Source organism: Vulpes lagopus, chromosome 9 (assembly GCF_018345385.1).
Source record: "Vulpes lagopus strain Blue_001 chromosome 9, ASM1834538v1, whole genome shotgun sequence".
Classification (NCBI taxonomy): domain Eukaryota; kingdom Metazoa; phylum Chordata; class Mammalia; order Carnivora; family Canidae; genus Vulpes; species Vulpes lagopus.
The window spans coordinates 40,523,340-40,584,287 of record NC_054832.1 but is presented as its reverse complement, the minus strand read 5'-3'; the positions used below and the strand labels follow the sequence as shown (position 1 = coordinate 40,584,287).

General features: G+C 44.0%; 1 protein-coding gene across 1 annotated transcript; it reads right to left on the bottom strand.

Annotated features, from left to right (window-relative positions):
- Positions 1-829: 829 nt before the first annotated feature.
- PLEKHF2 (pleckstrin homology and FYVE domain containing 2) lies at positions 830-33,675 on the bottom strand. Its single transcript, XM_041769075.1, has 2 exons — positions 33,339-33,675; positions 830-3,453 (listed from the first exon to the last, which is right to left on the bottom strand). The coding sequence occupies exon 2, from the start codon at positions 3,437-3,439 to the stop codon at positions 2,690-2,692; it is 750 nt and encodes a 249-aa protein (XP_041625009.1). The 5' UTR covers positions 3,440-3,453; positions 33,339-33,675; the 3' UTR covers positions 830-2,689.
- Between the last annotated feature and the right edge of the window lie 27,273 nt (positions 33,676-60,948).

Below are 60,948 nucleotides of genomic sequence, written 5' to 3'. Positions count from 1 at the left end.
CTTCAGAGTCTAGCACGCCCAGCACCAAATCTGTAGAGCCGGACATAAACTAAGTGTTGATTGATCTTAGTTTTAAAAGAAAGCCTTGGATTTACTGTCAAAGTACAATTTCATGTATTTTAATCCTAGACTTCACTGTGAAATTCTACCTGTGTGACGTGTAGCAGTCTAATCCGTGTGGACACGGGAATGGTGGCTACTATGCTCTTTAAAGCTACGAGCTCTATTTATTTGAGAACAAAATCGGTGTTTCTGAGAGCAGAGTGTGTGGCTAAAGTACTGGAGAATCACTGGGCATACAACCGAATACTACCTATTTGTGAGAATTTCAGCATGAAGGTAATAAAGACATAAATGACTTTATATTAACTATGGACATTTTACACACTTGACCCAAAGGCAGGAATTCCTGTATTAGTATTTTTCCTTCTTATCTACAGAATCTTGCTTCCTCTACATCAACAGTCACCAATTTTGGTTAATGTGCTACAGTAGGTCCAATATAGACCAAATATATTTCATTCAAGAGAAATGGCATGAAAAATAGGCACCAAAATAATCTCAGGTTTAAATGTAACTGAGATTTAGAAAAGCTTTAAAAATTACAGAACACATTCTGGAAGAAAACATATCTTGGATTCTATCGGCATGTAAATTCCATGAAGAGGAAGGAAATTTTGTTTACTGCCCTGCCCCTGGTGCTCAGAACAATGCCTGGCACATGGAAGGCACCTCACAGATACTGAAAGAGGCAAAATATGCAAAGTATCCCCATTACTTTAAAAAGGGGAAACAAATCTTCAAGTCACAATATGCAAAGAACAGAGAATTATGTTGTAAAATATTTTTTATTGTAAAAACAGTGTCAACAGAGGTTGACAATGCAAATGTCATCCCAGAACATTTCCCCTTGGTTCTTAAATTTGCTTGCTGGGTTCCTATGTACCGAGCAAGTCTCTATTAGCACTTCTCAGGTTTCGTAGTCGTTTTGAGATATGTTGATTACTTATGTGTGTATATATTGCTTGGAAACAAATGTCCGTCTGATATTAAAACAAATAAAAAAACTGTTGTGTCTTTGTTTCACATTTCCTACAGGGAAATCTATGTATCTCAGATACCTTCACAATTTAATAGTAAAGTTAGTGCCTTTACCAAATCCCCAAATTCTCCATTATTGACTCAAACTCGTGACATCTGCAAGATTTAAAAGTTTAAAAACAAAAAGTCTGGAATTTAAAACAAACCTTAGGCTGATTTTTTTTTTCATATTTGAAAGACTGTAATTATTTGCAGCATACAAACGGAGAGAATAGTGCAAAATGCATCAAGTTTTATATGATAAATATACTTTCAACCTAAATGGCTGCCTCAAAAGCAAAGAGTGAAAAATTATCAATCCTCAAAAGCAATCTAGACTGACTCAATAAAGTTTACAATTTAGAAAGATCAATTTCTACTCTATTTCTACAGATTGCAAAAGGATTTCAGAAACAGATTAAACATACAATTGTTTTACAAAAATAGAAATATCGTTTGGGACTTTACAAAACTTTATAAAATATAACACTATATTTGCAAATTTAAGATAGTTTCACACTGAAACAGGCAATTCTTCCACTGACATAAAGTCTCATCAAACTTAACTGGTCTGTCTTGATCATTCTTACACATTATTTCTTCCAAGTCTTCAGCCTAAGTAGGTCTGTGCTCTATCATGGGATTTTCTTAAAGAGATTGTTAAATTTCAAAGGTTTTATAAGATTTTTCATTCTAGAAATAACATTAAAGCAGATGAATTTACACTTAAAAATGTTTTACTAAAAGTAGAAATTAACGCAATGTGACAATTCTGTATTTGATAAGTTCCAAACCAAATTCTTAAAAATGAAAAGCTACCTATTGATTTAAAATATATATTTGACAATTATAATTTGGAATCTATAAAACATAAAAATATAATTGCAACTATTTTATGGAAAAATAATTATTCATATAGAATGAAGAAGCTCTAAATTTAGTTATTTGTAGCTGGCAGATGAGAAGTATTTTCTAATTACACCCATTCATAAATGCTCATTTTATCACTTCAAAGAGCACCAGTGTTATTTTCAAAAACTAAAAGTGAGAAGGTAAGGGCTTATTTCATGTAACAGTGCTATTATGATAAGGCACCACATGGTATGTGAAGAAGCCAAACAAAGTATTTTCGAATCACTTTTTTTTTTGTTACTGGTGTCTTAACCATTAGATAGGATGGTTAGGAAAAAAGCTAATAATGTTCGCTAACTGCATTATCCTCCTTTTCCCATCATTTTTTGCTTTTAGTTTTTCCATATAACAGAACATATAATAAACAACAATGTAGTACATGATCTGTTAAATAAACATCTCTTCTCAACCTTCCAACAAAATACTCTAAAATTAAATAATAAGAAACCAAAAATTTATCCGAAATACTTTGCAATAATCTATCCCTGGAGAAGAGTGGGGAGCTGGGTGGAGATGAGGGTGAGGACACAATGACAGGACCTATTTTCTATAGAATATATTGAGGCACATAGGTTAAAAGTTTCTCAGGCAAATTCATGGCTAGAGCAAAACTGAGAGAAAGCTCAGAATTTTACATTTCCCCCCAGAGCGGATTTCTCAGGTAGTCACACCCAATTAAATATCTCAAAATATGTCCTTAGTCACTGCTATCATCATCATCATCATCATCAGATACGTCGTTTAAAGGAGACTTCAGTGACTGACTGTAAGAGTCCGATCTGGCGGGCTGGCACGTGGCCATGTCCCCCGTAGAAAGCAGGTCATAGCAGAAGTCACAAATCCGCACAGGCTTAGAGGACTGGCTTGGAAGAAGAAACCTCTTTTCAGAGCAGGGCCCGCAGACGACAAAACCACATTTGCGGCAATGGTGACGACGATTAACAGGTGTGAATTTTGCTTTCTGACAACGCATACATACGGTTGCTTCAGAGTCAGGAACCCAGACAGCAGCATGTTCATTACTGGGTGTCTTCCCACTTTTGGAGAGCAAATCAGTAACACATTTATTTATGTGATTCATCCACTCGGATTTCTCAGTGGCAGTGGCAGCATAAACTGCAAATGATTTAGTTGGTGTCTTGATAAGCCATCCGTTCCTCAAGTCCCCCTCATCTTTGATGGAATCAATAGTGACATTTTCCAGGGGAATAATATGTTGTTTGTTGTATTTTTTCTTCTGGATGACAATATTGCCATATACAAGAATATCATTAAATAAGAAAAACTGCCTTGCTTTGGGCTTCTTTCTGCACAACTTAGTCAATACTCCTTCTCCAATAAGAACCCTTCCAGGTATAGTTAAGGGTTGACCAGCTGCTCCAAAACAGTTTTCTACTATATTTATACGTCTGGTATTTGCTTCACTGTTTGCCAAGCGATCCACCATCTTTTGCTGATAGCCTTTAAAAAAGAAAGAAAGAAAGAAAGAAAGAAAGAAAGAAAGAAAGAAAGAAAGAAAGAAAGAAATCAGCACATAAAAGTTATGAATTCATGTAAGTTAAAAATTATATAACCTAAATTTAATATAACAAATCTTTACTTTTACTCAAAGGCAAATGCTCCCAAATGGTTACCAAGATAATCATCAACCGTACCAAAAGGGTTAACATGTCCTGCTTTTTTTTTTTTTTTTTTTTTTTTAATTTTTATTTATTTATGATAGTCACAGAGAGAGAGAGAGAGAGAGAGAGAGAGGCAGAGACACAGGCAGAGGGAGAAGCAGGCTCCATGCACCGGGAGCCCGATGTGGGATTCGATCCCGGGTCTCCAGGATCGCGCCCTGGGCCAAAGGCAGGCGCCAAACCGCTGCGCCACCCAGGGATCCCTGTCCTGCTTTTATAATCATCAAAAATCTTACTAGTCCAAAAATCCATACAGCACTATACTAGTTAAGTAGATATTAATAGAAGCATAAACTTCTTACAGACATAAAGGAATAAACAACTGGACAATGAATATATAAGTCATTTCTACAAAATAATAATCTCACTTCCATGAAATTTAATCTCAGAGGGATTCTGAAGAAGAGGGTAAAATTCTGTAAAAACTAAGAGAAATTAAGATTTTTTTTTCTGGTAAGCTATTCCCAATGAGCTAAAGCCTTAATCCTCTCACCTGGATTACCAGAACTGTTTGCCAATATGTCTTTGGTCTTGCCCCCTAAATCAGTCTTCAGGCAGTGATTTCTCAAATGCAAATCTCACCATGTCATTATTCAAAAGAACTCTCCTTGACCTACAAAATGCAGATTTTCAAGCATGGCACACTAGGCTGTTCGTTATCTGGTTCTTGCTTACCTTCCCAGACTCATCAAGTCACTCTTCAGCTCAAACTTTATGTTCTAAGAAAACTCTACTCCTCACAGTCCACTTCATCTACACATGCCTTCTCTCATGCTGTCGTATCCTTTACTACTTGCTACTCACAGTTAACTCTTATTGATCCTTTAGGACTCAGTTTAGGTTATCGACTAACTCACTTCCAGTTGAGTGTATCAAAGCCAGGAGTCTCCTTTAAACATATTTATTTACTTATTAAAGATTTTATTTATTCATGAGAGACACAGAGAGAGGCAGAGACACAGGCAGAGGGAGAAGCAGGCTCCCTGCATGGAGCCCGATGTGGGACTCGATCCCAGGACCCTGGGGTCACGCCCTGAGCCGAAGGCAGATGCTCAACCACTGAGCCCCCCAGGTGACCCTTTTTTAAATTCTTTTAGACTAAACACCTTCCTCTGTGCTCTTCACATTCCATATACCTTCTGGCTTCATTCTTAACCAAAGGATTGAAATCTGTCTCCTTTAAAGGCTACAATGGAACCTAAAAGATAGACCATCTGCAATCTACCTTTGAAACTGACACACCCCCCCCCCCTCGCCGGCACAGCAAAGGTATTCAAAATTGTTGACAACGTTTTGGCATTGTGTAAAAAACTCCTATGAATCTACTCTTAAATGGTCACAGATTTAATCATTAGATTCAACAGTGACTTCATTCATGTCCTTGAGTTGTGTCCTATTTCAGACCTACTAACCTAATACTACCACAACTAAGTCATATTAAAGAGAAGAGGAACATTTAAAGTCTAACAGCATAGTCTAAATTCCAGTATTCAACTCACAAACTGATGATACTGTACCCTTTTCTGGCCTCCACTATAAAGATTCTGATTATTCCTGAATCTGTCTCCTCTAATCATGGGTCCTTATAAAGCCCCTTTGCTCCCCACAAGGGTAGGCTCTACCCTGAAAGCTGTTCCCAAGAAATTATACGATAATACAGGGTTCCAAACTATGATGCCTCTTTTTCTAATTACACCAAACATGCCAGCCAATTAAAGGTTTACTGTCCTACACACCGTGCAACATGAAGAAGAAATAAAAACAGTCCGTAAACACAAAAAGAGGCTCAATCCCACTTATAACCCAAGAAATGATAATACGACATTAGGATATTTTTTCACTTATCAGATTAACAAAAGTTTTTAAAATTTCCTCAGGTGCAGTACTACTGAGGATATAGGGAAATGGTGCCCTTATACACTACGGAAGATACGGGTACTCACTGATCTAGGTGTTTTATCAAAAGAAATTCCAGTTGAGTGTATGAAGACGTGCACAAGGATGTCCAACACAGCACGGTTTACAACACACACACACACACACACACACACAAAACTGGAAAAGCTCCAAATGTCTACCATGAGGAACTGGTTGGACAATTTATGATAACCCATAATATGCTAGATACCTGTGAATAATGAGATAGATCTAAATATAGTGATACGGGAAAATGGTCAAGATATTTAGGTGTGGAAAGAGTGGAACATCATAATCTCATTATATTTGAAAAAAATATATATCACATTTCATCAAATCTAAGATGCTACAGACTTTAAGACACATCTTCATTTTATGTCCCACTGAAAATGAGAAAGGCTGCTAGTTACATCACGGCATACCTCTGATTATATGACATCTCAATTTCAGAGACATAAAATATACTAAACCATGTACATCTTTAGATTCAATGAAATATAGTATAAATGTGTAATCACAGACACTTGTGAACATGTAAGCATACACACAGAAAATAAAATCAGAAAAGTATATACCATGGTGTCAACAACTGTTATTTGCCTTTGAGAAGTACAATTATGGATATTTTTTCACACTTTACGCTATCTTTAAACATCTAACGAGTATTCACTCTGTTAGGCACTGATCTAAATGCAGGGAAAAAATATACAACATGAGCGCTAAACCACTGAGCCACCCAGGGATCCCAATGTTATGATTTTTAAAAGTGATTTACAAAAACCAGCTGGGAAGCTATTCAGACTGGATGGTCAGGGGAGGCTTTTCTAGAGCGGAATTGTTCAGCGGGTAAGTGGAGACTACACATACGGATAGGTGTGGGGACAGAGAAGGGTACTTCAAGCAAAAGGAGTAACTGTGAAGGTCCTAGGGTAGAAAGAGCTTCACATTTTTAGAGAACGGAAAGTACTTATTTATTCCCATCAAAATCAACTGCAGAATCTACTCCTTTGGACACAGAGTTATTAATCAGCTCGTGTGCACTGCAATCAGTTCCCTATTGTTGCCGCTACTGGAATTAGGACCATCTAAATTGGACAGTACTTTTCACATTTATTATCTTCTGATTTTAACGGTCTCAATTTCCGATGAAGTAATTACAGAAGTTTTTATATCTCCCAAAGAAGCTAGTATTAGCTGAAATGTGAGCTGAAGGAGAAACTAAGGCACACGGAGAGAGATTCAATAACGTTCAATGCAGAACAGCCCCGAAGTAGTTCTACTCACTGGGAGTCCAGTAACCAGCTGAGCACTTTGAATGCAATACAGTATGTCCTACTCATGGCAACTTTACAATAGGTATGCATTTTATTAGCTCCATTTTATAGACGAGTAAACAGATAAAAAGAAGTTAACTACTCTGCCCAAGGCTGTCACAGAACTAAGGCTCCAATCTGATCCCTTGGTGCCATTACCAGTATATTAGGGTATACCAGTCACTCCTTACAGCCCCACTGACTCTATAAGAACTAAGAAAGCTACTGCTGACCCTTGGACCTTTACAGCAAACCCTACAAAGAAGAAAGAAGAGAATACTAACTTCAGCAAATAATCTGAAATGATAGGTCATCATGATTTATTTAGTCAGTCTCTTGAATGTTTCGTTCTTCAAATTTTGCAATGTATTAAGCCTGAATTTCTGCTCATAAATCTTGCCCCATTTAAGAATGATGCAACAAAAGAAAAGCTTGTGCATCATTAAGTGGTATTTGGCTAGAACAAATAGCTTTCAAAGTTTGACAGTGACCCACATAAAGAGTACATTTCATACCGCAAGGTTACAAATACATACTCATATAATTCTTTCAACTATAAATAATGTATTCTATTATCTCCATTTCTTTTAATCATAGTCACGGTCCACTTGATTGATTTTCACTAATGGATTGTGACCTACACTGGGAAAACAATGAGCATGAAGAATTTAAGAACTTTCTGTTATCCCTGTTGGTCCTAAAATATTTTCTGTATGTGTCTGATGTGAAGAAGGGAAGCACTGAGCTTAAAAAACGAAACAAAAAAACAAACAAAAAAAAACAAACAAATAAAAAACCCACCTCAGGAATACAAAAATGCATCCCCCTCCCTCCCTCCCTCCCAATGCACACATAGGTAGATAGGAGATAGCTGGGTGTCCAGCAGGGACGGCATAGAGAGGGATGGGAGAAGAGAAGTTACCAAAAGGGAACTCAAAGTACCACTTTTAGCTGGGTTACTGCTGGGTACCCCAAAGCAAGCTTCTCTGGTAAACTGGATGAGGGTACTACTACCCTTTGGCTCAGGGCCTCTGCTTTCCCCCAAACCTAAATTTACCACCAGCACACTGACCTTTTTTAAAGGCTTTTGTGACAATATTACAAGATCACTCAGCCTAGCCACGCAGTGTGCCCTTTGCATAACTTACTCACTGAGCAGCACAGAGAGGAAGCAGAAGACAACAAGAAGACAAGGCCCAATTAGATTTCTGCCTACTTTTCTTAGGAAGGATTACCAGTGGCCATAGGAAGAGGTAAGACGAAAGCTTCCGCATTCTCTGGCAGAGTTGACTTCTTTAGGACAGTTTCCAAGAAGTAAAATTACTAGGTCAAAAGGCATGAGTGTTCAATGATATCGAGACCAAAAGAACTGTGGAACAGATCAACAGAACCAGGAGTTGGTTCTTTGAAAGAATTAATAAGATAGATAAACCATTAGCCAACCTTATTAAAAAGAAGAGAGAGAAGACTCAAATTAATAAAATCATGAATGAGAAAGGGGACATCACTACCAACACCAAGGAAATACAAACGATTTTAAAAACATATTATGAACAGCTATATGCCAATAAATTAGGCAATCTAGAAGAAATGGACGCATTCCTGGAAAGCCACAAACTACCAAAACTGGAACAGGAAGAAATAGAGAACCTGAAGAGGCCGATAACCAGGGAGGAAATTGAAGCAGTCATCAAAAACCTCCCAAGACATAAGAGTCCAGGGCCAGATGGCTTCCCAGGGGAATTCTATCAAACGTTTAAAGAAGAAATCATACCTATTCTACTAAAGCTGTTTGGAAAGATAGAAAGAGATGGAGTACTTCCAAATTCGTTCTATGAGGCCAGCATCACCTTAATTCCGAAACCAGACAAAGACCTCACCAAAAAGGAGAATTACAGACCAATATCCCTGATGAACATGGATGCAAAAATTCTCAACAAGATACTAGCCAATAGGATCCAACAACACATTAAGAAAATTATTCACCATGACCAAGTAGGATTTATCCCTGGGACACAAGGCTGGTTCAACACTCGGAAAACAATCAATGTGATTCATCATATCAGCAAGAGAAAAACCAAGAACCATATGATCCTCTCATTAGATGCAGAGAAAGCATTTGACAAAATACAGCATCCATTCCTGATCAAAACCCTTCAGAGTGTTGGGATAGAGGGAACTTTCTTCGACATCTTAAAGGCCATTTACGAAAAGCCCACAGCAAATATCATTCTCAATGGGGAAGCACTGGGAGCCTTTCCCCTAAGATCAGGAACAAGACAGGGATGTCCACTCTCACCACTGCTGTTCAACATAGTTCTGGAAGCCCTCGCCTCAGCAATCAGACAACAAAAAGACATTAAAGGCATTCAAATTGGCAAAGAAGAAGTCAAACTCTCCCTCTTCGCTGATGACATGATACTCTACATAGAAAACCCAAAAGCCTCCACCCCAAGATTGCTGATTGCTAGAACTCATACAGCAATTTGGTAGCGTGGCAGGATACAAAATCAATGCCCAGAAATCAATGGCATTTCTATACACTAACAATGAGACTGAAGAAAGAGAAATTAAGGAGTCAATCCCATTTACAATTGCACCCAAAAGCATAAGATACCTAGGAATAAACCTAACCAAAGAGGTGAAGGATCTATACCCTAAAAACTATAGAACACTTCTGAAAGAAATTGAGGAAGACACAAAGAGATGGAAAAATATTCCATGCTCATGGATTGGCAGAATTAATATTGTGAAAATGTCAATGTTACCCAGGGCAATTTACACGTTTAATGCAATCCCTATCAAAATACCATGGACTTTCTTCAGAGAGTTAGAACAAATTATTTTAAGATTTGTGTGGAATCAGAAAAGACCCCGAATAGCCAGGGGAATTTTAAAAAAGAAAACCATAGCTGGGGGCATCACAATGCCAGATTTCAGGTTGTACTACAAAGCTGTGGTCATCAAGACAGTATGGTACTGGCACAAAAACAGACACATAGATCAATGGAACAGAATAGAGAACCCAGAAGTGGACCCTGAAATGTACGGTCATCTAATATTCGATAAAGGAGGAAAGACTATCCATTGGAAGAAAGACAGTCTCTTCAATAAATGGTGCTGGGAAAATTGGACATCCACATGCAGAAGAATGAAACTGGACCACTCTCTTTCACCATACACAAAGATAAACTCAAAATGGATGAGAGATCTAAATGTGAGACAAGAGTCCATCAAAATCCTAGAGGAGAACACAGGCAACACCCTTTTTGAACTCGGCCACAGTAACTTCTTGCAAGATACATCCACAAAGGCAAAAGAAACAAAAGCAAAAATGAACTATTGGGACTTCATCAAGATAAGAAGCTTTTGCACAGCCAAGGGTACAGTCAACAAAACTCAAAGACAACCTACAGAATGGGAGAAGATATTTGCAAACGACATATCAGATAAAGGGCTAGTTTCCAAAATCTATAAAGAACTTATTAAACTCAACACCAAAGAAACAAACAATCCAATCATGAAATGGGCAAAAGACATGAAGAGAAATCTCACAGAGGAAGACATGGACATGGCCCACATGCACATGAGAAAATGCTCTGCATCACTTGCCATCAGGGAAATACAAATCAAAACCACAATGAGATACCACCTCACACCAGTGAGAATGGGGAAAATTAACAAGGCAGGAAACAACAAATGTTGGAGAGGATGCGGAGAAAAGGGAACCCTCTTACACTGTTGGTGGGAATGTGAACTGGTGCAGCCACTCTGGAAAACTGTGTGGAGGTTCCTCAAAGAGTTAAAAATAGACCTGCCCTACGACCCAGCAATTGCACTGTTGGGGATTTACCCCAAAGATTCAGATGCAATGAAACGTCGGGACACCTGCACCCCGATGTTTCTAGCAGCAATGGCCACAATAGCCAAACTGTGGAAGGAGCCTCGGTGTCCATCGAAAGATGAATGGATAAAGAAGATGTGGTCTATGTATACAATGGAATATTACTCAGCAATTAGAAACGACAAATACCCACCATTTGCTTCAACGTGGATGGAACTGGAGGGTATTATGCTGAGTGAAATAAGTCAATCGGAGAAGGACAAAGAGTGTATGTTCTCATTCATTTGGGGAATATAAATAATAGTGAAAGGGAATATAAAGGAAGGGAGAAGAAATGTTGGGAAATATCAGGAAGGGAGACAGAACATAAAGACTCCTAACTCGGGGAAACGAACTAGGGGTGGTGGAAGGGGGGAGGAGGGCGGATGTTGGAGGGGAATGGGTGACGGGCACTGAGGTGGACACTTGACGGGATGAGCACTGGGTGTTTTTCTGTATGTTGGTAAATTGAACACCAATAAAAATTAATTAAAAAAAAAAAAGGCATGAGTGTTTAAGGCTCTTGCTACCTTTTACAAAATTTCCATTCTGAAGTGTAACACCAATGTACCAGGCAGCACAAGGACTGTACCCATCCCATCTTGTCTCACATATTTTTCTTTAAAAATATAAGTAAACAAGATAAATTTCAAAAATGGCATCTAATTTTATTCATTTACTTCTTTTTAATGTATCCAACATTTATTGAATACTTTTTAGATGGCATCCGTATTCCTTTCCTCTCAGAGCACAGAATCTACTGAAGGAGGAAGCCAACAAGGAAGCGAACAACAGGTGATTCTGAAAGGTGAAGTGCCAAGAAGGAAGTCAGCAAGGTGTCACCAAAACATGTGAAAAACTGAGTGATTCTCAAAGGCCTCACTGAGATGGTGCTATACACGGAGTCCTAAAGGATGGGGAGTCGGCCATACAGAGGAACTAATACGACAGACAAAGGTCCTAAGACAGCAAAGAACAATATAGTACTTTTAGTTTAATGAAATCTTTTATTTCATAGCTGTCTAGTGAAGGCAACATTAGGATGTGTTTATTGACCATGTGTATTTCTAAACTTGTATATTTAGGGTTTATTAATTTATATGAGAGTGTTTTACACAGAAAGGCTATAAACCCATTTATTTCTTTGCTTTTCCTAGTAATATTAAGCTGTAATTTTATGGTGTTTGACATAGAAGCAGTTTTATTATTTCTTTAGTTAAACTTACCAATATATTCTTTTGTGATTTTTCTTCCATTACTCCTAAGCTCTCCTTATCCAGAGAGCAGATGCACCTGCTACAGGTTGCCTCTGCTATCAGAAAGAAGAGCATTCCTAGGAAACCTTTTGTAAGCTGAAAGGCTTAAAGCAAAAAAAGCCTTTTAAATCCCCATTAATTTACATAGAGAAATTTTTGAGTGTTCCCAGACCCCCAAAACCCCCCCACTTTAGGCTTTTCTGATACCTTAGGACACATCTTGCTAATGGATATACAAAAATAAATCAAGATAAAACATAGATGCTTTGTCAAAGACACAGTCAAAACTACGACAGCTTGATGTGCAGATGCTGAGCTCCAGGAAAGGAGCTTGGTGGTGCCACTCCTGCTTCTCAGGGTATGTACTGCCTCTCTAATGGCTCACTGCAAAACAAACAATATTTTCTCTTTTTAGTATGTTTTCTAAAGTAATCTCCACGCCCAACATGGGGCTAGAACTTGATCAATGGGCTTGATCTCAACCCCAAGATCAAGAGTTTCAGTGACTGAGCCAGCCAGGGACCCCAAAACAGACATTATTTTTGCTTGTTTCACCTTTTTTCCATAAAAGTAAAAAAAAAAAAATCTTCTTTGGGCTTCTTTCAGCTGGCAAAAACAGGTACTAATGTAGGTCTTTCATAAAAGTGAGTGGTGTAATGCAAAGTTCAAAAGGTGGGGTATGCCTGTATTTATTATTTATATTTAGGAAATGAGCTTTATATTCTTTATCCATCTGAACTTTATTGATGTAGTTTTTAAAAACGTCTCCCCTTTTAAAAAATATTTACATTTTAGGGCAGCCCCGGTGGTGCAGCGGTTTAGCGCTGCCTGCAGCCCAGGCGTGATCCTGGAGACCCTGGATTGAGTCCCATGTTAGGCTCTCTGTATGATGCCTGCTTCTCCCTCTGCCTGTGTCTCTGTCTCTATGAATAAATAAGTAAAATATTTAAAAAAAATTTACATTCTAAAAGAACTAAGCAACTGCTTCAGAATCACCAAATACCATGTGACCTCAGGTTTTCTCACTTGTAAATGGGAATAATAATAGCAGCGACAACTATGTCAGGAAGAGGATTAAATGATAATGCGTGTAAAATGTTCATCAGCACATAGTAAACAAGTGGTAGCATTTATTAATGGTATTAATAATCTAATCTCTGAATTTACAACATTCTTTATATTAAACTCATATATTCTAACATCTGCTTCTCGGCTGTTTGGTCAAATCCATTAACCTGTTTTCTTATTCTTATGTGAGTACCATGCACCTGGTCAGACTAATCTAGGCTATATTCCCATAACTTAACCTTTAAAAAAAGTCTTACCTATGGGGACCCCTGGGTGGCTTAGCAGCTTAGTGCCTGTCTTTGGCCCAGGGCGTGACCCTGGAGACCCGGATTGAGTCCCACATCGCGCTCCCTGCATGGAGCCTGCTTCTCCCTCTGCCTGTGTCTCTGCGTCTCTCTCTCTCTCTGTCTCTTATGAATAAATAAATAAAATCTTAAAAAGTCTTACCTAATCTCCTCTGTTTATTTGTCCAGATGAAGTCTCCATAGAACAGTGGTTCTCAACCCTAGCTGCACACTGCAACCACAGGAGAGCTTTAATTCTCAGTATACCAGAAAAAATACCCATTCCAATTTACTGAGTCTGATTTACTCCTTATATTTAATATTGTAAACCATTTTATGACTACTTTATAGAAATGAGAAGGAATAGAAAAAATGGCTTAAAGAACAATGTTTATAAAAATTTAAACATAGAAAATTTCTTATTCCACATTTCCCCGTTATTGATGTATATATATATCCAAAAAAAAAATCACCCTTTGAATGCAACTAATTGCTCATAAGCTATCATGCATGAATCTGTAATACATTCGCTTCTGTCTTTAGGAATACTGGTTAATGATTCTGAGTTTGCAAAAGCTCATCAGGAAAATCATCTGAACACTCAGCCTGAGATTCCACTTAAAATGATTCACCAACATTATTAGTTTAAGTATTGCTGTTTCTTTATACGCATCTTCTGATTGTCTGGTAGTTCCGAAATGTCTAACTTTTCTGGTTTTTTTCTTTGCAGTTAATGATAGAAAATGAAAATTTAAAAATCTAAATTCTCAAATATGTTAAACTAAGGGTTAAAACAAAGAAAGAAAAGAAAAAGGATGAATATCTCCAAACTTTTTTTTGTATCTTTTTGAAAGATTACACAGTACTTTGGGAAATGCCACAATAAAACTGAAAGATGATATAATACTGATGATTTATTTTATCCTTGTATCATCCTTCTAGCCAATGACCTCAGTCATCCTTTTTTTTTTTTTTTTTTTTTGGTTGAATAATTCTTAGGACATTGAAATAGTGAACGGCTTCAAAATACTGAAAAGTAAGGTCAGTAAGATTCTGTACTGTAGATTTATACGAGCAGGGAGCCAATGTGATGTGGGACTTGATCATGACCCTATGATCATGACCTGGGCCAAAAGCAGACACTTAACCAACTCAGCCACCCAGATGCCCAAGCTTTTTTTTTTTTTTAAGATTTTATTTGTAAACAATCTCTACACCCAATGTGGGGCTCAAATTCACAACCCCGATCAAGAGTTGAATGCTCCAATGACTGAGCCAACCAGGACCTCAACATCTTCGTAAGTCTTTATTGTTCCTAGTCAGGTTAATAGTATGTCTTCCCAAGGTTTCATCTCTTCTTTTGTGGCCCAATAATTTTGCAGGTTTCTTCTCACAAAACAATTACACATTTCACTTTTGGGGAGTGGGGGTGGAGGAGAGGGTCAGAAGAAAGAGAATCCTAAGCAGGTTCCACGCTGGGTGCAGAGCCTGACCTCGGACTTGGGGCCTGATCTCACAACCCTGAGGTTATGACCTGAGCTGAAATCCAGAATCAGATGCATAACCGACTAAGCCACTCGGGGGCCCCTACACATTTTTTAGTAGGTTCCCAGGTATTTCATATTTTTTGTTGCTATTTTGAATCTAATCTTTCCCTCATTATATTTTCTAATTTGTTACTAGTATTGATCAGAAAACTCCTGATAATTCTGTCTTTTCTCCCCCAAGTCCAGTCATTTCACAGAATTCTATAAATTCCCAATTTTCCAAATGACTTTCCCCTTTGTCCAGTGAACAGTGTCTGGCAGTGCTATTTCATAGCTAAAAATGTAAGAACCATGGAAAAAGGATACAAAAAAACCCCTTTAAACTTTTTATAAAGCTAGATGTGTATACTAATTAAAAAAATTAAACAATCCAAAGTTTCAAGTCATCTCCTTCAAAACTATAGTAGACAAGAGCTGCATTTGAATTGTCCAAGCTCCACTCCAGTCTTCCAGTAACATCTTGTTTCTGAATGTTTTTCAGTGGAGCATCTACCACCTGTTAAAAATGTAACATTAGAAGAGGCAAAAAACTCTTCTAAAAAAGAGACAGAGTACCATTTACAATGGAGAAGAGAGCCCAGCTGTCACAGAATACTATGGCCCAATTCTTACCGAAAATCAAAGCTTCTTATCTCATCTTTACAGCTGAGTTTAAAACAAAACAAATCATCTAATTAATTTCTTACATGTACCCATGACATCTGAGATCAGCAAATGTCAATATTCGACCATGCATTATAGTTGGAAAAACCAATAAACTATGAACCAAAAGACTTTGATTCTAGTCTCAGTTTAGGCACTACAATAATACAGCTCAAAAAATTTACCTAACTGCTAGGGAGGTGGAGGGGAGAAGGAGAAGCAGTGGCAGTCACTGCCTTAAATAAAGTAATCTCTAAAGCATCTTCTGTCTTTAAAATAATAAATTCTGATTGTAGTTGGGTCATGTTTCTAGTTTACTGCAAACCTCACTTGGCTACAAATTTTTAATCAAAATTTTGATTGTGTCTTAGTATCAATCCAGATTTTAAAATCTGTGGTTAACTGCTGAATTGAGACTACAGAAAAGGGAGACAAGAAGAAAAGTGAGGAAAGAAGAGGAAAAAAAAAAAAGGCAACAAACTGTCAGAGATACATCCTCCCTGGGCAAATGTAAAGGTATTAAGGCAAACTACCCCTTCTCCTAATACAGGTAAGTCAAATCAACAACTATTCTGTGTGCCTACCATATGCAAAGGACAGGATCATTCTCATATTCAAAAGTTCTATAGTATAGTAAGCATAACAACAATAATCAGGAAATTCTAGGTAAGATTTTCAATAAAGTATTAGGATGATAAAGCAAAGCATATTTTAAAATTTGCTAAATTTTAAAGTAATTTTTAAAGTTCTAATTCCAGTATATTTTACTTCTCCCATCAACAAGAAGAGACAAAGTTTTGTTCTCCCCTTTCCAATAGGATTTCTGCCACTATGACAACCAAGTACACAACATGTATTCTTTTGTTGAGGTACGATTAACATATAACACATTAGCTTCAGGTGTACAATGTTTTGACATTTGTCTACATCACAAAATGATCACCACAGTTAAGTCTAGTTACCATCTGTCACCATACACATTTGTTTTCTTGTGGTGAGAACTTTAAGATTTACTGTCTTGACTTTAGAATGTGCACAACATTATTGACTACTGTCACCATGCTATACCTTCCCATGACTGAAGTTTGTTCTCCTTGACCCCTTAACCCATTTCACTCATCCTCCTGACAACCACCATTCTATGAGTTTTTTGTTCATCTTTGTTTTAAGTTCCAATTATAAGTGAGATCATGTAATACTGTCCCTACTTGACTTACTTCATTAGCATAACATGCTCAAGGTCCATGCATGTTGTCACAAATGGCAAGATCTCATTCTTTTTTGTCTGAGCACTATCCCATTTTATATAGAGACAGCCATTCTAACAGGTGTGAGGTGATATCTCACTGTGGTTTTCATTTGCATTTCCCTGATGATAGTGATACTGAGCATCTTTTCACAAGCCTGATGGCCATCTGTATATCTTCTGTGAAAAAATGTCTATTCAGATCCTCTGTCCATTTTTTATTCAAATTGATTGGGATTTTTTGGCTATTGAGTTGTAAGAGTTCTTTATATATTTTGGGTATAAATCTCTTATCAGATATGTGATTTGCTACTACTATTTTCTCCCATTCAGTAGGCTGCCTTTTTATTTTGTTGATGGTCACCTTTGCTGTGCAGAAGCTTTTTAGTTTGAAGTCTCTTGTAGGCAACATATAGATGGGTCTTTTTTTGTTGTTTAAACCTACTGGTTTATTTTTACTTTTGTTCCCTTTGATACTAGAGTCAGATCCAAAAAAATTGTTGTCAAATGGATGTCAAAGGGCTTACCATGTTTTCTTCTAGGAATTCTATGGTTTTAGGTCTTACATTCGAGTCTTTAATCCATTTTGAGTTGAATTTTATGTATGGTATATGACAGACCTGTCATTTCATTCTTTTGCATATGGCTGTCCAGTTTTCCAAATACCACTTTTTAAAGAGACTGTCCTTTTCCCATTACATATTCTCGCCTCTTTTAATATAGTTTGAAATCAGGGAGTGTCATGCCTCCAATTTTACTCTTCTCTCTCAAGATTGCTCTGGCTGTTCAGGATCTTTTGTGGTCCCATACAAATTTTAAGACTGACTGTTCTATGTCTATGAAAAATACCATTGGGATTTTGGTTAGGTATTGCTAACCAAGGTACTGAATCTGTACATTACTTTTTGAAATATGGAGATCTTAAGAATATTCTTCCAAATGATAAGATGGGATATTTTCCCATTTTTTATTTCTATGTTCTTCAGTTTCTTTCATCAATGTCTTATAGTTTTCAGTGTGCAGGTCTCTCACCTCCTTGGTTAAATTTATTCCTAGGTATTTTATTCTTTTTGATGCAGTTGTAAATGGGACTGTTTTCTTAAATTTTTAAGAAGATTCTCTTAATTTGAGAGACAGTGAGACGCAGAGAGAGAACACAAGCAGAGGGGAGGGGTAGAGTCAGAAGCAGACTCCCCACTAAGCAGGGAGTTTTATGCGGGGCTGGATCCCAGGACTCTGGGTTCATGACCTGAGCTGGAGGCAGATGCTTAACCACCTGAGCCAGCCAGGCACCCCTTAATTTCTCTTTCTGATAGTTTATTGTTACCATATAGAAATGCACCAGATTTTTTATTTTCTATGCTGCAACTCTACTGCATGCAATTATTAGTTTTAATAGTTTATTTGGTAGAGTCTTTAGCATTTTCTCTATATAAAAGCATGTCATCTGCAAATAATGGGTTTTACTTCTTTCCAATTTGGACAGCTTTTATTTCTTGCCTAACTGCTGTGACTAGGGATTTCCAAAACTATGTTTAATAAGAGTAATTAGAATGGGCAGGCATCCTTGTCTTTTTCCTAATCTTAGAGGGAAAGTTTTCAGGTTTTTAAAAAAGGTTTTTTATATTTATTCATGAGACAGAGAGAGAGAGAGAGAGAGAGAGAGAGAGAGAGAGAGGCAGAGACACAGGCAGAGGGAGAAGCAGGCTCCATGCAGGGGGCCTGATGTGGGACTCCATCCCGGGACTCCAGGATCATGCCCTGGGCCAAAGGCAGGCACTAAACCACTGAGCCATCCAGGAATCCCCCAAGCTTTCAGTTTTTTACTCTTCAGTACAATCTTAGTTCTGGGCTTGTCATACATAGCTTTATTATGTTGATGGATATTTTCTCTATACCCACATATTCAGAGTTCTTGTCATAAACAGACACTGACTTTTGACAAATGCTTTTTCTACACCTGTTGAGATTGCCATATGATTTTTATCCTTTATTTTGTTAATGGGGCATATTACATTGATTTGCAAATGTTAAACCATCCTTGCATCCCTGGAATAAATCCCACTCAACTACAGTGTATTATCCTTTTAACATATTGTTGAATAGGGTCTGCTAATATTGTGTTGACAATTTTTGCATCTGCGTTCAACAGGAATATTGGCCCACAATTTTTTTGTGTGATGCCCCTGTCTGGTTCTGCTAAAGATAATGCTGGCCTTGTAAACTGAGTTTGGAAGCATTCCCTCCTCTTCCATTTTCTGGAACGGTTTGAGAAGGGTAGGTATTAACTCTTTAAATGTTTGACAGAATTATCTGTGAAGCCCTGTGGTCCTGAGCTTTTTCATTGGGAGGCTTTTGATTACTGTTTTGACCTCCTTACCTAATCAATCTATCCAGATTTTCTATTTCTTCATGATTCAGTCTTGGAAAACTGTGAATTTCTAGAAACTTTTCCATTTCTTCCAGGCTGTCCAATTTGTTGATGTATAAGTGTTTACAGTAATCTCTTTGATCCTTTGTATTTCTGTGGTATCAGCTGTAACTTCTCTTTCATTTGAGTCTTCTCTTTTCTTCGTGAGTCTAGCTAAAGCTCTGTCAATTTTATCTTTTCAAAAGTCAGCTTTTAGTTTCCCTGATCTTTTCTATTGTCTCTTTAGTCTCTTTTTTATTTACTTCTGCACAGACTTTTATGTCCTTCCTTCTACTAACTTTGGCTTTGTTCTTTTTCTTTTAGGTACAAAGTCAGATTATTCGAGATCTTTCTTATTTCTTAAGGTAGGCCTATAATGCTATGAATTTCCCTCCTAAAACAGTTTTTGCTGCCCATAATAGACTTTGGTAATTTTTACTTCCATTTTCATTTGTGCCAAAGTATTTTTTTTTAATTAAAAAAAATTATTTAAGTAGGCTCCACACTGGGTATGGAGCCCAGTGGGGCCTGAACTCTGAGATCAAGATCTGAATAAGATCAAGAGTTTGGCACTTAACTATGTGAACCACCCAGGAGCCCCTCAAGGTATTTTTTCTTCATTGATATCTTCATTGACACACTGGTTGTTCAGTAGCATGTTGTTTAATCTCTAAATATTTGCCGTTTTTCTAGTTTTCTTCTTACAACTGATTTCCAGTCTTATACTACTGGGTCAGAAAGGATGCTTGATAGGATTTCAATCTTAAATTTTTTGAGACTTGTTTTGTGGGATAACGTATGATCCATCTTGGAGAATGTTCCATGTGCGCTTGAAGGGAATGTGTATTCTGCTGCTTTTGGATGGAAAGTTCTTTATGTATCTATTAGGTCCATCTGATCTAATAAGTTAAGCTGATGCTTATTGATTTCTTATCTAAGTGATCTATCCACTGATGTAAGTGGGGGATTAAAGTCCTCTACTATTATCATATTGCTGCCAATTTCACCCTCTAGGTCTTTAATGGTTGCTTTACATATTTAGGTGCTCCTATGTTGGGGTGCATAAATATGTACAAATGTTATAATCCTCTTGTCGGATTGACCCCTTATCATTATGTAATGCCTACGCCTATCTTTTTTCTTTTACTACAGTCTTTTTTTAAAGTCAACTTTGTCTGACATAGGTAGAGCTACCCTGCTTTCTTTTGGGTTCTATCTGCATCTCTTCACTTTCTGTGCATGTCTTTACATCTGAGGTGAGTCTCTAGTAGGAAACATATAGATGGGTCTTTGTTGTTGTTGTTTAAACCTATTCAACTGCTCTGTCTTTTGGAGAATTTAGTCCTTTTACATATAAAGTAATTATTGATAGGTACTTATTGACATTTTGTTAATTGTTTTCTGGCAGTTTTATTGTTCTTCTCTGTTCCTTTCTTCTTTTCTTGCTCTCTCCCCCCTTAATAACTTTCTTCAGTGTTATGCCTAGATTTCTATGTTTTACATATCCCTAATAAGTTTTGCTTTGTCATTACAATGAGGCCCACATATAATATCCTATATGTAAAAAACAATCTATTTCCATTTGATAGCAACTTAAGTTCAAATGTATTCTTAAAACTCTACACTTTACCACCCCACCCCCAGTTTTTTTTTAAGATTTTATTTATTCATGAGAGATGCAGAGAGGCAGGCAGAGACACAGGCAGAGGGAGAAGCAGGCTCCCTGCAGGGAGCCTGATGTGGAACTCGATCCCAGGACTCTGGGATCATGCCCTGAGCCAAAAGCAGATGCTCAACCACTGAGCCACTCAGGTGTCCCCCATGTTTTGTTTTTGATGTCATCTTATTTTGTGTATCCTTTATCAGATTATTGCAATTACAGGTTTTAAAAAAATACTTTTATTTTAATCCTCAGATTAGCTTTATAAATAATTTATCTACTGTCTTTATTATATATTTACCTTTACCAGTGAGATTTATATTTCCAATGTTGTCTTATTAATTAATGCCCTTTCTCTTCAGCTTAAAGAAGTTCCTTTAACATTTCTTATAAGTCTGGTTTATTGGTGATCAACTCCCTCAGCTTTTGCTTGTCTAGGAAAACTCTTTACCTCTCCTTTAATTCTGAATGATCATTTTGCCAGATAAAATATTCTTAGTTGAAAGCTATTATCTTTCAGCACTTAGGATACATGGTACCACATTCCCTTCTGGCCTGCAAAGCTTCTGCTGAAAAATATGCCTTATCTTGTTACCAGTTGTGTTTTCTCTTGCTGCTCTTAAGATGGTCTTTAACTTTTGACATTTTAATATTTCTTGGCGAGGATCTTTTGGGGTTCATTTTATTTGGAACTCTCTGGGCTTCCTGGATATGGATGTCTGTTTTCTTCCCAGGTTAGGAAAGCTTTTAGCCATTATGTCTTCAAATAAGTTTTTTGCCCCTTTCCTTCTCTCTTCTCCCTCTGAGACCCATAAAATGCAAATGTTATTCTGCATGATGTTGTTCCATAGGTCCCTTAAGCTATCTTCATTTTCTACAATTCTTCTGGCTACTCTGTTTGGATGAGTTACACTGCCCTGACTTCTAGATCACTGGTCCTTTCTTTTGCTTCATTTAGTCTGCTGTTGAATGCTAGCTCTAGTGTATTTTTCAGTTCAGTTACTATATTCTTCAGCTCTGTGAGTTTGTTAGGTACTTTCTTATTTTTCTATCTCTGTTGAAGTTCTCATTATATTCATTCTTCTCTCAAGTTCAGTGAGCATCTTTGTAACAATTACTTTAGCAGGGCAGAGACCCCCAGCTTCTCAAGGAGTGGCTCCATTTGTGAGATCCATCTTGAATGTGCATTGCCACAATGGGTGGGTTTCTGGCAAGACTGCACATCTGCCTCTCCTACCTGTCTCAATGTGGCTCTATTACTGCCTGCTATGAAGGGGTTGTTTGGCTAGTTTTCAGATCTTATTCAGAAGAAATTGTTCCATAGGTAGCTATAAAGTCAGTGAGTCCATGGGCAGGGGGTATAGTTCCTATACCATCATCTTGAACACCCCTTCCATAACATATATTGTAGAAATTAGTAGTGATTTTTAAAAAGGTTCATTTCTTAGATAAGAAGAAAAAAGGGATGAGCATTTATATTTTAAACTCATAAGCTGGACTGAGAGAATTGAACAAAATTTTGAACCACATTTAGAGAGTAGCCATAGTAATTTTTTAAAAAGTCTCTCCTAGACAAATCTGCCTATTATTGAAGAGTAAACTCAAATGCATTATTCCATAGGCGTAGCCAGGAAAGGAAAAAAGAAAAAGAACATTTACTCAACATCTATACATGTGCTAGGCACTTTCACATTTTACTATTTTTATGATTTAAATTTTGTTAAGTGGTAATTACATACATTTTACAAAAAAGTGAATTGAGTCATATACAGTTAAATTTTTCCCACTGTCTCACAGCTAGTTTTTATAAAAATGCATGATTTTCTATTATACTTTGCTACCTTCAGAAATAAATATTACAGAAATATTTAACTTATCTAAACCTTATTATGTATTTGGGGAAAGCCACTGATAAGAGGAAAAAATGAAATTATCATATGAAGTATAAAAATGCTAAAACTGATCATTCAAATGCTAAAAGGAAGTGAAAAGTAAAGCTGTGACTAATTTAGGGTGTCAGTAAAAGGCAATTTCAAATAGGTTAGGTTTGATAGAGTAATTTTACCAAGGTGTGTAAGAACCAAGCCACAGTTGAGGATTTTAGACAATTTGGAAAACCAGAAGACCTGGGAGTTACAAAAGCTCTTTAGAGAGGTAGGAGACAGATGAAGAATATGGACCTCAAGTTTGACTTTTCAAATTTTAAAAAAATTTTTAAAGATTTTATTTATTTATTTGAGAGAGAGAGAAAGCAAGCAAGAGAGGGAAATCAAGAGAGAGCACACATAAATGTGGGTAGTGGCAGAGGGAGAAGCAGATTCCCCACTGAGCAGGGAGCTGAAGGTGGGGCTTGATCCTAGGACCCTGACTGAGCCACCCAGGTACCCTGACCTCAAGTTTTAAGCAAGACTTTCAGACTTCAACTAGCACTTAAGGCATACAACACAAAGCAAGATAAAAAAAAAAAAATTTTTTTTTTTTTTTTGAGAGAGAGAGAGTGAGTGCCTACACACACATGGTGTGGGAGAGGGTGGGTAGAGGGAGACAGAGAGAAAGAATCTCTAGCAGGCTTCATGCCCAGTGCAGAGCCCGATGCAGGTATAATCTCACAACCCCAAGATCATGCCCAAGCCAAAATCAAGAATTGAATGTCCACCCAAAAGCTCCAAGATTAATATTCTTTAACTACACCATCACCAGGTAATCCCTATTCAAAAACCAAAGGTTTCCTGGCCAACCAAATTAAATCTAAAATCCTTAATCTGGTATTCAAAGCCCTTCACGGTCAAGCCCCAGCCTGTCCTAGTCTACTTTTTCAAGTTTTACCTCTTTCTATATGTTCTCTCTGTTATAGTCAAACCAGATTACCAGCTATTCCCAGAGTATGCTCTGAGTTTCCTCACCTACCTCTGAGCCCAATATGCGCCTCCCCCCCACTACGCTATTCTGAAATTTTGCCAGTTCTTTTTTTTTTTTTTTTAATTTATTTATGATAGTCACAGAGAGAGAGAGAAGCAGAGACATAGGCAGAGGGAGAAGCAGGCTCCATGCACCGGGAGCCCGATGTGGGATTCGATCCCCGGTCTCCAGGATCCCGCCCTGGGCCAAAGGCAGGCGCCAAACCGCTGCGCCACCCAGGGATCCCTTTGCCAGTTCTTAAAGATGCAGTCAGTTAAGTAGCCTCATAATTGTTTCATCTTTAAATTCTCATACCATTTTATCTGTACCACTTTATGGCACTTATATTCTACTAGGTTTTATTTATTTATTTATTTTTTTATTCTTTATTTTTTAAAAAGATTTATTTATTCAAGAGAGACACAGAGATAGAGAGAGAGAGGGGCAGAGACACAGGCAGAGGGAGAAGCAGGCTCCATGCAGGGAGCCCGACGTGGGACGTGGGACTCAATCCCAGGTCTCCAGGATCAGGCCCTGGGCTGAAGGCGGCACTAAACCGCTGAGCCACCCGGGCTGCCCTACTAGGTTTTATAAAGATTTGTATACCTGCTTTTCCCCAAAAGACTGGAGGTTCCTAGAAACAACTCTGTGTTCCTTAAAGCACCTACAATAATGCTTGCACATATATATGCCATCAATCTGTACTGAGCTGAGTATGACCAGCAGTTAAAAGCAGCAGCAGCTTCTCAACCTAGAGTTTGACAAAAATCAAAGGCTTCATTTTCAACATCTGTACGAGTATTCACAGAAAACAGGAACCACACCCTACACATCAATTGCTTCACTAGACTGACAGATTTTAAACTTACAAGCAAATGTCCGGGTGCATTTAACTAGTATCTAATTATGAATTCTAAGTATTGAGCACGGCAGAGCCTATTTAAAAAAGAATTCAATCTCATGATAATATACAAAAATGACTTCTTCTCTTGCCAAGAAGCACAGCTGTTTAGTTAGCAAATAAATAATGATGATGCATGCATATATTCACCACCAACAAAATTTAGATAAAAAAGTGCATAATTTCAAAAAGTATCTGCACAGGGACAGCTGTACAGTGCTGACTGCTGTAAAGAAACCACTGTATAATAATGAAAGTAAAGCTAGTAAAGCCCAAATAAATACTACTGTGGAGCTGGTTATTCCATCACATCCCTAACAAAGCAGTTACAATCTTCTCACCACATTGCAAGGTTTCACACTTTGTGAAACCTTTTTTCAGAGGGAAAAAAGAATGAAGGAGACACTGGGATTTAAGACACGCACCATAAAGTTTTAATAAAAGTACAATGAGATAAGCACTGTGATAAAAATAGTAGCAAAGTGGTAAGGAAGCAGAAAAGGAAGAGTGAAGGTATGGCTTGAAGAATGTAGCATTTGAACATTTGAAACGAGTGTGAAGAGTAAGTGGAACCTCAAAGGCAAAACAACGGTAAAGGTACAAAGCTCTGCAAGAAAATGTGTGTTAAGAAAATTTACATGTACAGAGACAGCAGAGGTGAGAGGGAGTTATTTAGTAGAAAAATTGGAGAAAAAAATAAGACCAGATCTTGTTGGTTCCTGGAGTTCTTTGTGAAGCTTCTGGAAGGAGTGGTCTGATGAGTTGGTAAGAGTGAAGTTTGCAACAGGAAAATAAAGTATAGAGATCAGGTCAGGACTGCTCTAACTACAAGTGGAAGAAGAAAGCTGAAATAAACCCACAGGTTTCTGGTCTAAGCAATAGGGAAGCCGGTAAAACCACTATTAGTTTTCCATAAATTTGAAGTCGTAGCAAACATTTGTTGACCATTTACTCTGTACAAAGCGGAAATGAAACAAGTACTCTAACAATCTCTGTGAAGGTGCAGTCAGTCGAGTACCCTATAGACAGCTATAAATCCAAGTTTACATGCATAAAACTACATGTAATTCATGAGTGATATATTAGGGAGTGTGTCTACAGGAAAGAGAATGATGGGAATAAATGATAAAGAAAACAAAACATAAGAAAATTGTGTGAGACCCACGCAGGTGCTATGAGCTAAGGAATATCATTAACTTAAATCTGTGCACTGAGTCTAAAGGAGCAGAGAAGAAACAAACCAAAAACATTAAAATAATAAAATAAAATAAAATAAAATAAAATAAAATAAAATAAAATAAAATAAAATAAAATAGTGGTGAAGTCCAGGGGCAAAGTGTTTAGTTAGGAGGTAATTGTGGCAGGGGGAACATCCAGAAACAACTGTAAAATGACTAGAAATTCACTCTGGGCCTTAAAGTCAAAGTAGCAGGTCAAACTGTTTAGGGGCGAGGGTGAGAGGGAGACAAGGCGGACAGACGATGGTGCACAAACCTAAGCCTCAGAGAAGGAACAGTTGCACCCAGGCTGGAGGAAGTAGGGCCAGGAGACAGCACAGCGGGAGAACAGAAATCTGGTAAGACGCGGGAGAGTCCAACTGCAAAGAAAGTATGCATGAGACTAAACAGCTCAGACACTATTATACGGGCAACAGGAAGACTATGGCTTTCAAATAGGAAAATATTAGTCAGTGCACAAAAGCAGGACACAGGACAGGCTGGAGAGACCACTGAAGCTAGAGTGAAGGCAAACAAAAACAAAACAAACCCCCAGAGGGTTTGAGTCACAATAATTGACAGCAGAAATAAAAAGGAGAAGAGAGATGTACTGAGGTATAGAGGACAGGGTTTAGAATATAAGGAGGAAAAGTGAGTGCAAGGGGACTTCAAAGGTGTAAGCACAAGCCATTGGCAGACACTAGCTTTGCTTCAGGAGGGAGAAGGTCTTGGAGTACCCTCAGGGTATCCGCCAGACAAACACAAATGCTGGCATCACCAGGGAGCCCCAGGCCCCAGAGACTGAGCAGTCGTCGGGCAGGCCTGCGGAGGGACTAAGAGGGCAAAGGACTGAACTCTGCGGGAAGGCCTCGTCCAGAAAGCGAGAGACCAGCAAGAGGAGAGAGGAGGGAAAGAGAGCACAAAGCACCTTTTCAACATGCTTTCACATGTCTCACAAGTCTCAGAGACTAAATAACCTTATTGTGCCAAAAGGTCATAATAAGCAGTGAAACACGTGGAAAAATTGAAGACTAACAGTAATGAATGTATAATAATAAAACGCTTCAGAAAGCACTGCCCTTTGACCCTGGAATTTTTAACCAGAAACTTATCCTGAGAAAGAAAAGTCTTGTGGAGGAGTAGGGGGAGGGGACTATTTCTAATAGTGAAAAACAGAATCTAAATTTCTAGCCATAGAGAGGAATGGCTAACTATACCACGAAAAAGCCAAATGTCTTAAGATATTTTACCACATAAAATTGTTAAATGTCAATACTGAAGGGAAAAAGCATTAAAGAAAAATATCTGTAACATAGGACAAAGGTGGGGACGCCTGGGGGGCTCAGTGGCTGAGCGTCTGCCTTCAGTCCAGGTCAGGATCCCGGGGTCCTGGGATCGAGTCCTGCGTCGGGCTCCCTGCATGGAGCCTGCTTCTCCCTCTGCCTGTGTCTCTGCCTCTTTCTCTCTCTCTCTCTCTGGGTTTCTCATGAATAAATAAACAAATTCTTTAAAAAAATGACAACGGGTCAATATTTTTAATACATAATAGGCCCATGTAATTAAACCAGTAAGAAAAAAAGGAAAATACCCCAAAGAAAAATGGCTAAGATACAAACGGCAGTTTCTAAAACAACAAATGAAAATGACCAGTAAATAGAATAATGTTGGTTCTTGGTGCTAATCAAAAAAATAAAAATGAAATTTTGTATTATTTGCCTCTCTCATATTAATAAACAGCACATGCAATATAAACTTTTTTTTTTAAGTCTGGAAATATATACACCAAAAATTTAGTGCCACTTGTCTCTAAGTACTAGGATAAAGTATTTTTAAATTGCCTAATTATTTTATAATGAACACATATTCTCTCATACACAGGGAATACTTCATTGCTGAAGTAACAAAATGCGAAGAACAGGTAGAAAAATTTAGGTGTACAAAAAACACAAAGTTATAGGTACAATTGATAAAAATATGAAAAAACAGTACAAAGATCTTTTTAATTTCCCCCAACTATTGTCTAAATGAAACAAGTATAAAGAACTAAGAATAATTCTACCTAAAAATACGATGAAAAAGTTGATGCAAAGAAGAAAACAGAAAATTCACATCACAAAATCTTAATCATTTTTAGAAGGAAGCAAGTTTATCTCTACGGGTCAAGCGTTTCAAGATCAGGGTTAGCAATCTGAGTTAGACTGAAAACACAACAGAGAAAAGGAGTCAACTTTGGGATGAGAAAAGGATCAGAGAGCAACTAGTACACAGGCCCCTGGAAAACAAACCCTCAACGGTCACCGAAGCTGTGGCTTTTTCCAGGGGTGCTGGGCAGAAAAGGAAATGGTGGTATTTACAAGTTGAGAATTGACCAGATCTAGAGAGCTAAGGTCAAGGAGAGGACCACAAGGTGCCAGGGAGTTCACAGAACGTGAACTGCAAGGCTCAGCACTGGAAAGAAGACAGAAAACAGCCTGAGAGGCGACAAGGAGGACAAAAAGCTGGTTCATCAGGTGTGATGGAAAACAGCAACACAGGCTCTTGAATCACCACCTCCGGTGAGTTTAGGCCTTGAGACAGTTCAAACCATGACAAAGGTTAAAAAACTCGGTCATCCATGTGGGCCGCTCACGTGGAGCAGAGGTGGAAGTCACTGGAGCTGGGCCACCTTTCTGGTCTGAAATGAATGTACCTGTTACGTCAACCTCTTACATCCTTCATTTTCCTCTGACTCAGATACATGCTTTCTCATCTGACTGATAGAATTTGGGTGGCACTTAACCTCTCTGCACTTTATTCAACCACAGAATGAAGAGTAAGGAGATGGGAGAGTCAGTTACATCAATGATTCTCAAACTTGACTGCACATTAAAATCACAGGTGCTTTAAAACAAACAAACAAGCAGGCAAAACTACCTATCCCTTGACCCCCAAACCCAGTAATTCTGACTTGGTTCTTGGGTGGAGTTCAGGCATCAGTATTTTTAAGAAGCTCCTCAGGGAATCCTAATGTGTAACCAAGGTTGAAAAACTAAATTACTTCTTTCTAAAGGTTGCTTCCTTTTTTTTTTAAGATCTACTGATTTGAGAGGAAGAGAGAGTGTGCGAGTGCACGTGTGCACAAATGAGCAGGGGGAGGGAGAGAGAATCCCAGGCGGACTCCCTGCTGAGCGTGGAGTGCCACGCAGGGCTTCATCCCACCACCCAGACATCAGACCAGAGCCTAAACCAAAAGTCCAATGCTCAACCAACTGTGCCACCCACGTGCCCCTAAAGGTTGCTTCCTTTTTAAAATTCTATGATTCTAGGTAAAGGACAACCACTTTGTTCATTTACTAATAAAACTACCGTGCACCAAGCACTCCCACAAACATCTTTCAGTAAATCCTCACAACACTTTGAGGCATGTATTTGTATCCATCTCATACACTGTGAAGCTCAGAGAAATGAAGCAACTCATTCAAGAGTCACAGGCCAGGAAGGCACAGAGCTAGGACACAGGTGTGTTTGCTCCAGTCCACCCTACCTGCAACCTGCTGTCTCCAGCACGCACAGCAACTATCTGAATGCCTTCTCTTCCTGCCCAGGACCTCAAAATTGGGACACCAGTTTGTGGTTTGTGTATTGGAGAGAAAACTAATTTGGGTGGGGGTGGGGAATTAACCCCAAATTCTACAGTAATCTCATTGTAGAGTTAGTAAACACCTTCACCTAGAGAGGTCTGCAACCCGACACAGCACTCTGAAAGTCTATCTACGAAGCATACTTTATTCAGTTAAGCCAACAAGAACACTGCTATTAAGCATGCAGCTGGCATACAAAGAAGGTTCTCAAAGATAAGCTTATCAATAGAAAAGCAATTTTTATATGCTTTGCATTAAGTAAGGCATTCTAAACCAAACTCTAAGATAATTCTGACAAAATAATAACTGACAGAGAAATTGAAAGTTGTTCTATCAAAGAGCTTAAATGTATAAACATGATCTTCAAATTTATCCTCAGGAATTACCTCTATTTCCATCTAGCACAAATAGGTTCAGTCACACTTTCTAATTATTATTATTTTTTTAAAAGATTTTATTTATTTATTCATGAGAGACACACACACAGAGAGAGAGAGAGAGAGAGAGAGAGAGAGGCAGAGACCCAGGCAGAGGGAGAAGCAGGCTCCATGCAGGGAGCCGGACATGGGACTCCATCCCGGGTCTCCAGGATCACGCCCTGGGCTGAAGGTGGCGCTAAACCACTGAGCCACCGGAGCTGCCCAAACGTTCTAATTATTATTCTTTCATTGACACATTGCCTCTTCTTTGTTGATTATACTTAAATCTATTATCTACTTGGAAATTTCATAAACATTTAAATTCTGTATTCCCAGGCCAAAATTCATTGAGATGGCAAAATAAATTCTCCACCCAAAAAAGGAAAAAAAGAAAAAAAGTATTAGGAAAGATTTAACTTCTATGCTCACGGAAAGGGCAATTTATTTTCAAGATTTTATTTATTTTCGAGAAAGTGTGTGAGCATGTGAGCGAGTGCAGAGGGGAGGCGCAGAAGGGAAGGGAAAGGATCTCAGGCCGACTCCTGGCTGAGTGCAGAACCCCACTCGGGGCTGGATCTCACGACCCTGAGATCATGACCTGAGTGGAAATCAAGAGTTGGATGCTTAACCGATCGTACCCCCAGGCTCCCCTTTCCAGGCAATTTAATAAGACATTCATAAAGTACATTTACAAGGAACACAGGAGTCCTCATCCATTCAGAGCTTTCCTGAGCATTCGCTCCGATCTCCACACACTAGGGATGAAGAAGCTAACCAGACTCCACGCCGAGCCTGCGGCTCCGCAGGTACCAGGGCAGCCCAGTGTGGTGTGTGCTGGACTCCAGTGGGGTCAGTGGATTAGTCTTGGGGAGAGGAAGGAGCTGGGGTAAGAGCAGCCCAGAGGAGGTTTCATAAAGCACAGGCTCAAGTGAAAAGTTCACTACAAGATTCCTTGTAAATCGGCACTCCAGGAAATAAGTAAACTGAGGAACTAAAATCAGAGAGAACAGCCAAGACTGAGGAAACCAGGTAGGCTGAGCTGGCTCGGCAACAGCGATGACCGTCCTAGAGTCAATGCTGCAGGCAGAACCAGGCGGCTTCAGAGTCCTACAGACCTCACTTACATGCCAGTTTGGTTTATGAAATTAGTTAAGTCCCCTCATTCCTCGGTTAATTCTCATCCAGAAAAACAAATGTGTACCATGGTGTTTGCTTGACAGTGAAGCCAAACAAAAAGGATTTTTTTAAGAACTAAGGAAATTAGGGGGCCCGGCGGCTCCGTGGTTGGGGCGTGACCCCAGCGGCCGGGCCCAGTGGGGGGGGGGGCTGCTGGGAGCCCGCTTCTCCCTCAGGGTCTCTCCTGAGCACATACATAAAGCCTTAAAAAAAAGAACTAAGGCAATTAGGAACCAAATCTGAGCGTGACCTCTACTCCCAGCTCTAGACCAGGACGGGAAGTTGTCCAGGACGTGTCTTAGGGTCTATCCTGCGGCTCGGGGAGCCCGGCGAGCCGCGGAGCACGCAGCCGAGGCCCTTCTCGCAGCGCTGGCGCGGGCGCACGGTCACCCGGACCCCAGGGCCGCCGGCTCCGCCCGGGACACACCTAATCCCTCCCGGCGGCCAGCGCCCGGGCGGGGTAAAAACAGGAGGAGGCAGGCTTCCCTGGCCCCGGGTGACCCGCCGCCCCCGAGCCGCCCCCCCCCCCGTCCCCCCGCGCAGGTGCAGCTCCCCCGGCGGGCGCGGGCGCGGGGCGGGGCGGGGGGGCTCCGGGGCGGCCGGCCCGCAGGGAGCCCGGCCACTCCGTCCTCAGTTCGGCCGCCCGCGGCCGCCGCGAGCCTCGCACCCCCCCAGCCCCTGGCCGTGGGGCACCGACGCACACTCGCGGGGGCCCTACAAGCCCCGCGGCCTCCGCCTCCGGCTCCGGCTCCCAGCCGCGCCTTAGGGCCGGCGCCTCCGTCCCGCCGGGGCCCGCGGAGCCCGCTCCCCGCCCCGAGGCCCTGGGCGCTCCGGCTCCACCACCAGGGCCCGACGTCCCGCCCGCGAACTCCGTGCCCACGATGCCACCGCGGCCGCTCGGCCCGCAACCCGCGCCCGGCCCCTGGTCCCCCAGCCCCCCGGCCCCTAACCCCCTGGTCCCGCGGCCCCCGGCCCCTAACCCCCTGGTCCCCCAGCCCCCCGGTCCCTAACCCCCTGGTCCCCCAGCCCCTCGGTTCCTAACCCCCTGGTCCCCCGGCCCCTAACCCCCTGGTCCCCCAGTCCCCCGGCCCCTAACCCCCTGGTCCCCCAGCCCCCTGGTCCCTAACCCCCTGGTCCCCCAGCCCCCCCTGGTCCCTAACCCCCTGGTCCCCCAGCCCCCCGGTCCCTAACCCCCTGGTCCCCCAGCCCCTCGGTTCCTAACCCCCTGGTCCCCCGGCCCCTAACCCCCTGGTCCCCCAGTCCCCCGGCCCCTAACCCCCTGGTCCCCCAGCCCCCTGGTCCCTAACCCCCTGGTCCCCCAGCCCCCCCCTGGTCCCTAACCCCCTGGTCCCCCAGCCCCCCCGTCCCTAACCCCCTGGTCCCCCAGCCCCTCCGTTCCTAACCCCCTGGTCCCCCGGTCCCTAACCCCCAGCCCCTCGGTCTCTAGCCCCCCTGGTCCCCCAGCCCCCCCCGGTTCCTAACCCCCTGGTCCCTTGGTCCCCCAGTCCCTAACCCCCTGGTCCCCCGGTCCCTGGCCCCCCTTGTCCCACAGCGCCCCCCCCAGATCCCCGGTCCCTAAGCCCCTGGTCCCCCGGTCCCTAGCCGCCCCCCCCCCATCCCTAACTCCCTGGTTCCCCGGTACCTAAACCTCCAGCCCCCCCCCCCCGATCCCTACACCCCCCGTCCATAACCCCCTGGTCCCCCAGCCCCCGGGTCCCGAACTCCCTGGTCCCCCGGTACCTAAACCTCCAGCCCCCCCGGTCCCTACACCCCCGGTCCATAACCCCCTGGTCCCCCAGCCCCCGGGTCCCTAACTCCCTGGTTCCCCGGTCCCTAGCCCCCCCCCCCGGTCCATAACCCCCTGGTCCCCCAGCCCCCGGGTCCCTAACTCCCTGGTCCCCGGTACCTAAGCCTCCAGCTCCCCGGTCCCTACCCGCCCCCCGCCCCCGGCCCCCGGCCCCCCGGCGCGGCCCCTGCGGACGGACCGCGGCCCCTCGGGCGCGAGCGGCGGCGCGGGCGAGGGTCCGAACGTCCCGGGGCCCGCGGGGAGCGGCCGGGAGCGCCCCGTGTCCCGCAGACCCCAACATGGCGTCGGCCGCCGCCCGCGACGACGACACCTCCCCGCGCCGCAGACGGCCGGGACCGCGGGGGAAGCGCCGGAAAGTTTCGCTTCTCCCCGGGCCGGCCCGGCTCCCGCGCACACGCACCTCGGGCTTCGCCTGCCCGGCCGGGCGGCGGCGGCGGCGGCGGGGATCCGGCTCCTCCTGGCCCCGGGCTCCGGGCGCGGACTCTGCCCCCCGCCTCCCGGGGCGTGTGCGGCGGCGGCGGCGGCGGCGGCGGAGGAGGAGGAGGAGGAGGAGGAGGAGGCCCCGCAGCCGGCGCGATCCGGACCCTGCGGGCGGGCGCTCGCTCGCTCGCTCGTGACTCCCCGCCGCTCGGGTCGAGCCCCACAACGGCCGCCCGCCGGCCTCTCCCCTGCGCGTGCACCGGCGCCGCCGCCCACACGCCCCGAGCCCCGGGCACGAGCGCCTCCGCCGGGCCCGCGCCCCGCCCCCCGCGCCCCGCGCCGCCGCCCCGCCCGCCCGGGTGGGCCGAAGTCGAGGCCCCGCCCCCGCCCCACCGCCGCCAGAGTGGGCGTGGCCGAGGCTGAGGCCCCCGCCGCCCGTGCCGCCGCCCCGCCCCGCCGCCAGGGTGGGCGTGGCCTCGGGCTAGGCCACGCCCACCCCGGCGGCCGGGCGGCTCGGGGACCCGTGGGCGTGCTGGGCACGGCGGGCCTCGGGGAAGGGCTGTGCGTCTCCTGACCCGGTTCCTAGGAGTCTCCCCGCCACGGAACGGGCGTCCCCGCGGAGCTCGGGAACTTCCCGCGGGCGGGAAAGAAAGGCTCCTGGATGTACATGCCCGGAGGCGCGCGGCCCGCGCGGCCCGCGCTGCCCGCCCGCCAGGGCCTCTCGCGCGCCGGAGCCGGCCTCCGGGACCCAGGGCGCCTCCCCCGCACTCCGGCCAGCGCAGCCCGCCGCACCCTCAAGGGCCGCCCGCCCGCCTGCCCGCCGCTGCGCTCCTGCGGGGCTTCCCCGACGCCCACAGCCTCACCCACCCACGCCGCGTACCTGCGAGCAGTCCCAGTGCCCCGGAGGCCACAGGCCCTGGCCCCCGGCGGGCCGCACACCCCGGACACCCCGGACACCACGGACACCCCGGACACCCCGGACACCCCGCAACCCTGCACACTCCAGACACCCTGCACTCCCCGCGCACCCCGGACACCCGCACACCCCAGACATCCCGGACACCCCGGACACCCGCACACCCCGGACACCCCGCACACCCCGGGCACCCCGCACACCCCGGGCACCCCGCACTAGAGGCGTGCAGCTGCCAGGTGGGTCCGGGTGAGTCTTACCTTTTCCGCTGCTCGGTCATTGCAAGGCTGCTTAACCTTGGTTGAAGACTCAGGTCTTGGATTAGAGCCGCCAGCACCCAGGCTGCACGTGAGCGAGCACCCACCAAGGGAAGGTGAGCAGGCCTTGGTTCCCACCCACTTTCTTAGGATCCCAGGTTCTTCTCCCTCCGGGTCTTCAGCTCCTATCCTCCCTCCCCTATTGCAATGTCTCAGAAACAAATCTTTTTTTTTTTTTTTTTTTTTAATAAAATTCGTTACTTGAACAAAATTAGCAAGAATGAACTTTTTTTTTTAATGGGGAACCATCTAGTATTGCTGTTATACACATCTTTTTTGTATGTATTTTTTAATTGGAGTTCTATATGCCAACATATAGCATAACACCCAGTGCTCATCCCATCAAGTGCCCCCCTCAGTGCTCGTCACCCAGTCACACCACCCCCCACCCATCTTCACACATGTGATCAGTTGTCTCTGTAGACGAGTTCGAATGTCCCCAGGATGCTCGTTTTAGCCATCACCCTATCCCCCACCTTTATGCAGCCTCATCCCCCTCTACATGCAAACCAACAGTTTATCAGTGAGGGGGTGGGTGGGAAAGGTCAGCTCGATCATCCCAAATCTCTTTCTTAAAATTTTGAGATTAGGAGTTGCTGTGTCCAGTCTACACCAATGATCACCAAACATTTTTGGTCACTCAGCCATCAGTAATAATGTTTACCTGCTCTCCCTTTCCAGAATACTTATTTAGCTTAACCTAAAATGCAGGGAGTGAGAAGCCAAAAAGACCACAATGAAAGTATCAACCTCACAGTATGATTATGAAGATTCAATGAGTTAATATTGAACTCACTGGCTAAAACATAGTGCCTGGTGCACGGCTAAGTGCTACGTAAGTGCTAGATAACAATTATTGTGTATAATGCATATTCATTTCATACCTAATAATCTATGTAATATATATATTACACATATCTTTAAGTATGTACCTAATTTATTAGGTACATTATAAAACATACACACAAAAAATCAGAAATAATTATTTAAAACACGGTGTGGGGTGTCTTTCTTCATGTTTTGTCCCCAACCTGGGCTGTGCACAACCCAATTTGGACTCCACAGATTCAGAGCTGTACTGATGTGTATGGTAGCCACTAACCACACATAGTTATAAAAATTCAGTTCCGCAGTCACACTGACCACACTTCAAGTACTTAATAGCCACGTGACTACTGGACAGTGCAGTAAATACTGCAGAAAGTACTATTGGATAGCCCTGACCAACCCAAAACAAGCAAGGGACTAAGGCAATAGGATCGACCTAGGACTGGGCCGTGTAACCACGGCACCACGTTCACATGGAGTGGTAAGATCGCTCTCTGAGCTTCACATCTCCTCTGTAAAATGAAGATAAAAATAGGAACTACCTCCTGGACTGCAGAGCGTAGGAAATGAGATAAGGTAAAGTCTCTAGCCGAGTGCCTGAAACCTAGAGGAACTTGGAAATATTGGTGAAAGTTGAGTTTAACCCACTTCGATAAACCTGAAAGGCGAAGCTCTCATTATTGTCCTTAATTCTAGTGGGTAAGTTTTTCGAGGTATTTATTTTGGAAAAGATAAGAGTTTGGTGAACTTTGAGTTGAAAGCAGAGCATTCAAGGAAAGCTGGCAAACACCTGGATTTTATTCACTCTCGGACGTCTTCCTTCTGAAGACCTTGGTCTGCTAGTCGTGCCCATCTCAGTGACCTCGCACGGCCACCCAAAAACCTGATGAGTCATCAGCATCTCATCCTCTTCCCTCTTTCCTCCGTGCAATTCTTTTGCTTCCAAAATATCATAGGCTCTACCTCCAAAACCCTTCATCTGAAATCCTCTCCTGTCATTGTGTCCCCTGCATGAGGGACAACACAGGATTGTACTTCCCCGCAGGAGCTTTCCGTGGCTCCTCACAGAGGCTGCCATGTACAGTTGTACAGGTCGTGGTCGAATTATACTTTGGAAGAGGGCCTTTCACATTGGAGCATTGCAATTTTTGTATTTATTACAAGTATCCTGGGGCAGATTTCAAAGAAGTGCCTTGTTCTACTAAAAGTGTTCTACGACATTTTCCAACAAGATAGAAATGCCTTGAGGAGTGGATGCCTTTTTCTAATTTGCCCAGAGGTGCTCCCCAGAGTAGGGACTTCAATATTTCACTTAGAACAAAATCCCGGTTCGTCACTAGGTCCTAGAAAGCCCAGCACCATCCAACCTCTGCCAGCCTATCCACCGTGAAATGATACCAAGTTCTACTGAGTTCCAGTCGTGCCGCCCTCCGGTTGTTTCTAAACTATGCCAAAGTCTTTTCTGCCAGGGGACCCAGTGCTCCAGACATGTCTCTACCTAGACAGTGAAGCCCTTCACGTAGCTGTGACTCCTGTCATCTTTCCTTGTCTTCTGCTTTTCCCCCAGCATTATTGCCGACCCTCTCTGCATCCTCCTCTTCACCATGAGAGAAAGCCCAGAATGCAGTGTTCCAGAAGACTCTCCCCTGAATGTCCCAGGTCAAATCCTGCCAGCAGAGACACCTATGGGAGGTTCGAAAGGCAGAAGAAAAGGAGAAATCAGTATTCTCCAGGAAAGCCTCCAACAGGCAGCTCGGATCAGAGAAGGGCTGCTTCCCTAGGCTTCTGGGAAAATATCAGACAAACCTGAAAACATAATATTCTGTTTTTTTAAAGGGGGTGATGGGGCTGTATTCTTTAAAAAGGGCAGTGGAGATGTTCCAGATAAAAAGAGGTGAAAGAGGCATGACAGGGACACCTGGGTTGCTTAGTTGCTTAGGTGTTCAACTCCTCATTTTGGCTCAGGTCATGGTTTCAGGGTCATGGGATCGAGCCCCGTGTCAGGCTCTGTGCTGGACGGGGAGCCTACTTAAGAGTCTCTCTCTGTGTCTCCCTCTGCCCCCTCTTCCCTTTCCCAAAAGAAAGACACATGACAACTAAATAGAATATCTGACCCTCGACTGGGTCCTGTAGTCGAAAGGGAGAACTCTACAAAGGTCGTTATTGGGCTGGTTGAAAAAATTGGAATATGGACTGAAAAGTAGATAAAGGTATTATATTAGAGTTAAATTTATTATCTTGGTTATATAAGAGAATGTCCCTCTTCTTAGGATATACACAAAAGTATTTAGGGGTAAAGGACCATGAGGACCATGAGGCATAGAATATACCCTCAAATGATTCAAAAAACATTTCATATATAATATATAATTTAAATATTACCTCTGAAAGAAAGAAACCACCTATGTATATGATAAGGCAGCTGGCGTAAAATGTTAGTAAGTGAATCTGGATAACGAGTGTATGTGTGTTCTTGGTAAAATTTCTATTTGTACAAACTGTAAGTTTGAAATTATCCCCCCCCCCAAAGTTAAAACATATATAGACTAAAGCACTAAATAAACTATACTGAATAATTGAAAGCAAGTTAGGATAGATGTCTTAAATATCCAGTCTCAAAATAGGTCCAGACTGACAGCCACATGATTAAAAAATAAATGTATTTTATGCTTTTTTCTAATTCCCCAGTGAACAAAAAGGGAACTTATCCTTCCTGCAGGAGAAAAAAAATGCTCCCTGGCTATGGGGGAATAATCTATCCTACACAGAGGGTCTTTCTAAACATTTAAATATGGGATGTTTGTGGCTCTCCTGGTCACTTGTGTCCTACGACCAGCGTGGCCCAGTCACATTTACTGCAGATCCTGGGCTGCAGAAAGTGGGAACAGATACTATATTCCTTATGAAACTTCATTATGTGAAGAGAATAATCTGAGTTATAACCACATCCCCAAATTGCATCATTGCATACTTTCTTCTTTGAAGCAGGAAGGCCCAGTGACTCGTGGAAATACAGTTCCACGCTGTTTTATCAGAGAGCCTGATAGTCAGCTCTTACTTAGAAGATCATTTAGAAACGTTTTCCGATTAAATGACATAGTAAGTTCTCTAAAAAATATTGCAAGACAGGGGCGCCGGGGTGGCTCAGTGGCTGAGCGGCTGCTTTTGGCTCAGGCCGAGTCCCGCATCCGGCTCCCTGCTCAGCGGGGTCTGCTGCTCCTCTCCCCCTCCCCACTACTCATGCGCACTCTCTCTCTCTCTTAAATAAATAAAATCTTTTAAAATATATTTTAAGACAGTAAAATGATCAGTGGTTGGCAGGCGTTTGGGGGAAGGGAGGAAAAATAAGATTGTTAGGGCAGTGAAATTATACTGTGTGATGCTATACAATGCATATTTGTCAAAAGTCACAGAATGCCTAATACCAGGAGTGAACCTTGATATAAACTATGGACTTGGGGTGATAAGGACATGTCGATGTAGGTTCATTGATTTTAATAAATGTGCCGCTTTGGCGCAGTATGTTGATAGTGGGGGAGGTGTGCTTGCGTGGGGGTAGGAGTTCTCTGGAACTATACTTTCCACTTAATTTTGCTCTGAACCTAAAACTGCTCTAAAAAGTAAAATCCCTGCAAAAACAACAAAAGAATATTACATATGTCTCTTGGAAAATTTGGAATTTAAGCTTGGGGAGCTGAGAAGCTTTTCGGAAGGAACTTTTATTCATTTCTTGAAAGATTTATTGTAAATTGAAATTTATTGTAAATTTCTCAGGCGACTGCTCTTTCAGCCATCTGTCAAGCTACCTTACCTTAGCATGTCAGTTTTTACTGACATGTAAATTTGAACAAGGAAGAAATTTTAATATTTTAATATTTTAAATAATTAAATTATCTTGGCAGAAATTTGATATTGATCTTGGGAGCTTTAACAGAGGAATCTAGTATCCATCAAGAATCCTGTGCATTTTCCCAACAGTGGGTATAAAGTGATGAGGGATTTGCTTCGCTCCAAATCAAGTTTATGTATTTCCAACAGGGACACCTCGTGTCATCTTAGAAACTAAGGGACCAGTTCCAAGCTCATCTCTGTCATACCAGATACACAAGCTTTAACGCCCTGTTGTGAAATACATTCCAGTAATGTAGTCAATTACTACATAAATGATAAAAACTTTTGTATAAAAAATATATGTAATACATACGACTATATTAATTTTTTATCTTTGGTAGGATTATGCATGATTTTCTTCTCTGTGTGTTTACCAATCTTCTGTAATAAATATGTATTATTTGATTTAAAAAAACACAAGGCACAATCACAGATAAGTTTTCAATGAAGTAAAAGTCATATTCAAGTACTCATGCACAAAAAGGCACAATGGCTGCTTTCTTCTGTAGAAAACTTCTAAATTATTTGCACATTCCCTTTCCTGCCACTAGAGTGGAATTATACAACAAATGCCTTCTTCCTCTACATTAACTCTTATAAATGACAAAACATTAATGTCAACAAGCAGTTATTGAAAAAGTTTACCTTCTATATGACTAGCTTAAGATAAGTGCAGGACCTGCAAAGCTGGAATACTGTATCATGTTTTTAAAAGTTGGTGCCAGATTAAATAAAACTGAGAAGAAACTTCAAATCCAAATATTATCAAGAGAATCTATCCTAAAAAGCAATATACTTTCCTGGAGTACTAGTATAAATAGGTCATTCATACTGTTATGGAAAGAGAAGAGATTTAAGCGTGATTTCATTTAAAAATTCATTTCAAATAAAAATAAAAACTTTCAGAGTTTGGAGCCAGTTAGAGCCTGGGTTCAAATTCCAATTCTGCAAACTACTAGCTGTATGACTTTTTTTTTTTTAAAGTTTTCTGTCAAGTGTTTTTTTCTTAAGATTTTTATTTATTTATTCATAGAGACACACAGAGAGAGAGAGAGAGGCAGAGACACAGGCAGAGGGCGAAGTAGGCTCCATGCAGGGAACCCGATGTGGGACTTGATCCCGGGTCTCCAGGATCACACCCCGGGCTCAGGCGGCACTAAACCGCTGCACCACCGGGGCTGCCCGCTATACAGACTTTGTATAAATGGGTTAACTCTTCTGATCTGCTCAATTTTCTTGTCAGTAAAACCATAAAAATGGAAAAATAGTCCCTTCTGCCCGAGGATCATAAAGATCGAGGATAATATAAGCCAAGCACATAGCAAACACTAGGCGCCTGGAAAACAGTAGGCACTCAGGAGACGGTGGATGTGGTGGTCGCATTGTAGGAGTAAATGTTGTTGCCGTTGAAATCATTAATAAAGTATAAATTTCATCACTTAGGTGAAAAGGCAGGAAATGGCATATTAAACCTTGACATGCCTGATTTATAGGTCTCTGGCCAGTTCTTGCAAAGGTCCTTCCTCCATAGTTGTGTCTCTCTAGTAGTGACTCCTTCCACACTCTAGATTGGAAACAAACAAGGAGTGCTCACAAACGGAACAAAACCCATGAAAACAAGCCTGTAGCCACACAGTCACACTCCTCACCTAGGCTCCCTCTGGCTCTGGGAGCAGTCCCCAACACCCAGCTTTGTCCCAGAGGACAAAGGGCCTCTGGTTCCAGGAGAGGGCCGGGGCGGCCAACCGAGAAGAGCGCTCGGAGAGCTCTCCGTAGAGTAAGTAGTGGCCCTGCTTCTCCTCACTTGAGGCCCAGCACGTTCGATCACTGTTCACTGCGCTGACTCACACATAAGGAAACCCGGATTTGGAAAGGAAACCGAGTGGCAAGGCAGGCAACCCAGCCAAGAAACAGGGAGCCCAGTCGGGAGACGCAGGCTCACAGCCAGAGCCTGTGGGAGGCGGTGCAGAGGACTACTCCCGAAGCAGGAGTCAAAACTCCTAAAGGCCGGAAAGAACATTTTGATCTGGAAAACACTGAATAGCTTTTTAATGATAGAGCAAAGGTATGAATGGCCTCTTCTGCTACACAAGCACTTTCTTCTCATGTTCTCCAAGAACAGAACCCTTTTCCCATCATTTTTCTTTCATATTATCTCCATCATATCTTCACTTTATTTTCTCTTAGCCTCTGCCTTCCTGCCTGAGGCTAGGAGAACATTTCCCCAAAATAGGGTGATATATATATATATATATCTCATAGATTTGAGGACCAAAATAATCCATGGAAATCTACTTGGGGATAGAGTCAGGATTGGAAATACAAGATAGAGTGAATCAGTCCTATTTATTTATAAAGTAATTCATTAACTGATTTAAAAAATCCTGCTATGGATTTTTTAAATCCATTGACATAGCAGTTGACTGCTATGAGTAGGTATTGTTCTTAGAGTTGGGGGTGGCATGGGGCATGTAGGGAAGACAGACCAGGCCATGTCTCTAAGGACTCTACCTCCTAGCAAGGGGAGGAAACACAGATAATGAGGTAATTAGAGACAGTGATGAGTGCAGTGAAGGGAACAGACATGGCAAGCACTGTGACGTCACCCAGGACTGTTGAGGGTGGGAGGTATTTTATCCCCATAATATCCATCAACCCCACCACCACTATTAACCGGTCTTTGAGGAGACAATTGATAGTCTCTCGGTCTCACAGAAGTTGTTCTGCAAATGCATCTTCAAGACAGGTATCCTAGCTGAACATTGCCACCGGCCCCTCCCACCATCACACACTCTCAGCCAGATTATTGCCCCTAGACTAATTCTTCTATAAAAGTTCTGGAGCCCCCATCAGCATTAGGAAAAAGAAAAGAAAAAAGAAAAAAAGAAAAAGAAAAAATAAAGAAAAAGAAAACAAAAGTTCTGGAGCGTTCACAGAGTATTTAATGGAAAGTGAATGGATATTTTAATTAGAATAGTCCAAACCACTTCTCTAAGAAGATGACAATTGAAAGATGAGAAAGAGGCAACTCCTGGAAGAGCTAGGGGAAAGTGTTCTGGGACAATAAGAAACATAGGCAAAGGGCCTGAGACAGAAAGAGTTTATAGGGGACAATGACTAGAAAGCTCAGGGTGGCCAGGGAGGGTCAGGTGTTAAGAGCTAAGTGAGGTGGGTAGAGGCCAGAAGGATTCTGGCCCGAACCGGAAGGGCGTTGAACTAAAGGGTTATAAGCAGGAGAGTGACACTATATTATTTATAGTTTTAATGTATTTTACTCAGAATTGAAGACAAAAATGGAAGCAAGAAGACCTCTTAGCAAAACATTGCAGTAGCTCAGGGGAAGGCAATGCTAGATTGGGCCAGGCAGGCAGCTTTGGGAAGAAAGAAATGGAGAAATGAAGTGTGTTTTGGAGATAAAACAGGTAGGACTTGCTAAGTGACTGCAAGAAGGCAAGAGGATGGGAGGAATGAAGAGCGACTCCCACTTTCAGGCTTGAGCAGTTGAGCAGATTGTGGCTCCTTTACTGAGATTAAGATGCCTGGGAAAGGAGCTGGTTTGAGGAGTGAGTGATGTCAAGTCTAGAGTAAGCAGAGAGGTCTGGACTGGAAATATAAATTGGGGTGTTGTGTTGTCCATCGAGGTTACAGTTAGGGCTGATCTCAAGAAATTTATCAGGATAAAACCTTTCAAAATCAGAGATCTAAAGATGAATGAGTGTAATTTATCTAAAAGAAGGAACACCTTATGCACAAAGATATTTATGGCAGTATCATACATGGCGCTAAACGAAGGGGGGAAATACTCAATGTCTATTTGGAAGCAGTTGAGCACTTTGTCAATGAAATATTGTTCAGTAATTTCTTTACTAAGACTTCTGGGTAGGAAAGGGATGTATTTATATTATAATTCCAAGTGGGAGGAAAACACTAAACTTATCTATATGGCGTGGTAACTATATAAAACTGTGCATAAAAGATAAGGAAACATGAGAAAGGTTAATCATAGTCATTCTTTCTCTTTGGACTTTTTCATATTTTCTGCAATTTCATATTTTCAGAATTCCATTCTGTTTGATAGCTTAAGGGAGGCTTATTCTAAGGGAACAAACCAACCCCCAAATGTCAATGGCTTAGCACATAAAATCATTCCTTGCTCATCCAAAGGCCACTGTAGATCGGATATAGTAGATAATAAAAGATGGCCACTGTCGATGCTTTCCCCTCCTGTACCATATCTTCCTCCCTGGACGAAGTGTAGGAGTCTGATTTCCCTCGCTTTGGGCCTGGACTGGCCTTGGGGGCTTGCCGTGGCCAACAGAATATGGCAGCAGTGAAGGTATGGGATACCCAAGGATAAGGCCGAAGAGGCCTTCTCTTTCCTCCTGGGTCTCTTGAAACATTGAGCTCGGGATGCGTTCTTCTCAGAACCCAGGACCCGGGCGGTAAGAAGCCCAAGACACATAGGTTCGGTGGCTGAGAGCTCTAGAGCACTCAGTCCATTGCACCAATTCTGGCCGTTTTGGACATCGAGCTCAGGCGAGCGGTCAGAGGACTGCAGCTCCAGTCAACAGCTGTGCAACGGTATGAGACACCTTTAGTGAGAACTGTCTAGGTCCACTCAGCGCACCCGGAACCACGAGAGATCAGAGACCATTATCGCTTTAAAGACAATAAGCTCTGGAGTGACCTGACACACGGAAATCAATAACCAGAATACGCGGCCACTTTCCAAGGCAGCTAACATCCTTGCAGGGACTACTGAGGGATGCAGGCCTCTTTGCTCTTGGGGCCCAACCACCTCAACATCTGGCCATCGCTGTCACCCTCACGAGGAGGGCAGAAGTGAACATTTGCATAGGCCTTTTCTTGGGTATGTGAGAAGGAGAAAAAAAAAACCCGGTGTGTTGGTAAGCTCCGGTGATGCTTCCTACGCCTGTACGTTACTTCTGCGCTGGGTATTAAATGCCTCGGGAGAGCTCTCTGTGGATGTTGGGTGGTAACTGCGGTGTCAAGCTCAGACTCCTTAATAACGGCCTTCACTACGACTCCTCAGCCTCCCTTTCTGCATAGCTCATGGTTCCCCCCCAACACACTTAATAGGGGATGTTGGTTACTTTTCCCTTCTTGTATCCACGTACTCTTCTTTTGGTAAAACGTTATTCCAGTTTTCTTTTGCATAAACATTTTTATACCCCATTCTTAGCAAAATGGTTTAGGTAGGATCAACTCACCCTTGGCATCCTCGGAGCCAAGGGTGAGTTGGCTTTTGCCCAGCCCGCTGCCCCAGACTCCCGGACCCAGGAATTGGTCCCATTCCTGGAATGAAACCCAGGAAGTGTAGTCGACAGCTGAAGAAAAAGATGTGCTCTCTCCTCCTGATGTGAACAAGGAATCCAGGACTGTTGGCCTTCACCTTGAGACCGTGAAGGAAGTCTGCTTGAGGATACAGCCCTTGAAGTGGGAGTCAGAACAGAAATGAGAGCCTTAGCCCATCAAGCCTTACCCATAGCCTGAATGAGCCCTGGCTTGAACAACCGCATACCTTTTAGGTAAGGCAATGGAATTCTTTCATTAAATCAGTGTAAATTGGATTCTCTGTTGATTTCAACAAAAAAGACTAATTGTTATTAATTAATACCAACACTGTGGTCCAGCCGTCTTAAGTCGCTTTCAGTTCCCTAAAATACATGTATTTTCACTTCAGAGTTAACTTGAGCCTAAAATGTATTGAGAAAATATCTCCACAAAAAGCATGGTCTGGACCCCTGTCATCATGGCTGAAGAACAAAATTGCCATGTGCAGCATCTAGGAAACATTTTAAAAACTGAGAACATTCCAGACTTTCAGCTCTTGGGGTGTGCCATTCTTTAAGTGTTGACTTGCAGCCCTCAGTAATCTTAGGGCATTTGCTTGGATAAATAAATGACCATGGAAAAAGATCTCTGAGGTCCAAGTTTCTTGCAAAACTCTCTGTTGGGGGGCACCTGGCTGGTTCAGTTGGTAAGAGCATGCAACTCTTGGTCTCTGGGTGGTGAGCCTCCCATTGGGTATAGAGTTTATTTATTTTTTATTTAATTTTTTTTTAGAGTTCACTTTAAAAACAGCAAAGAGTAACAACAAAACCAAAAACAACAGTTGGGTTAGATGCCCCTGAGAATAAACTTGGCACCAATTACAGACCCTCATCCGAGGCCCGAAGGCTTGTATACGGAAAACATGTGGACAGAAAAATTCCTGTTGAGTCAAAGTTATGCTTCTAACTTCCTGATGTGGTCACATGAATGGGGAAGCGTGCGTCCCTGGGAGTGTGTGCAATGCAGCTCCAGCCAGTGCGATGCAGTCAAGTAGAGAGGGTTTCAAGGTGGCATAAAAGGGGGAAATGGAGAAACATTTTTCAATCAGAGCAGTCAGACTATCTCCTACCCTTCATATCCTAATTCTCTCATCTTGTCACCGCATTCGAACAGCTAAGAAGCGCCCCCCCCCCCGAGAAATGATGATGGAACACTTAAAAGTTGCCAAGAGAGACCTTCCCGAAATAGCGTAGTAAGTGAAACGTGCGTTTTGTGCTCTTCTCCGCCATATAAATCCATCTTTTCTTGAGTCCCTATGTAGTTTCCCCTCTCTCCTTCAGCCCGCTTGGTGTTGACCCATACTGAGGTGCTTAAGACGAACTTTCTAGACTTCAGTAGCAATGATGTGTCGACAAAGCACATCTGTGGAACATAGAAAAGGATTTTTGAAGACTTGGTCATCCGGTAAGATGAGCACATGAGTAGATGGGCCCTACAGCTGCCAGGCTCTCTGGATAGACACTTCTGCTTATCGCACATCTCAGAAGAACATTTATAGTAACTTATTTGCAATTTCCGAACTAAGGTGGGGCGCTAGCATCCAGGTTGGTTTTAGAAGTCTCCACGGGATATTAAAGCAAGCCGTACCTGCCTTTTCGGTTGTTGTTCTTTTGATCTTGGAAATAAAAAAAAAAGAAAGGCAGAGAAGGTAAAAACATAATTATCGCCTGTTTTCACTGAATGAAAGAATGTGATTACAGGATGGCGGTAGAAAATACATACAGCAGGTTGGCAAGATGACTCAGAAGTGCAAGCCCTGAAATAGCTCAGCTTTTGTATATGGTGTCACAGACCTGCCAACAGCCAACCCATGTCACAGAATAATGAACCACTTGGGACTAAGATTTGTTTAAAGGTTCCTGTGAAGCACACCTACAGATGTGGTTCCAGAAGAGGCCACTGACTTCCACCCGCCACGGCTATTAGCACACGTGGGGCCGGGGAGCACGGGCAAGGAGGTCACACTCCGGCAAATTCCATGGTACCAGATGCCCTGGCTTGAAGCAGGGCCCCCTCACTTTCCCTGCACCTGTGTGTGGTCAAACCCCAGAGGCCGCCTGTGGCCCAGGCTGAGGTAGGCCCCCTTGGTGCTCCTTTTTCTCTCCTGCAGGCCCCAGGCTGCTGAGGGCCCTTCCCTCTCTCAAGGCAACGGCACCCTCTGTGGGTTTGCTTCCCCACTTGGAGGCAGGACGTACAGGTTGGCTTGCCTTCCCGGGGCCCAGCCCCTTCCTCACACAAATCCATGGGAAGTCTCCACCCCGGGGTTTCACAGAAGCAGCTCAGGGAAGGGGGGCGGGGAGGAAAAGCAAGCGTGGGGAAGCCTCAGGCCTCAGGAGGTCTTACAGGTCTCACCCTGGGGCCCTGGCCCCATCCGTGGGCGCTGAGCTCCCTGCCTGCCCCGACTGTATCATGAGCGTGGGGCCCGCCTCCACCACCCTGGGCCTGCGGCTCCCACTGGGACGGATGATGTGCCGCCAGGAGGCCCGGAATGCCACTCTCCTGCAGTGAACACGTGGTGTTCCAAGGGCCCCAGGCCAGGTGACACCCCCTCTTTCCAAGCATTGCCTTCTCCAGGGAGAAAGGAGCGGGCCCCTGCGCCCTGAGCCCTGCGGCCAGCCTCGGGCCCACCTGGCCCCCTGCCTGCCCCTCTGTGGCCGCTGAGCTCTCTCTAGCCCCCATCCCTTCGGCCGTCGAGTTTGGTGGGGCTTCAAGGAGCTTCGCTCCCGGGGCCCAGTGACAGCTCCCACCGGGACCCTGGCCCGCACCTGGCACCGTGACCCGGCCCCGGGGGGCACCTGGCCCGGCAGGGGCCTCTGGGCCTTGCTCCCTGCCCCGACTGCAGGGACCTGGCTGCCGAGCATTGTCCATCCTCGTGTTGGGCGCCCTGCGGGTATGGACAGCCAGGTCCCGGCAGATGGGGTGCTCTGAGTCCCCTCAGGGGGCAGCCGGCAAGGAGTCCCTGGGGCCAGGCTGCCCTGAGCACTGGCCACCAATGGGGCTTCAAGACAGCAGACATGCCCTCTCCCCGGTCCCGCAGGCCAGGGGTCTGGGCTCCGCCTGGAGACTCGGGGAGACGGTCCTTCCTTGGCCCCTCCAGCTTCCAGCAGCCCCGGCCAGCGCGGCAGGCGGCGATGCAGCTCCAGGCTCTGCCCCGTCTTCCCGGGCCTGCCCCCATGTCCCTGGCCCCGGAGGTCCTCCCGCCTTTCTCTTAGACCGCTGCCTCTGGTAGGAGGTAGGGCAACCCGAGTCCAGGACCATCTTATCATGAGGTCCTAGGTGTAATCATGTCTGCAAGGAACCTTTTTTTTTCAAAATAAGGTCATATTCACAGGTTGGGGGGGACTCAGTCTGAACATATTTGGGGGGCACCGCTAGTCAACCTACTTGGATCACACCTGCGGGTAGGGGTGCCTGGGGGCGGGGTTGGCGAGGCATCCCGCTCACTCGGGTTTGGCTCAGGTGGGGATCTTAAGGGCTGTGAGGTTGAGCCCTGCGTGGGCTCCGCGTGCTCAGCGCAAAGTGGGCTTAGAGTTTCTCTCCCTTTGCCCCTCCTCTCTCCTCTCTCTCGCTAAAATAAATATATAAATAAAAAAAAAAGTAGAGGCCTTGGCACACAGAGGGTACTTAATAAATACTGTGGCTGATTCGTGTCTACATCGTGCTTGATGATTTCCAGAAGCCTGTGGTTCTACGCCATCAGAGAGGATAATGTGGGAACATGGGCACTTACTTGGAAACGTTCCTTTGCACCATTGTCCTCCTCTGGCTCTTTTGAATTTTTCTAGCTTCTAGGGGCCACCTTGGTTCACATCTTCCTCCTCTGACCCTGGCCCTTCTGCTTCACTTTTATAAGGACGCGTATGATGACGTCGAGCCCCCTCCGATATTCCGGGGTAATCTTCCCGTTTCAAGATCCTTGATGTAATTGCATCAGCAAAGTCTCTGTCGCCATGTAAAATAGCATAACCAGCTTCCGGGGATTAGGGTGTGAACATCTCTGGGGCCGCGGTTGTAGGGACCAGAGTTGGGAACCTGGGTTTCATCCTTAGAGCAGCAGAACTCGGTGGAGGGTTTTAAAGCAAAGGGAATGAGATCCACTGTGTCGGGGTGACAAAAGCAGAAGGATCACGCTGGACCGCAGGGACCAAAGTGCTACCCGTGGCCTGAGGACTGAGAAGTTAAAATGGAATCGCTCCAGACGCTATTTGACACTTACAGATGATCAGGTCACGTGTAGGATAATTGGTATATAATAAGTTTTTCTTCTTTCATAGTCTAGGGTTGGCTTTTTTTTTTTTTTAGTTAATTCTTTGAGTTCTATTTTTTTTTTTTTAAGATTTTATTTATTTATTCATGAGGGACACACAAAGAGAGAGACAGAGACCCAGGCAGAGGGAGAAGCAGGCTCCAAGCAGGGAGCCCAAGGCAGGCCTCAACCCCGGGACTCTAGGATCACAACCTTTGAGCCACCCAGGGATCCCCTTCTTTGAGGTCTTTATGAACCTCTGGGTCCCAGGACACCCTTGGTTATGGTTAGAGGCAGCCAGTTGGGCAAGGTGGGCCTGGATGCCTCCTCAGGTCCAGATCCGTGGCTGCCCCGGGGAGGAGCCCAGGTGCACCTGTGCCGGGGGAACGGCGCCCTGGCAGGCACGTGGCCTTGGCACCCCTCCTGCACCGTGCAGTGTAGACGGGTAGTGGAGCTGCTGCTGCAGGACCAAGGGCGTGCCGGAGAATGGCAGGAAGGAATGTCATAAAACTGAGCGACTGGAGGCCGTGGACTATGCGGACTCCTGGAAGTGCTTCAGTAACACCAAGTGAGAGCTCACAGGATTGTTGGAACGGCTGACATGCATATTGGAGGGAAATGAAAATTCAGAAGATTTGAATAGAGTTTAAAATTTTCTCTGAGGTTTGTGACATTTATTCAAGCATGTCTGTGCTTCCGGCAACGACTTCCTGCCTCTGATCTCGCATAGAGTTACTCAAAACTGCCCGGAAAGCCCTCTAATGACTCTTTTTGGCTTGCCTCCTGTCTTCACTGGCTTTCTTTTATAGATATACATATATTTTAAAATACAAATTCTAGGGATCCCTGGGTGGTGCAGCAGTTTAGCGCCTGCCTTTGGCCCAGGGAGTGATCCTGGAGACCCTGGATCGAATCCCACGTCAGGCTCCCGGTGCATGGAGCCTGCTCCCTCTGCCTATGTCTCTGCCTCTCTCTCTCTCTCTCTCTCTCTGTGACTATCATAAATAAATAAAATACAAATTCTATGTACCAACATTATAGTATAACCCCCAGTGCTCATCCTATCACGTGCCCTCCTGAGTCCCGTCACCCGGTCACCCAGTCCCCCACCTTCACTGGCTTTCTGAACCCATTTTTCTCTGCTTTAGCTCTTTTTACCTACATCAGTGTTACCTTGTTTAGGTGACCTGTTAGAGCAAACCTCCTGAGATGTCCCCAACCTCTGTCCCCAGCCTGTCAGAGAGTCTTGGGCTCCCCTTCACCACCGTAGGTGAGAACCTCAGCCTCTCTGCCCGGGGCCGCTCAGGGTCAGACAAGCCAGGCCAGCCCACCAGGCTTCACCTCCAAGCAGGAAATCTGAGAGATGGGATAGTCCCTTTCCAGGGGCCACAGGCTGGCTCCATCGATAGAGCACACGACTCTTGATCTCTGGGTTATGAGTTCGAGCCCCATGTTGGGTATAGAGATTACCTTAAAAAAAATAAAACCTTTACAAAATAATAATCACTCCTTTCCAGATACTCGTCGCCTTAAAAAGCTTATGAATCAACACGAGAAAAACTGCTTCTAGCAGGAAATTTTCCGCAGCAACCCGAATCACAGAAGTTCCACTGAATGTTGGGATCCAGAAAGTCCATTAACTAATGGCATCGTGATCGGGGATGGGGGACAAGCAACCAGCCCTGAGGAAGGCCAAATGTCCTTAGGAGACTGGAAGAAAATGTGACTCTGATGCAGAACTGTCTACTACATCAAACCCTGTCCAGACAGGAGGCAAGAATCATGTTAAGATTTATTTTATTTTATTTTATTTTATTTTATTTTATTTTATTTTATTTTATTTTATTTTATTTTATTTATTTTTCATGTTAAGATTTAAGAGCACAGCTTCTGACTCCAGGTTTTCTGGGCTCAGACCCCATCTCTGCCGCTGACTGGCTGCGGCTTTTGCACCCGTGACTTAACCGCTCTTTATTTTAGTTTCCATACCTGCCTCATCAGAATAGTAATCGTCCCTTACTGGGTTGCTTTGAAGATTGAATGATTAAACATAAAAAAAGCACTTAATACAGTGACTGGGACGTGGCAAGCGTTCAACGACCGTTTGGTTTATTTGTACTGGAATGTGTCTAACGCTGGAAATCGCTGGTGCCGGGAACTGCTTAAACAGCCTGTCTAGGCTCCTGGGGGAACGGCACCCGCAAACAACACGTCTCAGGGCTGTGAAACTGTGTCTGTTGATACAGAGCTTTGCAAAGGCGTCTTGATGGTTGCTGGGTGGGAGGCCGAAGCAGGTAGTGTGTGCTGCATGGCTTAGTGGGTGGGCAGCATGCGAGTGGGACCACAGCTGTCCAGTAAATATGTTTGTTCTGTTGCATGACCCCAAACTGAAGTCTTTGCTTCTCGAACCATCTCTGGGGTACATGCCACTGGTCCTAAGTGCCCGGTCACTGTTACTGGCTACTGTTGGACTAAGGGCACCATTGTCGGAGGAGTTGCCCTAACTCCATGGGCAACATTAGGATCCCCTTCCTGAATTGAGAAGAATGCATTCTATCATCACCCCGGGGGCGGGGGGCGGGGGGCAGCTGGATAAAGGTAATTCAAAGAGGATGGAGAAAAGAAGCTTCCTGATAAAGACCTACGGATACACAGCTTCAAATTGTTTGGAAGTATAGCAAAATATTCTGTGGAGAGAGGCAGAGGGGGCCCCACCTGCAGCAGCATCTTGGATATTCCACTTTTATTTTGCAAATTAAAGTTTGTTTCCTAATCAGCAGGGCGGTTGCAGATGTGACCTAGGTGAAGCCTTATTGGAAGATCGACTCCTTTCTTCCGTGGACCGTGCAGAATGTCACAGGACACATTGTTAGAGACGCTGCCCTGGAGGGTCTGTAGTGAAGGGTGTCTCATTTATTATGGCCCCAGGGCACCAGCAGCAGCTCCCCTGGCTCCTACGGAGGTTTCCTCCTCAAGTCCCTCAGCCTGTCCCTGTGCTCTCAAGTCTGGATGCCGTGTCCACTCGTGATACTGCAATTTGCGGATTCAAAATAATATGAACACGAATATTTATGCATGAGCTCAGAGCTACGGAGAAGAGAGCCCCTAAGTACTCCACGTTGGTCTGAGACTCTTCTCCATCCTCTCTGTTCAATTCTTCTGAGTCCTGTATCTTGATAAAACCTGAGTTTTTGGTGCTTGATTGATCAATTATTTATTTGTTTGGGGGACTTCATTGCTAAGCTCCCTGCACTCCCTGTTAGATGCTCCACACACCCACACCCGCCACTCGAGACAACAGTTCCTGTGGAACTGGATTTCCTCTTCTGTTGAAAACAGTAGAAGGGTCTCTCCCCCGCGGCTGCAGCGTCTTACATTCCCACCAGCAGTGTCCCCCGCCCATACCAACATTTGTTGCTTCCTATCCTTCCCTCAATAGCCGCCCTAATGGAGGAGAAATGCCAGCAGATGTTAAGCTCCTTCGAGGGGGAGGGCTTGCCAAGAGAACCTAAGTAGACACCTGCTGCCCAGACTATCCAACACCACAGTCGGGGGCTGTCCTGGTCCCCTCGGGGGACCGTCCGGGCTCTCGGGTCACAAAACCAAATGACCCAGGCCATGTGGTCATAAACGCCCAAGCTCCTCTTGTTCCTTAAATCTAGGCAGGCTCGATCCGTCCCACACATTTGTCCTTCACGATTTCCCTGGTACCTTCAAAAAACTCAATAATTGGTATTTACATGCATTCCTTTAAAAAACACTTCTTAAAATAACAGCTTTATTGAGATAATGATTCACCGGCCATAAAATTCACCTTTTGAAAGGAACATTCTTTTTTTTTTAATTAATTTTTATTGGTGTTCAATTTACCAACATACAGAAAAACACCCAGTGCTCATCCCGTCAAGTGTCCACCTCAGTGCCCGTCACCCATTCCCCTCCAACACCCGCCCTCCTCCCCCCTTCCACCACCCCTAGTTCGTTTCCCCGAGTTTGGAGTCTTTATGTTCTGTCTCCCTTCCTGATATTTCCCAACATTTCTTCTCCCTTCCTTTATATTCCCTTTCACTATTATTTATATTCCCCAAATGAATGAGAACATACACTCTTTGTCCTTCTCCGATTGACTTATTTCACTCAGCATAATACCCTCCAGTTCCATCCACGTTGAAGCAAATGGTGGGTATTTGTCGTTTCTAATTGCTGAGTAATATTCCATTGTATACATAGACCACATCTTCTTTATCCATTCATCTTTCGATGGACACCGAGGCTCCTTCCACAGTTTGGCTATTGTGGCCATTGCTGCTAGAAACATCGGGGTGCAGGTGTCCCGACGTTTCATTGCATCTGAATCTTTGGGGTAAATCCCCAACAGTGCAATTGCTGGGTCGTAGGGCAGGTCTATTTTTAACTCTTTGAGGAACCTCCACACAGTTTTCCAGAGTGGCTGCACCAGTTCACATTCCCACCAACAGTGTAAGAGGGTTCCCTTTTCTCCGCATCCTCTCCAACATTTGTTGTTTCCTGCCTTGTTAATTTTCCCCATTCTCACTGGTGTGAGGTGGTATCTCATTGTGGTTTTGATTTGTATTTCCCTGATGGCAAGTGATGCAGAGCATTTTCTCATGTGCATGTGGGCCATGTCCATGTCTTCCTCTGTGAGATTTCTCTTCATGTCTTTTGCCCATTTCATGATTGGATTGTTTGTTTCTTTGGTGTTGAGTTTAATAAGTTCTTTATAGATTTTGGAAACTAGCCCTTTATCTGATATGTCGTTTGCAAATATCTTCTCCCATTCTGTAGGTTGTCTTTGAGTTTTGTTGACTGTATCCTTTGCTGTGCAAAAGCTTCTTATCTTGATGAAGTCCCAATAGTTCATTTTTGCTTTTGTTTCTTTTGCCTTTGTGGATGTATCTTGCAAGAAGTTACTGTGGCCGAGTTCAAAAAGGGTGTTGCCTGTGTTCTCCTCTAGGATTTTGATGGACTCTTGTCTCACATTTAGATCTCTCATCCATTTTGAGTTTATCTTTGTGTATGGTGAAAGAGAGTGGTCCAGTTTCATTCTTCTGCATGCGGATGTCCAATTTTCCCAACACCATTTATTGAAGAGACTGTCTTTCTTCCAATGGATAGTCTTTCTTCCTTTATCGAATATTAGATGACCATACATTTCAGGGTCCACTTCTGGGTTCTCTATTCTGTTCCATTGATCTATGTGTCTGTTTTTGTGCCAGTACCACACTGTCTTGATGACCACAGCTTTGTAGTACAACCTGAAATCTGGCATTGTGATGCCCCCAGCTATGGTTTTCTTTTTTAAAATTCCCCTGGCTATTCGGGGTCTTTTCTGATTCCACACAAATCTTAAAATAATTTGTTCTAACTCTCTGAAGAAAGTCCATGGTATTTTGATAGGGATTGCATTAAACGTGTAAATTGCCCTGGGTAACATTGACATTTTCACAATATTAATTCTGCCAATCCATGAGCATGGAATATTTTTCCATCTCTTTGTGTCTTCCTCAATTTCTTTCAGAAGTGTTCTATAGTTTTTAGGGTATAGATCCTTCACCTCTTTGGTTAGGTTTATTCCTAGGTATCTTATGCTTTTGGGTGCAATTGTAAATGGGATTGACTCCTTAATTTCTCTTTCTTCAGTCTCATTGTTAGTGTATAGAAATGCCATTGATTTCTGGGCATTGATTTTGTATCCTGCCACGCTACCAAATTGCTGTATGAGTTCTAGCAATCTTGGGGTGGAGGCTTTTGGGTTTTCTATGTAGAGTATCATGTCATCGGCGAAGAGGGAGAGTTTGACTTCTTCTTTGCCAATTTGAATGCCTTTAATGTCTTTTTGTTGTCTGATTGCTGAGGCGAGGGCTTCCAGAACTATGTTGAACAGCAGTGGTGAGAGTGGACATCCCTGTCTTGTTCCTGATCTTAGGGGAAAGGCTCCCAGTGCTTCCCCATTGAGAATGATATTTGCTGTGGGCTTTTCATAAATGGCTTTTAAGATGTCGAGGAAAGTTCCCTCTATCCCAACACTCTGAAGGGTTTTGATCAGGAATGGATGCTGTATTTTGTCAAATGCTTTCTCTGCATCTAATGAGAGGATCATATGGTTCTTGGTTTTTCTCTTGCTGATATGATGAATCACATTGATGGTTTTACGAGTGTTGAACCAGCCTTGTGTCCCGGAGATAAATCCTACTTGGTCATGGTGAATAATTTTCTTAATGTGTTGTTGGATCCTATTGGCTAGTATCTTGTTGAGAATTTTTGCATCCATGTTCATCAGGGATATTGGTCTGTAATTCTCCTTTTTGGTGGGGTCTTTGTCTGGTTTCGGAATTAAGGTGATGCTGGCCTCATAGAACGAATTTGGAAGTACTCCATCTCTTTCTATCTTTCCAAACAGCTTTAGTAGAATAGGTATGATTTCTTCTTTAAACGTTTGATAGAATTCCCCTGGGAAGCCATCTGGCCCTGGACTCTTGTGTCTCGGGAGGTTTTTGATGACTGCTTCAATTTCCTCCCTGGTTATTGGCCTGTTCAGATTTTCTATTTCTTCCTGCTCCAGTTTTGGTAGTTTGTGGCTTTCCAGGAATGCATCCATTTCTTCTAGATTTCCTAATTTATTGGCATACAGCTGTTCATAATATGTTTTTAGAATCATTTGTATTTCCTTGGTGTTGGTAGTGATCTCTCCTTTCTCATTCATGATTTTATTAATTTGAGTCTTCTCTCTCTTCTTTTTAAAAAGGTTGGCTAATGGTTTATCTATCTTATTAATTCTTTCAAAGAACCAACTCCTGGTTCTGTTGACCTGTTCCACAGTTCTTTTGGTCTCGATATCATTTAGTTCTGCTCGAATTTTAATTAACTGTCTTCTTCTGCTGGAGGTGGGGTCTATTTGTTGCTTTTTCTCTAGTTCCTCTATGTGTAAGGTGAGCTTTTGAATTTGAGTTCTTTCCAGTTTTTGAATGGATGCTTGTATTGCGATGTATTTCACCCTCAGGACTGCTTTTGCTGCGTCCCAAAGATTTTGAACGGTTGTATCTTCATTCTCATTAGTTTCCATGAATCTTCTCAATTCTTCCTTAATTTCCTGGTTGACCTTTTCATCTTTTAGCAGGATGGTCCTTAACCTCCACGTGTTTGTGGTCCTTCCAAACTTCTTGTTGTGATTAAGTTCTAATTTCAAGGCATTATGGTCTGAGAATATACAGGGGACTATCCCGATCTTTTGGTATTGGTTCAGACCCGATTTGTGACCCAGTATGTGGTCTATTCTGGAGAAAGTTCCATTTGCACTTGAGAAGAATGTGTATTCAGTTGAGTTTGGATATAAAGTTCTGTAGATATCTGTGAAATCCATCTGGTCCAGTGTATCATTTAAAGCTCTCGTTTCTTTGGATATGTTGTGCTTAGAAGACCTATCTAGTATAGAAAGAGCTAGATTGAAGTCACCAAGTATAAGTGTATTATTATCAAAGTATTTCTTCAGTTTGGTTATTAATTGGTTTAAATATTTGGCAGCTCCCACATTCGGGGCATATATATTGAGGATTGTTAAGTCCTTTTGTTGGATAGATCCTTTGAGTATGAGATAGTGTCCCTCTTCATCTCTCACTATAGTCTTCGGGGTAAATTTTAATTTATCTGATATAAGGATGGCTACCCCTGCTTTCTTTTGAGGACCATTTGAATGGTAAATGGTTCTCCAACCTTTTATTTTCAGGTGGTATGTGTCCTTCTGTCTAAAATGAGTCTCTTGTAGACAGCAAATAGATGGGTCCTGCTTTTTTATCCAGTCTGAAACCCTGCGCCTTTTGATGGGGTCATTAAGCCCGTTCACGTTCAGAGTTACTATTGACAGATATGAGTTTAGTGTCATCATATCTATTCAGTCCTTGTTTTTATGGATTGTTCCACTGAACTTCTTCTTAAAGGGGAATTTTAAGAGTCCCCCTTAAAATTTCTTGCAGAGCTGGTTTGGAGGTTACATATTCTTTCAGTTCCTGCCTGTCTTGGAAGCTCTTTATCTCTCCTTCCATTTTGAATGAGAGCCTTGCTGGATAGAGTATTCTTGGTTGCATGTTCTTCTCATTTAGGACCCTGAATATATCCTGCCAGCCCTTTCTGGCCTGCCAGGTCTCTGTGGAGAGGTCTGCTGTTACCCTAATATTCCTCCCCATAAAAGTCAGGGACTTTTTTTCTCTTGCTGCTTTAAGGATCTTCTCCTTATCTTTGGAATTTGCAAGCTTCACTATTAAATGTCCAGGTGTTGATCGGTTTTTGTTGATTTTAGGGGGGGATCTCTCTATTTCCTGGATCTGAATGCCTGTTTCCCTTCCCAGATTCAGAAAGTTTTCAGCTAGGATTTGTTCAAATACATATTCTGGCCCTCTGTCCCTTTCGGTGCCCTCGGGAACCCCAATTAAACGTAGGGTTTTCTTCCTCAGGCTGTCATTTATTTCCCTTAATCTATCCTCATGGTCTTTTAATTGCCTGTCTCTTTTTTCCTCAGTTTCCCTCTTTGCCATCAACTTGTCTTCTATGTCACTTACTCATTCTTCCACCTCGTCAAGCCTCGTCGTTAGGACTTCTAGCTTGGATTGCATCTCATTTAATTGATTTTTAATTTCTGCCTGATTGGATCTAAATTCTGCAGTCATGAAGTCTCTTGAGTCCTTTATGGTTTTTTCTAGAGCCACCAGTAGCTGTATAATAGTGCTTCTGAATTGGCTTTCTGACATTGAATTGTAATCCAGATTTTGTAACTCTGTGGGAGAGAGGGCTGTTTCTGATTCTTTTTTTTTTGAGGTGAGGTTTCCCTTCTAGTCATTTTGCTCAGTGCAGAGTGGCCAAAAACAAGTTGTATTGGGAAAAGGAGAAAAAGAGAGAGAAGGAAAGAAAAGAGAAAAAGAAAAAAGAGAAAGAAGAAAAAAAAAGGGGAAAAAGAGAAGAAAAAGAGAAAGAAAAAGAAAGAAAAGAGGAAAAAAAAGGGTGGGGTGGGGTGGGGGAACAATCCGAAATCAAGAAGAAAGAAAGAAAAAAAAGCACAAAACAAAAAAAAATAAAAAATAAAAAATAAAAAAAAAAACACGGGGGAGTATTTTCCGATTCTGTATACTTTAAGTCCTTTGACTTCCCCTGGAACTGGTCCGTGTCGCTGGTCTTCTGGGGGAGGGGCCTGCTGTGCTGATTTTCAGGTGTTAGCACTTGGGGGAGCTGCTCTGCCCCTGCCTGGTGCAGGGCTCAGTGGGGGTTGTTCACCCCGTGAGGCCCCGGAGGAAGCCACAGTGGCGGGGGCAGCTCTGGGACCCTGGAGTCAGCTCCCGCAGTAGCTCCGGGGCTCTCCGTCTGCAGGGCCTGGGGGCTCCCGGGTGGGGCCGCTGATCTGCTCAGTTCCAGGCAGGAGCGTCCTTGCTGTCCTGGGCCCTCCCGGCCTCTGCCTGTCCCTGGGGGAGGCCGGATCCTGGGCTGTGTCCCGGGCCCTGTGCTCCGGGGACGGCGCTGTTGGATTCGCGCTCCCGCCCCGCAGCCCCCTCCGCGGAGCCGCCGCCCGAGCCCCTCCGAGCTGTTCCCGGAGCCGCGCCGCCCCCTCCGCGGAGCTTCTTCCTCTGCCCGAGCCGCCGCCGCTGAGCTGTTCCCGGAGCCCCGCAGCCCCCTCCGCGGAGCCGCCGCCCGAGCCCCTCCGAGCTGCTCCGGGCCCCGCCGAGCGCTGCAGCCCTTAGGGAGCTCGGCGCATCTCCCGGGGCGCAGTTCCTCTGTTACTGTCCCAGGGAGCCCGAGGGCGTCCCCGCCTTTCTGGGGATCCTGCTCCAATTCCCCGGGAGGCCTTTCCGCGGGGAAGGTTGGTGCAGCTCCTGCTCCTCCGGGACGGGGCTCTCCTGTCCTGGGGACACTCGCCCCGGCCTCAGCCCGGCTCCTCGCGGGGCCCCTCCCCCTTGGGGGCCTTTTGTGTCTTTATTTCTTTTTTCCCGTCTTCCTACCTTGATAGAAGCGGGAACTCTTCTCACTGTAGCGTTCCAGCTGGTCTCTCTTTAAATCTCAGGCCGAATTCGTAGATTTGCAGGATGATTTGAATGTTTTCTAGGTAATTTGTTGAGGACAGGTGACTTGGAGACCCTACTCTGCTGCCATCTTGCCCCTCCCCCCCTGAAAGGAACATTCTTAAAGGCAACTGTCAGGGGCTCCTGGGGGCTCAGTCGGTGAAGCGTGTGCCTTCGGCTCAGGTCATGATCCCGGGTCCCCAGGACGGAGCCCCAGGTCAGGGTCTCTGCTCACTGGGGGCCGTGCGTCTCCCTCCCTCTCCCTCTGCCCGCCTCTCTGCTGGCTGGTGTCTATCATCCTCTGTCAAAGAAATACATAAAGTCATTTTTTTAAAAGGCAATTTCCTGGTTCCTACGGGCTATTGGGATGGTGGCCCCACATTCGCGGTCCCTTCTGGGAGGAGGCGTGCCTGGTGATAGGGCAACAGCGCTCGGTTAGTGCACCGGCCCGGGCTGGGCCAAAGGCTCACTGGAGTCCTCGCGAAAAGGACGCTGGTGACAAAGCTCTTTGTCAACAGAAACTAGGAAGCCACTAAGAACCAGAGCTACGTTGTCCCTCCTTTTCTTGGGCTTCACCATCTCTGTCTGTTTCTCAGACAACGCTGCTTCCCGTGAGCACGGTCTCACTCAGGATTCGCCTCGCTGCTGCAGCCGGCGGCCAGGCCCCAATTTTAACTCGGGCTCGCTCTCTCCAGGCAGCCTTTCCCCTCCTGCTCCCGTTACTGGCAACTTCGTCTTCTCAGAGACAATTCGGGTCGGCCCAGCTCATCGTGTCCCTCTGGGCTGTGGGCTACGATGTGCTGAGCGGCTGGCGTCGGCTCTTCTAGAAGCGGGTGGTCGGACGGGCCCAGTTATGTTACCGTGAGCGGGAGGTGGGGGGTACTCAGGTCACATAGTAAAGAATCACAGCGGTCGGGCTCATGTGAAGACAACCCAGTGGCACCTGCACACATGTGGCGGGGGGAGCTGTGGCAGGGAGTCCCGAGCCTGGGAACCCTTCGCTCCCGAGGACACGTTATCTTCCTTGTACCAGGGCAGGCCCGACTGCCCTCAGCTCTGGGGGAGACGCTATTGCTATGCTCGACGGCTATTCGCTGTGTAAACATCCTTTGCTGAGGGTCAGAAACATGGTCTGGAAGGACGGCAAGTCATTACCTGTGCTTGCAAGCCGGGCAGCAACAGGGAAGATCCTCAGAATCGCTTCCCACAGTGGGTCCCAGCGAATCTCTTCTCACTTTGTGTGCATGTGTGCGTGTGTGCGCGTGTGCATGTGCATGGATCCAGGAAGGTCACAGGATTGTATCGTGTGTGCTGTGATGCGCTGTGCACGAATGTGAACGTGGACCTTCTAAGTTCTTTCCTGGCGATCATACCATTGTGGTCACCGCCACTGTGCTTAACTCAAAGGTAACCTGCCTACCATCATTTGACTCTTTGAAGAGTGAGAGGAATGGACCAGCCTTTGCTGGGCCCCTCCAGGCTCTACTGGGTGAGTGTTGACTGGTCCCACCTAAACGAGTCCCACTGGCGGTTGGGACTGAGAGACCCAGAAGGGCAGGGAAGGCCCCAAGCACGGGAGTGGCACACCCTGAAATGCCGACCATGGCCAGGCAGGCGGGTGAAGGGGCGAGGTGGTCCTAGAAGTAAAGGGAATTCTAAACAACACAGGAACAGCACACATCAGGAGCGAAATCCCCCCTACAGGGCTGGGACAGAGCGCCCGAGAAGAGCCAGCCCTTCCCATGCCCGGACCCCAGGGGGTAGCTGGGACTTCAGCTAAGCCACCGAACCGAGCGAGGGCAGCTGCGTGGGGCTGCGCTGGGATTCCAGTCCGATCCTCTCCCCCTGCCCTCAGTGGTTCCTCCTGGGGGAAGAACACAGCTCATTCGTGGAGGGAAGGTTAGAAGGAAGAACAGTGCCTGCCGGCCAGGACGGAATCAGGCCTCTCCTCCTCTGACACCTGCCCACTTATGCGGAAC

Coding starts and splice junctions, on each gene's coding strand:
- PLEKHF2 (XM_041769075.1), bottom strand. CDS start 3,439: ATGGTGGATCGCTTGGCAAACAGTGAAGCAAATACCAGACGTATAAAT.